General features: G+C 34.1%; 2 protein-coding genes across 2 annotated transcripts; both read left to right on the plus strand.

Moving 5' to 3' along the window:
* The first annotated feature begins 8,339 nt into the window (after nt 1-8,339).
* On the plus strand, nt 8,340-16,871 carry LOC136844842 (variable charge X-linked protein 3B-like). The gene is made up of 2 exons (XM_067114077.1): nt 8,340-8,379; nt 16,537-16,871. The coding sequence occupies exons 1-2, from the start codon at nt 8,340-8,342 to the stop codon at nt 16,869-16,871; spliced, it is 375 nt and encodes a 124-aa protein (XP_066970178.1).
* On the plus strand, nt 16,871-17,500 carry LOC136844843 (variable charge X-linked protein 3B-like). Its single transcript, XM_067114078.1, has one exon. The coding sequence runs from the start codon at nt 16,871-16,873 to the stop codon at nt 17,498-17,500; it is 630 nt and encodes a 209-aa protein (XP_066970179.1).
* Nucleotides 17,501-72,089: the final 54,589 nt, after the last annotated feature.

Here is a 72,089-nt window from a genome sequence, read left to right on the forward strand (position 1 = left end):
ATCCTAGTCACCTTTCCCAGCTGGTGCATTCATAACATCACTCCCGTGACTTTATTTTTGAAGGAGGTTTTTAGTCTTCCCCAAAGTTGTGCGACTGGCTCTTAATAGTAACAAATAAGCAAACTTTCACTAATATAACAACAATTATCTAATCTAGTTTTCTGTTGACTCAGATACATTCTAAAAAAGAACAAAGGCATCACTGATTCTTGGAAATTAAATTAAACAAAAGTTGGAAGTGAAAGAATCTTATCAATCGAATGATGGAACGAGTTAAGGAAAAATGATCAATTTCGTAAAATATGAAAAAAGAGAACATTTTCGGATCCCAAGTAAGTTAATTAAAACTTTTTCCACGAAAAAAAATACTTTAAAATGAGTTCATTTTCATTACTTCGAACATACTTAAAGTAAAACAAGTTGAATAAAGTCCTGGGGACAAAATATTTAAAGTAACTAAAATTTTTACTGATAAGAATGGAATATATATATATTTGACAAATATATATATATATATTAAATGTATATTATATACAAATATGAAATGAAAATGTGTAAATATTTATATTTATATGTATATGTATGTATATGTATATGTATATATATATATATATATATATATATATATATATATATATATATATATATATATATATATATATATAATATTTGTATTATATATATATATATATATATATATATATATATATATATATATATATATATATATATATATATATATATATATATATATATATATATATATACATATATACATATATACATATATAATATATATACATATATATATATATACATATATATATATACATATATATATATATATATATATATATATATACATATATATATACAAATAATTTATAAATACAACTTAACATCGAATTTTCTGTACCTTGGGATTAACTTACACACAAATGAAAATATAATTGGTAAGTGCTTCTGTCCCACACAGAATTCGAACTTGGTCCGTAAGTTTGGAAATAGTGATAAACGGTCTAACTGACCATTTGGCTAGATTTCACATTACTTAGGAATAAGCTAGCCACAAGGCTATATCATTAAGTAGCATCTGCCAAGATTCTGTACAGCCTCCTTTATTAAGATCACAGGCTGCTTTACTTGTATCAGATCTAGTCGATAGCTCATGTCTTGTGGTAGACATTACACCGGCAGTTTTTTGAAGTATCCAGAATGATTGGCGAAATTCCACCAAACAGTTTCTGCAGTAGGTTTACCACGAAGTCAGATTGTTACTGAGTTTTTCAACTACTTAAGATGAATAATGATCAATAAGCTGTCTACGGGATGCCCACTGAACTTTTTTTACATTTATGATTTGCAACAGTGTTCTCATAGTAAATGGTGTCCCTAATCTCTCAGTGCTCATGTTGCACTTCATTCCGGTGTTCATATACCTTCATTTCGTATTACAGGTTTATAATTTACTCAATCAGGAATATCATCATCAAGAATACACTATTCTAGTCTATAGTACTCTTTCCTCGGCCCTTTTCATAACTTTCATTGCTGTTCGAAAAGTAATCATAGAACATTAATGTTGTTACTAACCCGTGATAGACCTAAATGATATATCAAAAGGAGTCCAACCCATACGGTCAGACTCTATAATAAGGAAGCTAAATGAAATGGGATGGAGAATCTAGCAGTGCAAAACTGAGATGGCTCCTGAATAATCGTTTGTTCATACTCGAGTAGACTTTCTGACGCAAGAATGGTTGGTGATAATTCTCCATTTCCCAGCTATTTAGCAGAGAGGAAGCGAGAGCAAGAGAGAGACAGGTAAGGTTCATTGATATTTCTGACATTGGAAATACTGCAGGTATTCACATTTCATACTCCAGTTACTGGATAAATGGGCAATTAGTCTAGTAAATTGTATCTTTCTGTTTCGAAATATTCCCCCCTTTTTTTGAGAATTGCAAGTCGTTGCTAAATAAGAAACATATTAATAAGGATAACAGTAGCAACGTCACAGAACAAAAATGAATCTGAAAATAAAAAGAGTAAGAACCAGTAAGACTCGACACTGTAAAAATTTAGCCTCATGAAAGAGCACTCATGACGAGATCGCATTCAGCTTTGCCTGGAACTTCTCTGAGAATTCTTTCCGGGAAATAACATGGGCACACCAGCTCAGGAGTTTATTCTAAGAAAAACAGAATTATATAACTTTCTGATATAATCCATGTTTACAGCCTATCACTATTTTTCTATATATTTCCAATATTCTTATTGAATCTGTGATTTGCGTTTTCAAATTTACGTGGATTGAATACTTCTCCAGTTTGAATGATTGCATAAGAAAGTTTAACATTCTTGTGAACTACTTGACTTTCAAAAGGATATAAAAGTAGAAAAGTTAAATATATTTTATTTTATTTTTTATCTCTTTAATTTAGATGTAAATTTTTTTTTAGTATTAAGCTTCAACTAGGCATCACTGAATCAATTTGAAAATAAAACTATTTTTAAGCTAAGACAGTGCCTACCCTCAGTGAGTTGCTATATAGCTGTCTGCCCACTGTAATATTTAGACATAAGGTTTAAATCCTTTTCATTATCCTTTTAGAAACTCGTAAGTGTAGCCTGAATTGCATCTGAAGAGGCTCGTCTTATTGAGCAGCATAAACTGGAACTTCATAAAATAAAAGTTCTTCACGTTCCCTTTACATGGCTTTGGAATATAGTGGAAAAGAAAACATCTTTTTATTGGAAAAATCGCCAGTAAATATTTTGCGGTCTGGAAAAGCACCAGTGATGTTCTCAGAAATGTCGTCTTTCGGTAAAGATTTGCTATGTTTTTACGCAATATATCCTTTAGATAAGTGTTATTCTGATGAATGTTTTCTCGTATTAATTTTCATTCCGTTCTTTTGATCTACAACTACTGATTTCAGAAACTAAGCATTTAGTGGGCAGTTGACATCCTTCTTTCGCAATTCAAATAAAGTAATACTGAAATTTTATCCTTTGGCAAAGTATGAGACAATCTCCATTTATATCAGATAGCTACAAAGAAAAACTTTACGCTTTTATTTTAGTTTATTTCATGCACCACCTATGCACATGCCAAGGACATGGCATCAGTGATGCCGCCTCTCGAAAAATTTACTACGTAATTGGAAAATTAATACAAAGAGCAATTTTCTTATTTTAATGAAACCTTCATAAAATTATGAACTTTAAAAACTTTAATTAAAGAACAACTAAGAAATTTAATAAGATATAATAAAATGGTTTCATGTATTGCTGCTCAAATTAAAATCAATGCTGTTGTTGCTGCTGTCGAAGATGATCGCCTTAAATGGAGGTCAAAGCGATGGTCAAGCATCTCCAACTTCCAATTATCATTTTCAAGAACCCTAGATAAATATAAAATACCAAATATCAGTTACACTTCAAATGGTAATTTAAACTATCGAAATCACTAATAAATTATTTAAACACAGGAATGCCATTCAAATATATGTATTGTATCAATAATGGATTTCACTAACACTACCAAAATAATGATTACCTAAAGGCAATGGTCCACTTTAGTATTAAGTATATTACTTTATACAACAAGCCAAAATTACAGTAAGGCCGAACGAATAACCACCAAAGTAATAAAAACAACGAATGTAAATAAACGACTAATTAATATAAAAGTGGCAAAATGAGAAAATACCAAAATATGATACAACTTAAATTATCTAACCAGGACAAAGTAACTGCAGATAAATGAATCTCTTAACTAGGCTATGACTGGGAAATTATAATATGGCAATCCCATAAAAATTATAAATGATATAAATATTATCCAAGGGTATATTTATTTGTGGGGGCTAAAAAGCAAAGCAAGGGACTTGCATTATTAAATGAACTATGGATTATAAATCATAAAATTTAAATGACCTTTAAAAATGATGACGTACCTCACAACCCATACTGTCCGTGTTTGCTGTTTGTAAATGCAACAAATCACAATTGCTGTGCTGGCTCTGATGAAGGCTTCCAAGCAGAAGGTAACGTAAGATGCGGATCCATGGTACCGATCACTTATTTTTTCACCATGACGATAAAGAGGTAAGTAAATCCAATGTTGTCACTGGTGAAGATGGCTAAGAACTACATTCATTTTCATTAAAAGTCGTCCACTTCTCCTTTCTGTAAGAAATGTATAACGAGCAACAAATCTCTTCAACGACCCAAACCATCTTAATTTTTAACAGGTTATTAAGGAATTGTCATCATTTTATGTAAAAAAAAAAAATATTTAAATATTTAAAATGCAAGTTAAAAATAAAAACAATCATTTACAAACTTACCAAATTACCATATTATAAAAAAAATGAACAGAAAACAAAAAATAACTTAATGTTATTTTTAACACCGCCTGCAGTGTATTGCATCGTGCCATTCCCAGGAACTCATATTAGGCGCTCACAGAGACGAAGCTTTTTGTAAAGAAGGTTCGATCTCAGTCTACATCGTGTGGACGTCATTGACGTCTTCTGCAAATTATTCCACCCAAACTTTTTTTCATGTCCAAGGTGTGTTAGAAAGAGCATACAGCCTTATCTGATAGTTCTCGGATGCTTCTCTTCTCTACCCCGACGCATCCCAAGTAAAAATTCTTGCCTCTGGCCATGGATCCGCTGATTCTCTTCATAATATCAGAGTTTTTTTTTTTTTTTATTTCCATTCTAACTTTTACGAAGATTGTATGAAAATGCTTTTGCAAGAGGAAAGGCAACAACGACGGATGTTTTTTGCCATCTGCGTCAGTAGCGCGAACAAAGGATGGCATGAAACATGACCTCATGTCCAGTCGATATCACTTGCACATGAAACTGACCTGTTTGTAGACTTTGCTGAACCAAAAAGAATCTTTTTATATATGTGAACAATTTCTTTGTAATAAATCTTGTATTTAACTGGAAAGCATTTTTTTTACTAAAAATCCCGTAATCATGTTCGATATTCCTTGATTTTTTTTTTTGTAAGTTACTTGACTTTATCATTTGTTGCTATTATGCTTAGATTCATCAATAAGTCACACGTGACTTATCACATTCAATACTTACGTTACTTCTTTCTTCTCGTTTTCTGGTTAATGACGAATCAGTTATACCAGAATAACTAAGAATGGAGTCCCTTTTGATGATAAATACTCGGCAATAGTCTATATATTTGGAGAAACTGTTTTCGTATAAGAAATGTGGTATTTAACTGTTTATTAATCTTGTGCGTTATTCGCTTGAATGATTATGCTGTTGACAGTTTCAGCAAGTCTCTGAAAGGGGACCTGAACGTCAGCATTATGTTACCATCTACCGTCACTGGATTAGGCCTAGCTGCTAAGCAGAGGCTGTTGGTGCTGAAGAGTCCGCTCTACTCCCACCCAAGGGAAATAGATAATAGTTCTTGGCAATGTCACTTCTTTTTTTTATTACTTTGACAAAACCCAGGAAACTCTAGCCTCCGCGTACGACCTCTCAAAATAAAGGTTGTGGGAGGGTGGGTAGGTTTTCATTGTCTGTAGATCAGTCAGTGCTTTAAGTGTCATGAAATATAGTATTTGCTTTAGAATCACATTTGTTTATTTCTGCTCTTAATAGACATATCTTTATCGTTTACATTGTTTTGTTCCAAGTGGAGCTTTTCTGCACGTTAGTGTACTAACGTCAAACTTCATACTCTCACTATGAACCCCGACCAACAGAGAATCCAAAGTTCCTCAGATGACATTCATTACCTAGAGCGTTAGTGACATTATCGATGGTGACTGTATGACATCGGCCTCCAGTCGTTGTTTTGTTCAAAAAGGTTAAATGCTATGCAATGGTTTGTGTGGATGCACTTCACAGTTTGGTTCATTATTTCTCTTTCTATATGAAATTTTTGTCCTGCAACTTTCTTTAAGAATTCATTTTTTTACACAAGTTGTTAATTTAACCTTACTAACAGTTACCCTAACAAGTATGATAAAAGCTACTGAATGAAAGATCGAGTCTATAGCAAGCTGCATAATTTACGCATCGCTACATAAGTGTTTGTCCGTTGCCATGAAGCTGTCCTATTCTGTACTTCTACCAGCATCTATGTGTTTACTGCGTGGAGATGCTTTGATGTTTTAAAAAATCTCAAATGGATATTTCAGTAGGTTGTCAGTGCAAATTTACTCTTATGTAACCTCTTGTTCGCTCAAACTTTGCATTGCGTTTTACTTGGAATGTTCATTTTGTGTAGTTCATCGAGTTTTACTCTGTTTTCTACCAATATTATATGCAATTTATGGCTACAGTTTCATATCTAATATGGCTCTGAGTTAACAATTACTTTTTTTTTCATTTCTCCTCTGCATATTTTACCATATTCATTTATCTTTCTTCTTTTGCTTTTCTTTTCATAGTCTTTATTGATATCACATGATACTGAACTTCACAATGTCTCTGAGACAAGTTTTAATGCAAATTTATATGAGCAACTTTTCATACATTATCTCCAGATTGATTAATCAAAATCTGAATACTGAGGTTCTTAATAGAAACAGGTACGAAATACAACTATTAATAAAGAAGAATGTGAAAAAATTTAAATGAATAAGTTTAAGATCTTAAAATATAATAATGTGTACATTACCGAAATGTCATTTGCCTAATCTACTCCGACTCGTGCCTTGGGCTATTGCTTGCCTTTGAGGAGTCCAGACAATAATGGTTCTATTTCTGTTCTGTAAAACGTCGTCACAAAGGAATTGCAGGAGCACGACTGTCTTGAACAATACCCCGATCCGAAAGCCCAACTAGGCAAGATTAGGACTGAAGGAGGATCATGGGATGCTGCCTTTATGTCTCATGAGGATGAGTGGAAAAGTGGAGTTGTGGCTCAGAAGAGGGATTCTAAGAACGAAGATAATCACAATGGCGAAAGACGAGACCATTGAAATTACAAAATCTTTAACAGTGCAGAGTTGCCTTGAACGTGGACGACGTTTTCATGTTTTTTTTTTTTTTATTATTATTTTCATGTTTTTTACGGTTTTAAAAGAAGACATTTTTTCCATTTAACCTATGACTCCCTTCATGATCGAGTGAGGATTCTCTCGCTTGAAAAGTATTTGTATATTTGTCCTTGGAGATTCCTGTAAATCAGTGAAAGCAATGTGGCCATAAAATAAATATTCTTATAATGGTGTACTTATTTAAACCTTTCATAGAAAAAAGTAGCCTTTTTAGAGGCGATATTTAAGAGGCAGACGAGATGGAAACGTTGTAAATATCCTGAAAAGGAGATAAAGAAAACTGAGGAGTTGAAATAAATAATTTTTAGCCTTCAGCTCCACAGCAAATAGGTGTTAATCTCATTACTATCTGTACCTTCTCAGGTATGAAGGAAAAAACAATATTATTAAAATATGTTGTAAAATACATATTCTACACCAAATGTTATCTAGAACATGCGCATAGTTAGAACAATGTGACGTAGCAAAAGTAACACAAATATATTTTTGGTTTTCAAAAGTTGCTTTCAAAGGTATAAATAAATATTTTCGAAATTTTGACTTTAGATGAAAAACTAAACTTGATAACACTATTATATCAGAAATACCAGTGTCAAGACTAATAAAATACGAAGTAATTGACATGGAAGAATTTATGGAATTTTTTTCATAAAGCGATATTTTCGGGGAATGTTAATTAGCAAATAGTTTCAAGAAATGTATGATTAATGATATTTTTCTAGAATGGGAGAAAGTTCATGAATTTAATAAACCAAGCATTTCAAACCTAATAAAGTATTTTATGAGTCTGAAGCTTAGCATTCAATTTGCAAACTGAAGAGGCGATAACTGGCGAACTATGAGGAAAGTGTAGTCTGTAGGGAAAGACAATTAATGGCAGAATTACCATTTCCACAGACCGACTAATCATACTTTTCCTTATTTTCTACAGCCTTTAACAGCTTATCTCTTCAATGATGCGATATCATTTTGGGCTCATTACCACTTAATATCAGGAAACTAAATGAAGTGAAGATAAGATAGATTTCTCTAATAGATTTCATCGCATGAAGATTATGAACAAATGTATGTCATGTTACATTATTACTAAATCAAAGAATTTGTGAGTTTAGATCCCCTTCATTTTTTTATAGACTTTCTATGTAGTGTAAGTCTATGATCAGTACAAAAGAGCACTTTCTTATATTTGCACTGGGTTCTGACTTCAGAAATTGTTTCATAGTTGAACTAAATTGCTTCTTTGAAAATATTTTATCTTTGAGTATTTTCTTTTAGCAGTGTCATAATGGAGGAAGATAATGATCATTTAGGTCACAACAACTACAGTATGTAGAAGTCTGAAAACATAAGTTCATTTGTAGTGTTATTAATGCTTGTAACTTCTTGCTTTTCATGCCCAAAATAATAGTATCTGTCTCAATTATGCTCAGACAAATGTTAGTAAGGAAATTTGCTTTATTATAGAGGAAGATAAAAGAAAAAACGTCGTTTGTATACTTAGATATGTCCAACTAAAAATTGCAGAATAACAAAGAAATCAACGGAAGTATTAATCTTTTTTCCAGGTCTTTATTGTGTTCTTAATGACTCACTTTATGCTTTCTTTTTGCATCAAAAGCTTAATATTCCTTCTTGCAATATCACAGATCTTAGTAATCCTTTTTTGCGCTATGTTAATGCAGCCCAGTTCTGTGAACGCATTACTGGTAATGCAAACTAACACTTCTCCTACAACAATACTGAAGTGTTTATTCTAATGGTTGCCTCTTTTTTCATTTTTACATTACCCTTTTTGCTCAGTCTAAAATATTCCTATGGTATTTGAAATCCTTTTCTTTAAGTTATCCCTCCAGAAGACGGAAATAAGTATTAGGTCCAGCAACGTATGAAAGTTCTGTGCATCTGGGAAATACAAGAGTTCTTATGCAATGAATGTGAGATGTATGTATGATAAATCTTCATCGGGAATAAATAATATTACATTAGGTTATGTAAATTGGTAAAGCCAGTAGTTGAAATTCATTTCTTCCTCTCTAAATTCGATTTATTCTTCCCATGAATATTTTCCCGAAGTAAGCAGATATCTATATGGATTTTTTTTTTTTTTGTCCAACTAGCCTTAAAATCCTTTCAAGTACTATTCGTGCTACTCTTTTTAGAAAGAGTAAGCCTTTAGTTAGCAGATCTAGACCTACGTATTGAGAAGAAAAGTTAAACTTTTAATCCTTGATACCTTGTGATCCTTAAGGAAATGATGAGTGTTCCGTGCAGTAGCTATAGCAAAAAAATGTATTAATATAAAAAAAATGGAAATTGGAGATTTTTAACATATATCACAAGCAATAAGCAATGGGAAACTCTTCCCAACATTTACACTTGATTGGCGATAGATGAGTTGTGGCGATTGGTGAATGAAAACTACAATTAGAAAAGCTGAAAGCAAAGAGGAAGAGTCCAGATTCCACATAAAGGAAATCTTGTAATAGGAAAATTTAATAGACTTTACACCGTTTTACTTTCGTACAGAACGAAGATTGGTATGTCCCTTACTAAAGCGGCCAAAGGTAATACAATACATAAACCCTTTTCAAGCGGCCGAAGGTAATACATGAAATCCTTTTCCATTCCTACCCTTGACTGAAGGATGATTTAAGAATTAAGCGGCGATTCGCTATTCCTTGGGGCGTTTTTGGGACCAAACTTTTCCAACCGAAACATTTTCCCCAATATGAGAAAAAATTCCTCTACTATCACTCCTTCGTGCTGTCAGAAGAAAAAATTTTTCAAAGAAGTTTAAAGGTTCTCTGGTACAATGTTATATCTATCGTTGTGGCCTCAGTATCCTCAAAATCTGTTTTTTCACAACGTTTAAGCCATCGTTATAATGCAAAGGCTACTTCTGTATAAACAGATATATATATATATATATATATATATATATATATATATATATATATATATATATATATATATATATATATATATATATATATATATATATATATATATATATATATATATATATATATATATATATATATATATATATATATATATATATATATATATATATATATATATATGTATATATATATATATATATATATATATATATATATATATATATATATATATATATATATATATATATATATATATATATATATATATATATATATATATATATATATATATATACATATATTATATATAAAACAATCTAGTTAATGGAAATGATAATCCTGTTACTAGTCAAGTGAAAGTCTCTCAGAAGGAGTAAAGTAATAGTTCCCTTGAGAAAGACTTCATGTAGCCAAAATGCTCTTCTACTCCAAGCAAAAAGCTGAAGTACATTTCTAAATGACGTTAGTCTCTCTCTCTCTCTCTCTCTCTCTCTCTCTCTCTCTCTCTCTCTCTCTCTCTCTCTCTCTCTCTCTCTCTCAAGAAGTTAGTAAATCTACCGTGGTAAAATCTTACTGGCCTTCCTCACAAGTCGATGGACATTATACCAAAAGTGGTTTTTCTTACCTTAAAACAATCCATCAAATATGCACGGAAATATTATACAAGGAAGCTGGGAGAATCTCTCGTGAACATTGAAATTACTTAATAAAAGACATTTCTCAATCATGCTTGTGACACAGCACACCTGACTAACAACCAGGTACATGTTTATTCTCCGGTTCACAAGAGAACCCAAAAAATTATCGGAACCTACTTTAATGATTTTTCATGTCCTTGATTTAATCCAGGCCCTCTTACTGGTAAAGCAAATGTCCTAATCACCACAGAGAGAGATTCAAACACACACACACACACACACACACACACACACACACACACATATATATATATATATATATATATATATATATATATATATATATATATATATATATATATATATATATATATATATATATATATATATATATATATATATATATATATATATATATATATATATATGTGTATTATGGTATATTGGTCTGCACCTCAACTTTTCTTATATTTTGGTCAGCACCTCAACTTTTCTTATATTTTGGTCTGCACCTCAACTTTTCTTATATTTTGGTCTGCACCTCAACTTTTCTTATATTTTGGTCTGCACCTCAACTTTTCTTATATTTTGGTCTGCACCTCAACTTTTCTTATATTTTGGTCTGCACCTCAACTTTTCTTATATTTTGGTCTGCACCTCAACTTTCTTATATTTTGGTCTGCACCTCAACTTTTCTTATATTTTGGTCTGCACTCAATCAACTTTTCTTATATTTTAATCTGCACCTCAACTTTTCTTATATTTTGGTCTGCACCTCAACTTTTCTTATATTTTAGTCTGTCCTCAACTTATCTTATATTTTGGTGTGGACCTCAACTTTTCTTATACTTTGGTCTGCACCTCAACTTTTCTTATATTTTGGTCTACACCTCAAATTTACTTTACTCTTATTATTTTTTAGATTTTATTTTTTTTAGCTTACTTTGGTTGGTCATGTCATGTCTTTATAGTGATATTATAAATTTTTTTCTTTTAAATTTTGTTAAGTTATTTTGAAAATTTAGTCTTGATTATATATATATATATATATATATATATATATATATATATATATATATATATATATATATATATATATATATATATATATATATATATATATATATATATATATATATATGTGTGTGTGTGTGTGTGTGTGTGTGTTTGTGTGTGTATGTAACTGTACGTATGTATGTATGTTATTGGTCTGCACTTCAACTTTTCTTATATTTTGGTCAGCACCTCAACTTTTCTTATATTTTGGTCTGTACCTCATTTTCTTAGATTTTGGTCTGCACCTCAACTATTCTTATATTTTGGTCTGTACCTCTACTCTTCTTATATTTTTGGTCTGCACCTCAACTTTTCTTATTCTTATATTTTGGTCTGTACCTCAACTTATCTTATATTTTGGTGTGGACCTCAACTTTTCTTATATTTTGGTCTGCACCTCAACGTTCTTATATTTTTATTTTGGTTTTCTGTGCACCTCAACTTTTCTTATATTTTGGTCTGCACTCAACTTTTTTACTCTTATTATTTTTAGTTTTTTTTTTTAGCTTACTTTGGTAGGTCATGGCAGTGATATTAAAAAAATTTTCTTATATTTTGGTCTTGATTATATCAACATTTATTATATTTTGGTCTGCACCTGCAATTTTCAAAATAACAACAAAAATTAAAAAGATAAAAATTTATAATATTTTAACACCAACTACCAAAGTAAGCTAAAAAAAATAAATAAATAAATAACTAAAACATCTAAAAAATAATAAGAGTAAGGTAAAGTTATAAAAAATTATATTTTGGAAAAGTTGAGTACAAAGTATCAACCCAAATATAAGAAAAGTTGAGGTACTTATAAGAAAAGTTGAGGTGCAGACCAAATGTAAGAAAGTGTAGACTTATAAGAACACAGACCAAAATATAAGAAAAGTTGAGGTGCAGGCCAAAGTATAAAAAAGTGAGGTGCAGACCAAAGTATAAGAAAAGTTGAGGTATATAAAATATAAGAAAAGTTGAGATGCAGACCAAAATATAAGAAAAGTTGAGGTGCAGACCAAAATGTAAGAAAAGTTGAGGTGCAGACCAAATTATAAGAAAGTTCTTAAAATGTAAGAAAAGTTGAGGTTTTATAAGAAAAGTTGAGGTGCAGACCAAAATGTAAGAAAAGTTGAGGTGCAGACCAAAGTATAAGAAAAGTTGAAGTTCAGACCAAATTGTAAGAAAAACTTGAGGTGCAGACCAAAATTTGAGGTGTAGACCAAAAATATAAGAAAAGTTGAGGTGCAGACCAAAATGTAAGAAAAGTTGAGGTATAGACCAAAATATAAGAAAAGTTGAGGTGCAGACCAAAATGTAAGAAAGTTGAGGCATAGACAAAGTATAAGAAAAGTTGAGGTTCAGACCAAATTGTAAGAAAAGTGTAGGTGCAGACCAAAATGTAAGAAAAGTTGAGGTGTAGACCAAAGTATAAGAAAAGATGAGGTGCAGACCAAAATGTAAGAAAAGTTTAGGTATAGACCAAAATATAAGAAAAGTTGAGGTACAGACCAAAATATAAGAAAAGTTGAGGTGCAGACCAAAATGTAAGAAAAGTTGAGGTGTACACCAAATTATAAGAAAATTTGAGGTTCAGACCAAAGTATAAGAAAAGTTGAGGTGCAGACCAAAGTATAAGAAAAGCTGAGGTACAGACCAAAATATAAGAAAAGTTGAGGTACAGACCAAAATATAAGAAAAGTTGAGGTGCAGACCAAAGTATAAGAAAAGTTGAGGTGCAGACCAAAGTATAAGAAAAGTTGAGGTATAGACCAAAATATAAGAAAAGTTGAGGTACAGACCAAAATATAAGAAAAGTTGAGGTGCAGACCAAAATGTTAGAAAATTTGAGGTGCAGAACAAATTATAAGAAAAGTTGAAGTGCCGACCAAAATGTAAGAAAAGTTGAGGTACAGACCAAAATGTAAGAAATGTTGAGGTGTAGACCAAAATATAAGAAAAGTTGAGGTGCAGACCAAAATGTAAGAAAAGTTGAGGTGCAGACCAAAGTATAAGAAAAGTTGAGGTGCAGAAAAAAATGTAAGAAAAGTTGGGGTGCAGACCAAAGTAAAAGAAAATTTGAGGGGTAGACCAAAATATAAACAATCTATCACTTCTGCGATAATTCGCTGAGTGGATGTTGTCTGGGTGTTTAACGAGGGGGTCGTAGTTTTTACCAGGCTATACTCGTTAGTTCCCTTCTTGTTAGATGTAATATATGTACATATATATGTATGTATATATAGGATATATATATATATATATATATATATATATATATATATATATATATATATATATATATATATATATATATATATATATATATATATATATATATATATGTGTGTGTGTGTGTGTGTGTGTGTGTGTATGTATACATAATTATTTCATCTACGCAATAAGAAGGGGACTAAAAGAGAGTCCAACCTGATAAAAACTACGATCCCCTCGTTAAACACCCAGGCAACCTCCACTCAACGATTTATCGCAGAATTGATAGATTGTTTATATTTTGGTCAACCCCTCAACTTTTCTTATATTTTGGTCTCTACCTCAACTTTACCTTTCCCTTATTATTTTTTAGATGTTTTAGTTTTTTGTTAGCTCACTTTGGTAGTTTCATGTCCATGTCTTTCTAGTGATATTATAATTTTTTTCCTTGTGCATTTTTTAAAGTTATTTTGTAAATTGCAGTCTTGATAATGAAATATGACATTGCAAAACACCATCGGCAAGAAATGAACTGTCATTGGATATGTGTATGCCTTTTCCTGGTTCCTTGATATAATACAGTACACACACACACACACACACACACACACACATACACACACATATATATATATATATATATATATATATATATATATATATATATATATATATATATATATATATATATATATATATATATATATATATATATATATATACATATACAGATGGTACCATACTTGCAAACTTTCAAGTTCCAAACTTTCATAGATATGAACAAGTGTGATTATTGATTAAAAATGTGCTCACAGTACTCTGCTTGCCACCTGTAAGTTCAAATTTTTTATTGCGCGCCTCTGCTTAGTTGCAATATTTGCCACTACCCACACCATACAGCAACGTAGCTGATGCTACTGTGCCGTCCCAGACTCTCGAACCTATGCAAATGTTAAGACATCATCTGTTGTGCTCTGATTTATTTGTGTGATTTTATTGTGAAATATTAAGTCCATTATTTTCATATCGTGGCTAATGGCAAGCGTGAGGCAAGTGAAAACAGTGGCATTTAATAAAAAGCAGCAAGATATCTAAATGGAAACAAAAGTGGCAATTATAAAGAAATTTGGAAGTGGTGAAAAAATGTTAGAGGTAGCATGCCAGCATAATATGAATCTGTCAACTAATGGAACAACCTTTAAGAACAAAGAACAAATAATGGAACACATAAAAAGTGCTGTGCCAATGCAGTCAACAATTATAAGCAAGAGAAGGGGGACGACGGTAGAAGAAATGGAGAAACTTTTGGGTATCTAGATGGAACATCAGAGACAAAGGTCTGTACTGCTTAGGCTCATGCTGATTCAGGAAAAGACTAAAAGCCTTTTTGAGGACTTGAAGGCTAAGGCTGGCGAAAGCACGGCAGATAAAATATTTTGAGCGAGTCATGGATGGTTTCATCACTTCAAAAAACGTGCTAACTTACGTCACCTGTCTATTACTGGTGAGGCAGCGAGCCCGACAAAGCAGCCCGAGACACTCAAGGAAATAATTGCTAAGGAAGGTTCTACCCCTCAGTAAATTTTTAGTATGGATGAGTCAGGGCAGTTTTGGAGAAAAAAATACCAGATAAAACATACATCAGCCGTGAAGAAAAGATGATGCCAGGATATAAGGCAGCGAAGAATAGGCTCACTTTACTGCTGGGTGACAGCGTATCGAGAGACTTGAAACTAAAACCACTCTTAGTGTATCTTGCTGCAAATCCACGGGCACTCAAAAACATCACAAAAAAGCTCTTGACCCATAATCTGGGTGTCCAGTAGCAAACCCTGGGTGATTGTTGTTGTATTTGAAGAATGGTTTTTTCATCACTTTGCTCCTGAAATCAAGCTTTGCTGACGCGAGAATAGGATTCCTTTCAAGATTCTCTTAATTTTGGATAATGCCCCTGGACACTTAACGCACTTTGATGATTTCCATCTGGATGTGAAGATTGCTTATTTACTTCCTAACACAACTTCATTTATTCAGCCGATGCATCAAGGCGTAATAGCCTATTGCAAGAAATACTGCACTCGTCGCACATACAGGCAAGCATCGAATGAAGTAAATGACCCTGACCTTACGTGACTTTTGGAATGGTTACAACATGTATATATGGATCAAGAACATTGACGCTGCATGGCGTGAAGTAAATGACATCAACATGAATGAAGCATGGAAGGCTTTATGCTCACAGTTTGTCAACGATTTCAAAGGATTTAATCCGGAAGAAGAGGCAAAGGGAATCGTTAACAGTCTAGTTGACACAAGTTAAAAGCTACAGCTTGACTTAGGGGAGGAGGAATTTGAAGAGCTGTTTGATTCTCATTCAGAGGAGTTGGTGAATGAGGATTTAATGGAACTGGAAGAAATGCAAAGAACATAAGAACATGTAGAAGAACTTCTTTATTTAAAGAAGTTTGAAACGAAATTGATGGCCGAGGGGTTTTCGCTTATAGAAAAAGCTTTACATACTTTTGAGGATCAGGATCCAAATGTTGAGAGATTCTCAAAAGTAGCAACAACCATCAACGATGCTATGCATTGTTATCGTATCATATACGATGAAAAGAAAAGAAAAAAAAAAACAATGAAAACGTCATTAGACCAATTCTTCAAACCATTACCATTAAACCAGTGCCTTCAACCTCAAGAGCCTCCCCATCTCCTTTGACTGCTTCATCTCCAAATGAAGAAAAAAGTGATGCCGAAGAAATCCTTCATGAAGAAAGTGATGCCGATGAAACCCTTCATGAAGAAAGTGATGTCGAAGAAATCCTTCGCGAAGAAAGTGATGCCGAAGAAATTCTTCATGAAGAAAGTGATGCCGAAGAAATCCTTCATGAAGAAAGTGATGCCGAAGAAATCCTTCATGAAGAAAGTGATGCCGAAGAAATCCTTCACGAAGAAAGTGATGCCGAAGAAATCCTTCACGAAGAAAGTGATGCCGAAGAAATTTCACGAAGAAAGTGATGCCGAAGAAATCCTTCATGAAGAAAGTGATGCATGAAGAAATCCTTCACGAAGAAAGTGATGCCGAAGAAATCCTTCATGAAGAAAGTAATGCCGAAGAAATCCTTCACGAAGAAAGTGATGCCGAAGAAATTCTTCATGAAGAAAGTGATGCCGAAGAAATCCTTCATGAAGAAAGTGATGCCGAAGAAATCCTTCATGAAGAAAGTGATGCCGAAGAAATTCCTCATGAAGAAAGTGATGCCGAAGAAATCCTTCACGAAGAAAGTGATGCCGAAGAAATCCTTCACGAAGAAAGTGATGCCGAAGAAATCCTTCACGAAGAAAGTGATGCCGAAGAAATCCTTCATGAAGAAAGTGATGCCGAAGAAATCCTTCACGAAGAAAGTGATGCCGAAGAAATCCTTCATGAAGAAAGTAATGCCGAAGAAATCCTTCACGAAGAAAGTGATGCCGAAGAAATTCTTCATGAAGAAAGTGATGCCGAAGAAATCCTTCACGAAGAAAGTGATGCCGAAGAAATCCTTCACGAAGAAATTGATGCCGAAGAAATCCTTCACGAAGAAAGTGATGCCGAAGAAATCCTTCCCGAAGGCTACACTGACGTTGACGACCCGCCGCTCATGTAATTCTACACCTCCTGACTTTGTCTTGTCCATCACTTCAAGCCTATGATACCAGTTTCAAAGATAAGAAAAACAGCTTTACTTTACTGTATTATTACCACCATATATTTAAGTTTTATGTATCATTCGTATTATTAAAGTATTCTATAAGTTGTACTATTATCATCACAATTTATATAGGTTTATATATCATTCCTATCATTCTTATTTTTAATAAAAATACGCAGTACTGTACATATTGACTTTACGTATATCATATTGTACTTTATAAATTTTACCTAACTAGTATGTAAGTAGAGGAGCATACACAATTTATATATATATTTATATATATCATTATATATAATAAAATATATATATATATATATAAAATACATATATATATATATTTTTTACAGTGTATATATGTTGTATATATATATAAAATTATATATACAGTACTGTACATATTGATATTTACGTATATCATATTGTACTTATATAACAAATCAAGGTATGAATAGCCGTTCGGATATATATATATATAACTATATATGTATATATTATAGGATATATCATATATATATATATATGTATATATATATATATATATATATATATATATATTATATATATATATATATATATATATATATATATATATATATATATATATATATATATATATATATATATATATATATATATATATTAGTTATATATATATCAGTTAGCTTGTGAGTGATTGCAGCTACTCCTGATAGTGCTTCAGTAGGAAAAGTATTATACGCCGTATTCTAATAATAGTATCAGATAAAGAATAAATCTAATGATTCATACGAGTTCTAGCGCTCGATTGTCCAGAAGAGGATTTACAGTCAACCCAACTTAATCTTTCACGTAAACCTTAATATAGACGTTTGATGATGTCAGTGCGTTCTGTGTAATAAGCTGACAAGCTCTTCCTACGTTTCTATTTCAGGAGAATTTTTCTTATCTATAAGGGATTTGATAACTGGCAATCGCTGACTGGAGACTCTTGACAGAGGATATCATTCTCTTCTATTCCTTTTATCTTGATTTGAAGGTATTATTGCTTCCACAATTCAACCCCTATTTAGGCATTAACCAATTATTATGGTTGTTTGAAAGGAGAATCATCTGTTCAAAATAAACTTTTCCCCTCTTTGAAAAGAAATATATACATCAGAATAAAGAAGAGGCTGTCAGCACACTTCCATCTGCGTTATTATTTTGAGTTTGTTTTTTGATAAAGGGAATATTTCCTGATTTATTGAGCAAAGTAAATTGATTAACGTTTCTTCGCACTCCCTTTGTTTTTTCTTATAGGCTGTCGAAATCTTATCATTACTTTGTTTCATTCTAAGAAAGTTTTGATATCATCTTTATTCGAAGGACACCATTGAATGTGTATGTTTTAGTCACATTTATCGTACTCGACAAATATTTTTATTTCGTCATTGATTTCTTCATACAGAAAAATTAATAATCGTGTTTCTCACGATATGCTTCTTGGCTGTTAATGGGTCCGAAGCATATGCTTCCCATTCTTTTCTTTTTTCCTCCTTCCATACTGGAGATTGCACTGCTTTAAACTTTTGCTTTTGTCTTTTGCCCTTAATAACTCTTTATTTGCTTTAAATTTCTGTCATACCCTTAAATGAAACAGATGTATCTTTTCCGTGTGTATTCTCTTAATTTTGTATTCCCATTAAGATATCAGACATAAAATTTATCTGAATTTAGATGGAGCCTATATCTGGAAAAACTATTCATTAGAATGAAAAAATTTGGACTGCTAATCCGAGGACTGAAAATTAGTTATAATGTCGAATGATGAGTTTCTGTCTTTCGAGGGATATCAGAGATGTCTGTTTACAAAGATGCGTTAGGAATACAACGGTTGTATTTCCTGCAGATTTATATTTTCTACATTTCTAGAAAATCATCTTTCCTTTCTGATGCCTTTTGAAATAATAATCCACAAAACTTATTTATATTAACGTTCCTAAAACAGACTATTCAGGTGGACAAGCCATCTTCTTTCATTTTACCTCCCATGTGAATGAAGTGCATCTGAAGTGCTTTTGTATCAGAAGACGTTTCCTTTTGTTCAAGATTGTCTTTAAATTTTCTTGTAAAATTGTTTTATACCCCTCGAAGAAGAATGGGAGAACATTGACTTAGGTCAGTTTTACATTTTCTATTCATGTTTTTCTTTGTCTCCCTGACTCAGGCAACGAGGCTACGTAAGACACATATAAGAAGTATCTCACCTGTCAGTAAGTAAGAGTAGAACTGAATATTCTTTTGTTCCTTTACTCTACACCTTATTCGAGAGAAAAAAAATAACAGGATAATGGCTGCTGTCACATTCATTCTTTAATTGCTGTGTCGTAGATGAACCCCTTGGTAAATATGTCCACACATTAGGCAGCTTCATACGCATGCTCAGAAGGCTGACCAGTATTGCACTGACCCCATACACACGCGCGTTATTCAGTCGTTTCTGTTTGCACTAACTCTTGCTCTTGCCGGATATTATGTTCCCTCCTCTCCAATGCCTCTTCCACCCATGTACCCAACACCCAATTCCGGTCTCATAATACTTCGGAAGTATACACTCTTTACCAACCTGTCATCCCCAGTTCTTTCAAACTGACCATAACATTTCCAAATATTCTGCCTATCTTTACCCTTTCAGCAATACAAACCACAATTATCCCTTTTCCAACTTATCTTTACGTTCTCACCTCTTCAGTTCTCCTTGTAGAAATGGTTCATATCAATAGCTTCGACTTTTTCACTCCCCTCTGCCTCCGGCGTAGTGCCGTTCCCTGACAAAATCCGTTGCATGTATTTTGCCCTGAGTACTGCAATGTGTAGCTGGTCTTCAGTCGACCATAGTGAGTTACAACCACGGTAAAGGGTATGAGACTAACAACCTAAATCGTAATTACTGTCTGGGAACTACAAAGCTAACACCTTAGTCCAAGAAGATAAATAATAAATTTTGATATATACACTGACTGCAACTCGTGACGACATTTGGATTATTGCTTTTTCATAAGATTTTTATTCAGGTTTGGATTTATTTTCATGACAAAAGAATAAATAATTGGCATATTACGTCTTTGGTTTTCTCGTCTGCTTTGTATGCTGATGACCACCAAGGGATACCAGGTGAGGTCTGTATATAACCTTTCCTGCCATCTAGGTGAGTGAAGAGCAAAAATCACCGTTCACATAAAACGTAAAACAATCTCACACCAGCTTCCTAGACTTTACTAGATAAGGCTATGATCCCTCATTTATCATTTTTGATAAAACTGATTAACGTAGTTGTTAATATACTTAATACTGAACAGTTTCAATTGTGCTCTGCTCTTTCTTGGTCCTGAATCATTGCGTCCTTCAGCGGTTTTAGAAATTCATTCCAATCAAAAAAAAAAAAAAAAAAGTGAAGGCAATCCAGGCCAGACTTAGGGTTTCTGTAATGGGTCGAGTGAAGTGAATGGGAAATGAATATGTTTCCAGGCGTAAACGTGAAATCGAATTAACCTCTGGATATTGGCTGATTCACCAAGAGCTTTAGACTTTCCGGCCACTGGGCTGGTATAAGATGAAGAGGATATTTCACTTTCTCTCTACAGTTATGTAAAACAGCTGAGACTCGTTTAAGATGGGAGATAGGGGCCGGGAACGAGTAGGTTCTTAGCAGACGGGGGAGAGGGAGAGGGAGGAGGGTAGAGAGTGTTTGATAGTCACGATGATGATGCTAATTAACTGTCAACGTAGAATAGTAACGTTTTATGCAAAGTATGTGAAGGAAAATGGCGAGTCAGTGAAGTAGGTCGTTGTATGTTTATGAACTGACTTGGGAACAGAATTTTCATCTATCATTTACCAGTCGGAAGATCAAAGGACATTCAATTCCGTTACACGTTTGTTTTTCTTTGAAGATTTTTCTTTTAAAAATGCAGCTTTTTCTTCTAGAAAAAAACAAGGTTAGCAGTGGATGCTTATATTTAAGGTTGGGTTAATCTCAACATGAAAGTAGCAACAACAGTAATGGAATGAAAAAATCATTGTTGAAGCTCTAGTCTGCGCCGGAGAGTTCGGTGCTTTGTCCCAGAAAAAAATATAAATCTTTGTGGGAGGCTATTGATTTCTTTTATTGCACTGAAAAATAAAGCATTGCTTTCTGGTTATAATTAGTTTACTGATTTTTTTTTATCGCTAAAACAAATACAGTTTTCTGAAACATTTTTGCTCATTATCTCGACTTCATTGAATCAATCTAATTAAATTGTTTTGAATAAGAGTAATGCCCTTAACTCAATGCGGATCAAATGCAGTTCATATCCCTCCGTTTATGTATTCAGACTTTGACACGCGCTTTTTGTGTCTTATGCACTAAATTTCGTTCAACAAGCTGGTAAGAACTGCGTGACTTCCCTTTTTATAGGTGCCTGATTTTTATCACTTAGTATAAACAAAATTGAAAGGACTAGTTGTATTACAGTAAAAAAAAAAAAAAAGCCTCCTTTGTTACTCTGATGATTCGGTTGCATGGCTTTAAGACATTCATGAGAGAGAGAGATAGAGAGAGACTTAAAAGAAGGATCGTCGGCGAACAGGAGCCTTAGTGGAAACTTTAAACATACTTGTGTAAAGGCCGAGTCACCGAGATATTTTCCCATTTTAAACTCAAAGTGGCAAACCCAATCCCATCTCTGGTCTGGAGCTTTCATGCTAGCAAATGTTTTTCTCTGGGGTGTGACTTTTTTAGTTTTCTGTAAAAGAAAACAAATGGGATGGCTTTGTCTGTCCGCATTATTTCTGTCCGCCCTCAGATGTTAAAAACTACTGAAGCTAGAGGGCTACAAATTGGTAGGTTGATCATCCACCCTACAATCATCAAACATATAAAATTGCAGCCCTCTAGCCTCAGTAGTGTTTTTTTAATTTTATTTAAGATTAAAGTTAGCCAATGTCGTGAGTCTGGTACCGCTATAGGTGCCAAAACACACGCCACCACCTGGCCGCAAATTCCTGAGATGTATGCTAGTAATGCACCAGCCCTGTTTTTTTTTTGGGGGGGGGTGGGGGGTGTGGGGGCCATGCCCCTAGGTTAGGTTAGGCTAGGTTAGGTTAGGGGAGATTAAATAAGATATATAGGTGTAAGTTGGGTGTGGGAAATATAATGAGATTATTTTCAAGAAAATTCTATGGTTAGTTTTTAAGACATGGCGTCCCACTTTTTCTGGGTCCCGGTATTCGGTTACATTTCGGGAAAATGCCACCGGGACGTGGCTGAAAGATTCATGGGCCGGAGCTGAGAGTTTCTTACGGCATCATGCTCTGTACAGAAAACGCGACTGCGCCGAAGAAACTTCGGCTCATTTTTTACTTGTTTGATTTTGGAAACGATTTGAAGTTTGTTTAGAGTTTTAAACCTGTTTGGGAAAGGTTATTAAAAAAGAATGTTGTTTCCCTCATTCACACTATATTCAAGAAATCCGATGATGCTATCTCCAGCAGCTGGCAGGCTTCTTTTGGAAAAGAAAGAATAGTATCCCATGATATGATGTCTTCGGCAAAATTCTACATTTTTCACTTTACTGTAGGTGTCTGTGAAGTGATGTTTGTTGTTTGTCAGTTCAGCAAACGCTCTGATGTTCGTAAAATGGAGCCCAGACCTGCAATCAGATGGACGAAAGGCAATCGAAAAACGTTCAGAGTCGAAGAAACAAAAATTGGGAACATTTGTCCCGCGTTTCAAAAAAAAAAATAAATAAATAAAAAAAAATTGTCCATATTGGTGAAGTGGGAAAAATTATAGAAATTAAGGAAATTAATGGAGATAATCTAGGTAAGGACTGCTTTTTGCCCATATCAAATGAAGATAATATAGATATATCTTGAACACATACAAAGAAGTTTAGGATGTTAATAAAATCGGGCTTTCAGATCAAAAGCTGGACGACACCGCCAAACGCTGATGTAAGTTACCTGGAAAATTGCTAGAGAATGTTGCATTATGAAGAAGTTCATTATAACTTGATATGTAAGAAAGATTAAACAAAAACTAATTCTGCTTACAGTATTCAATAAGGAAGTAATTTTTCAGTAAAGGAAGATATAGACCATCAAAGGGAGAAGCTGGAATTGGCAACTGCCTCACCCACAGATCCTCCGAAGATTACTAACATAGTTAGGTACCTGAAAATGTAATTTCCAAAGTTCACCGCCATTAATGCTCGAATAATGTCATCAGATTCTTTTGTCGTGCAAGTTTTCGATGCATTATGTAAAGTTAAATAAGTCCAAGAAAGACTGAAAATCATAAATATATTTGTGTTGTAACCCGGCCGCTATAGGTATAACAATAGTAATTATGTTCTGGCTGCTTGTACATAGCATGATTGTTCTCACTAATATGTACAATCATGCTATCAATTGGGGAGGGGCAAAAAGGATTGTATACTCTAATAACACACTGGAAAGGAATATAATTGAATCTAGCTTTATAAAAGAAAGTTACAGCCATGATATGAATATCAGTCAAGGGATGTATAAACTTGATACTTTAATATCCAAAGAAATTTGTAAATGTTTAAATTTTAAGGTAGGGCGTAGAGATGTATAAAAATAAGATTATCATATTTGTAAACACAGTATGGGGCAGCAGTGCTTATGACTTTCCAAACTCCGCCTCCCTGACACCTGTCAGGTGTGGATCTGTTGTCGCCTATGGTCGGTATGTTTATCAATATTGTCCCCTGAGAGTATTTTGTGATTTTTAGCCAAATGAGTTTTGAAGGCCACTCCTACCTTAACACTAGCCTGTGGGTGGATATGTAGTATCTAACGGTTGTGTATGTTCGTCAGTACTGTTCCTGTAGTATACATATGTGTGACATCTAATACTCTGTATCAGTTCTTCGTCAATGGCTTGTAAATAAAGTCGAAACCGGTCAGGACCTACACTCCATCTCTTATTTTTCACCTGTGGTAATATATATATGAGATATATATATATATATATATATATATATATATATATATTATATATATATATATATATATATATATATATATATATATATATATATATATATATATATATATATATATATATATATATATTATATATATATATATATATATATATATATATATATATATATATATATGATATATATAATATATATATATATATATATATATATATATATATATATATATATATATATATATATATATATATATATATATATATGACAGCCAATTCATGATATGAGAAATCAGATGATGGATTTATTGGTTATTTTAGACTGGTGTATTACACCACATAGATAACCATAAACCTTAAGGAAGAAAGCAGTCTAAATATTTCTAATTCCCAAGAACTATTGTTATAGCATTGGAACTTATCAAATGCAAAGGTTGCACACTATCAGACCCTTTGCTATGGCATGAACAGCAAACTGATATTTCAGAGAATGAAAATGTTCTTGAGTTGCCAGTTAGCTTCAAGTTTTCATGCAAACTCCCGCCAGTGATAAAATTATCTCTACGAAAATTAGTCCCAATTTTGCGCTCACAGGTGCAACTGATGGCTATTCATTGTTGGAACTCATGTCTCAGGAGGTCTAATTTCTTTTCAAGATAACCAAAGGAAAAATGAGCCTCCGTTCAACTTTTGATTATAATATGTGCATGTTTGACCGCAGGCGGTGTTGATAAGATGGCCAGTTTTATTTCTTTCTCGTCATAGTTTTCCAGGCTCTTAGATACTGGTACGAGACTTACCTGGAGAACCTTTATTCTGTACCGTGATAGAAAAAGATTAAAAACAATCTTGATTATATTCCTGTTGCCGGGTGTTTTCATTGTGTGAATATAGCGTCTTTGTTCCCTTTTCCCTACTAAATTTTCTTTGCTCGTGTCCTAACAGCAACGAATATCAGAAAATATATTTTTCTACACTGAACCTTTGGGTGTAAGAACTTTTCTTGTCTTCAGTTCCGTTATAATTTTCCTCTTACTTATATTCTGAATGTTTATTAATAGATTTTTCGAGCATTCAAGTTCTGCACTTTTTTGGTGAAATTCTTTACGGGTTCTGAGTAACATACAGTTTTATGAGTGTGAAAGATAAGGAAAACAAGAGGATTTTTATCTGAATTTATGAGGACAAATACCTCGAGCAAGTAAAATATAAAATGTTTTGCATGATATGGCTAAGAGATTTTGCATAAACCAGGTTCAACAAAGCAACGCAGCATACATTTTATTGGACCATGTTTTTAACAACGGAAATGGTCATCTAATGATTTTTATATATTCTAAGTGATATAAAATATCTTCCCGAGTAAACTCAAATTCGTCAAATGTAGAAAGATAGTTGGTTGGTTCTTAACAAGAACCTCTTCTGAGAAGTCACCAATACTAACTATCAATGCAGACTGAGCTAATATTTCAGAATATGAAATCATAAAAGTAGAACTAAAATTCAACACAAAGGTTATCAAAATCGGTCGTGGAATATTTTCAGTTTGGCGCTTGTGACTTTCAAGTGACGAAATCATCACACGCATATTTGCTAATTAGCTTCCTCACCTCAATTGATGTAATTTATTTAGTCAATATAAATCTGAATTTAAGAGTTTTAGAAAATTAATATCTCGGTTTTGGAAATTTCTTGGGGATGGTCCAGAGAAATAAGGCCAGAAAGACTCGTCTCTGGTGTCCGAGGGAAACGCCAAACAAACCAATAGTACCTTTTCAAAATGACTGATAAAACTGTATTCATTAACTGATTTCAAAAATTATCATAAAAATATTTACGAACGTTTAGCTAGTAGTAAATCAATAAAAAAGTTAAATTAAATAGATATAATAAATATACATAATCAAACATATTACGGCAGCAAATACCATAAAGGGAAAATGAGTTACGGTCGAGACTGCAGGCGAAAATGTTCCATTAAATGTTAATTAAACAATGGTCAAGTTAAATTAATACTTACCGATTCATTAAACTTTTGTCAGCAGGCGATCACAAGATGCACAGTGACTCTGTTGACAGAAGAAGAAAATATGCAATAATCAAATAAATAGTTCTCAGCCTTTATATAGTACCTGAGCTTTATTTAAGTAATATTTGCGAATATAATTTATTATTTGTTCGTAATTATTTTACGAACTCTTTATATTTTATTTTATAAGCTCATCATAAAACGCTATAAACAATAAAAAACTTTATTGATGTAAATCATATATTTTCATACTTATAATTTGCACATACAAATTTACAAATCGATTAAAGATTTAAAAAGTTCTAGTGATACAAATCATTTACTGACACAGTTATAATGTGTACACACAGAAAATACTTTAGCTTCGAATGACAAACTTACAGTAGATAATGTGAACGGTGACACATCTGTAGGAGTTAAATCATAACTGGTCACTTCATGATCAATTTTAAAAATATGCGAGAAATTATATAAAAAACTTATATTCAAAAAAATTTTAAGATGGTAGCTGGTATTTTACAAATTAATATAAGAGTATCTCAAAAATAAATTTAAACCCAGATTTTTCTCTTCGGATGTTTAAATACAGCCAATTGAATATTTGGAAGTTGTTTAATGACATTTCTTCACAGATGTTTTGTCATGCTTGATGAAGTCTTAGTAGGCAGAATTAAATATAATAGTCCTTCTATGTACAAGGTGCTATGAAACCGCTCAGAAGTACCTTAGGAGAGTTGAAATTTCCGTGTGAATGCGTCAACGGGTAACTGCTAGGACTGTCATACGACTTCATTATATAAAACCCGAATTTCTTTGTCATAACGCACTTCTTTTCACGGTAGATGCTTAATGGTTGTCTGATACACCAAGCAGTTTGAAAGACTATGGAGATATCTTTGGATGGGGTAAAATCATATCCAAATTTAATGGACGTTTTTGGGTAATGACATTGTTCTCTTTCCTTCAAGCGCTTCCTTTACCTAACCCTCGAGGCTGAATAAAAGGATATTTTAGGATATAAAACTTAAACCTTTTCTAGAATTCTATTCTTATATCAAAGGCTCAAAAAATATTAACATTGCGAGTCCCTAATCCACGTATCAGTTGACCTGGTAAGTTCCTTTCAGATCTTGTAAGTTTGGGCTACCCCTTGATGAAAAAGTTTAGGCCAGACAACCTATTTTTGAATTCGTACTTGTCGGCCTCAAGAATATGGATGGTTTTTAGACTTTGGCTGACAAAGTTTTGTGGGTCAAGGGAAAGTTCATGAAAATCCGATATTCATTTAGTAGATGCGAAGAGCCAAAATACTGTGAACAATGTTCCAGTCAATGAATAATTTTTCACATGAAATAGTTACTAAACTGAGCACTAAACAAGATACTTAACTAGAATGGGAATAATGACAGTGTTTTTTTAGCGAGATAATACGCCAAGATTATTAGTGAAATGTCTTTGATACTGGAAATCACCTGAAAGAGAATTCTGCATAGAAGTGCAAAGAACTGACCGTTCTTGAAAGACTTATGCTCAGGAATTGGTCTGTCCAACATGAAATATAAAAATTTATAAACTCAAGTAGGAACTACTGGAAGATTAACAACGCATTTTTTTTTAATATTTGATATAATAATAAACACGTCATCGTACGGAACAAGACCATAAAAAAATAACTAAAAAATTAAAATATAATTTCAGATAATCTCCTCAGATATTACTGTATAAAACTGATAAAAAAATGGAGTTCCAAGTCCTTCGTATTTATTGTTCCATTCATTCCTTATTTCTGCTTCATTGGCAATGTATTTCGGGTTAACCAGAATTTCTGTGTAGTCATTGAGGTTCAAATGAGTTCATGATATATGCATCGTATTTTTACCATATGATACCAAGAAAAAATTAGAACCTTTATTAATTTAGCATTATTCACCAGAATTATTTCCATACATGATGTTTTAAAAGAGGACCACTCGAGTAAATCAAAGTTGATGAACTTTTTTGGTTCTGGTCTGGTAGATGAGTAACTTGTAAAACAGTAAGTCCCGCAACCTCACAGCGTATTTATAAAAAAAAGAAAAACATGTTTACAGCCGTATTATTATTCAAATTAATAAAATCGTCAGATTTTTTCCTTTCATTATGAAAAAAACAGATTCCTATATTTTGTGACATGAAATACCAAACTCAAAAAATGAAAATGTTGCACTCAATGCATTTAAATTCTACTGTAGATGTCTGTTCCACACTTTATTCACTAAGTGGTTTAAAATACCATAAAAATCGTTTGCATAGCTTTCCATCTTTTAATTTTTTTCCTACAATTCCATTCGGTAACGTTATGCAGAAGTACAGTTCATCTGACATTGAAGACCTGAGGAAAACAAACTGGCCGAGCAGCAGAATCCTTTAATGAGGCAACGGTATTGTATGGGAAATAGGCCATTAATGAGGAAATGGCAGTGAATGGGATATTACAGATAGCAGCGCAACATCGATATTCCTCTCAATGTGTATTCATTGCTGCATGATGAGGTTTATGCCCTCTTGCTTATGTAAGGAAGATGTAAGATACCGAACAAATTTACATCTTCCTTTCGCTGTTATGTAAAACACTCAACACTCAAGAGAGAGAGAGAGAGAGAGAGAGAGAGAGAGAGAGAGAGAGAGAGAGAGAGAGAGAGAGAGATTAAAAGGCTCTCTCGTTTTCAGTTTCATCAAAGCATGCATTTGGACGGAGTAATCACAAACATCCGCTCTGTCGCTCTCTCTCTCCTCAGCCCACCTGCAACCGGCCACACTCATCTGTCAACCAGGTAATAATTCACCGCTTAAATTAACACAGACAAATTGGATTTTGAAGGTTCGAGCCCATATCGTTCTTTCCTCTCCCGGTTAGGGATCGAACACTGGTCATTCAATTGAAAAATGAGAATGTTACCACTTGCAATACTTGCACTACGAGGCAGAGAATTTTTCGATTAAAGTTCATGTATCGGATGTTTGTTTTTTGCAACAACAAGAACATAAGCCAAAACAACAAAACAGAGTCGTTTTCAGTTTCATCAAAGCATGCATTTGGACGGAGTAATCACAAACATCCGCTCTGTCGCTCTCTCTCTCCTCAGCCCACCTGCAACCGGCCACACTCATCTGTCAACCAGGTAATAATTCACCGCTTAAATTAACACAGACAAATTGGATTTTGAAGGTTCGAGCCCATATCGTTCTTTCCTCTCCCGGTTAGGGGATCGAACACTGGTCATTCAATTGAAAAAAAGAATGTTACCACTTGCAATACTTGCACTAAGGCAGAGAATTTTTCGATTAAAGTTCATGTATCGGATGTTTGTTTTTTGCAACAACAAGAACATAAGCCAAAACAACAAAACAGAGTCTTAAATACCGAAGAAGTTCGGATCGCAGGTGATATGTAACTGAACCTAGTAGTGTTAGATGTCACTATTATGTGACCGGTAGGATAATGATGAGATTATGTCGCAATTATACAAGTTTTCCGTCCAGGGTTTCAACCTTTCATTCTATTTATTTATTTGGTAATTTTTGCTTGTACCTCATGAACAAAATTCTCAAAAGCCGTATGAGAGAGATAGAGAGAGGATAGAGAGAGATAGAGAGATAGAGAAATTTCTTATTCTGACCATACACGCTCATATTTCCAGTACGATGGTAAGCACAGTATGTAGGTCAGTGGTTCTCAACCTGTGGTCCGCAGAGGTAATCCAGGCGGGCCACGAACCTGAAGTCAACATTATATATATATATATATATATATATATATATATATATATATATATATATATATATATATATATATATATATATATATATATATATATATATATATATATATATATATATATGTGTGTGTGTGTGTGTGTGTGTGTGTGTGTGTGTATACATTAAAATATAATATATTAGTTTTATTTACTATTTTATGTATTTAACATTTGAGTTTGAAACTAACACCTCAGAGACTCTGACTATCACAGTATGGTAAGATCGGATATTTATATAAACACGTCCAGTACAGGGTCGAGCTTCGACAACTTCTCGCCGTACGTGCGGTTGGAACGTTTTGTATCTTCTGAGCAGACAATGGCATTCAGGGTAAGGCTGATTGGAGCAAGTCCGTACATAGTTAGTGCGTATGTGTTTGCTTGATTACTAAACTCTATATTCAGCTGCACCAACTTCATCAGTGACCAATTTATTGTGAATTTCAGATCGTATGATGGATAGGTGGTTAAAAACCGAAAGCACGTTAAAACGAGGTAATGATGACACAGAAGAGGAAAGTGCAACAGGCTCAAAAGAAAAAACACAGACTCATCAACCAAAGCGTAAAAACCGTAAATATCCTGAGGAATATATATCCTTTGGATTTATCAGTAGGGCCAGTGAAGGTGAACAGAAACCACAATGTGTTCCCTGTTATGAAATTTTGTCCAATGAAAGTATAAAACCAGTCAAACTTCGCCGACATTTTGAAACGAAGCATAAAGAATGTACCAACAAACCTATTGGACATTTCCAAAGAAGACGGCAAGAACTTCTTTCAAGACAAAATGTAATAGAAAAAATAGCAACTGGGTGTGAAAATAAGAACGCCGTGTCTGCTTCGTATGATGTGTCTTTGCTAATAGCAAAAAGTGGTAAACCACATACAATAGCAGAGAAAGTAATTTTACCTGGTGCCAAAGCAATTGCATCTAGAATGCATGGAGACAAAATATTAAAGAGTTTTGATCTCATTCCATTATCAAACTCCACGGTGAAGCGGCGAATAGAAGACAGTCTGAAAATGTGAAAAATTAGCTAGTGAAAAGAGTGATTAAAAGTCAGTATTATTCTTTGCAATTAGATGAAAGTACGGACATCTCTAACTGTGCTGATTTACTTGCATTCGTAAGGTATGAATTTGATGGTACAATTAGTGAAGATTTTCTCTTTTGCCAGTCATTGCCAACTCATACTACAGGTGAGAGTATTTTTAATTGTGTGAATGATTTCATAATTACCAATGAAACTGGATGGTGAAAGTGTGTGGGAGTCAGTACTGATGGGGCTCCAGCGATGTCGGGAAAGTACAAAGGACTCAAGGCAAAGATCCAAGCTATGATACCAAATGTCACATGGACTCATTGCTGCATACACAGAGAATCATTGGCAGCAAAAAAGATGCCAGAAAAATTGAAGACAACTCTTGATGAAGCAGTGAAAGTAGTTAACTTCATAAAAGCTCAACCCTTAAATTACCGTATTTTTGAGTTCTTTGTGATGAGATGGGCAGCGCCCACGAACAACTGCTCTTGCATTCTCAAGTGCGCCTGCTGTCTCGAGGTAAAGTACTCACCCGCATATTTGAGTTCCGCGATGAAATAAGACTATTTCCTCAGGATAAATCATTTCATGGGATAGAGTGGTTTGATGACTTTTCCTGGCTAGCTACTGTGGCATATATGTCGGATGTATTTACGTATTTGAATGACCTAAATTTGAGCCTTCAGGGGAAATCCGTAACTATTTTTAAAGTTGTAGATAAAGTGGAAGCCATGATCATGAAATTAAAATTGTGGTCTGAACGCCTGCAGAGTGGTGTTTGAATCCTTTCCAACACTTCGTGACTTTCTTGAAAATTCTAAGGATGATATCCCTGAAGAAATAAGAAGCCTTTTCATTCAGCATTTGCAAGGTTTAAAGACCAGTTTCAGGGATTATTTTCCTCCTCGTGATGCTAATAACAATTGGATTAGGGATCCATTTCATGTAGAAGTGAAAGGTATAAAAGAATTAACAGCAAGAGAAGAAAATAGTCTTGTTGAACTTTTATGTGCCACTTCCCTACGGTCAAGTTTCAGTCTTTATGACTTAGCAGACTTTTGGTTAAGTGTGAAAAATAAGTACCCAGAACTGGCTACTAAAGCCATTTCCAACTACATATTTATATGAGCAGGCCTTCTCTCAATTAGTGTATATAAAATTCAAATACAGAAATAGGCTAAATGTAGAACCTTATCTGCGCCTAAAGCTATCTGTCATTAAACCTGAAATCGAAAATTTGGTAGTAGCCAAGCAGCATCAGCCATCTCATTAAAGGGGTCAATGAGAAATAATTTATTTCCTGTTCTGTATATCTTTTATTTCCATTTATTGGTTTTCTTATTTTTCATATTTTTTCAGTTACATACATCTTTCTTTTGACAAATATAATAACACTGGTTCGTTTTTAGTTTAATAAAGTCATCATGCTAAGCTGACAGACCTTTCAATATCCTGGGGGGCCATGGGAAAACCCATATAGATAAAAGGGGTCCTCGTTAGTGAAAAGGTTGAGGACCACTGATGTAGGTGATGAATGGTAATCACTACTATATCAACAGCAAGAATGTATGACAAACCTACAGGTTCTAAGGCATAAAGGAATCAAAGACCCTTCATAAGTCGAAAGTTCAAAAAGTATGGGAAAAGTTATCAATATATTTACCAATGAAACGTCAGGAGTCAACTTTTTAGTGGTCTTTTCATCCTAAATAATAATAATAATAATAATAATAATAATAATAATAATAATAATAATAATAATAATAATAATAATAATAATAATAATAATAATACGCATTAATTCAAGTGATAATGTTTTATATGATAGGATATCACCCAAAAGCAACCAAAAGAAAAATTACCCCACCTCTCGACCTCCACCCTCTGTTGCCTCAGGGAAGATGAAAAAGTATTTTGTTATCATTTTCGTTTATGTCTTTTACCCAGACCTCAGCTATTGCAGGGCACCTGAGGAGTCGGTTCCGCCTCTGTTCTCAGTGGCTTCATTTTAGGACTGTGGGCTTCCATTTCATTCAGCTTTTCCTCTCTTTTCGAGGTCTTCCCCCAGCTATCTCCTTAATTAAACCACCAGAAAGCTTGAACATTTCCCTCAAATTTGATCCTCGGCAAAGGAAGCAGGTTTTTGGTTGCTACACACTTTCCTTTCGATTTATGCTTTCCTTGATTATGCTCTATTCATCTGTTACTCTTATTCTTCAATATCTGTTAATGTGTCAATTCCTGTATCTGTTGCGTAAAGTTTTATCGGCTAGGATCAGTGGTTACATTAGTGACCACCAATAAATACTGTGGGCCAAAGACAACAGTCGCCAGAGTATTTGGCGTGTGTTAATCAAATATTCTGCCAGCAAAGATTAAAAGATTTCATTTAAACGCCGTAGTTCCGAGGTAATTCTAGGTTTTGTCTTTGATGGAAACCATAAAATATGATGGTCAGCAAAGACTTATTTAGTATTAACTCTCACTCTTATTACGGTTAATGGACTTGGTAAACTTTGCAATTAACCTCAGTTACGCATTTTCTTGTACCTAATTCAAACATATAATGGGTAAAGATCACCTGGAAAGTGTAATAGTAACTTCCCAGTAATTATGATCAAACAATAAAAGCGTCTGATAATTCTAGTGATAAAATAATGTATTTAAGGAAGCTTACGATATACCACTTCTTTGTCAAACGGTATTTTTTTTTTTTATAAACAAGTTCCCTTCCTTAACGAGCGGAGTATACACTTTTTATGAACAAGTCCGGATAAAGGGTCGGCTAATGCTTGCAATCAGCAATATCGTTGGTTACAACAGAAGGGTAATGAGAGCTACTGTGAAAGCAAAAGAAAGATCAAGTAAAAAAAACGCAGAGGAAATTTAGCGAAAGTCCGAAAAAAATCAAGTCTTAATAAAAGTAAATTCTTTTATAGATGCATGGAAAAATAAAAAAGTGTAGAAGGTGGATGAAAAAGAAAGAGGCATTTTTTTTTTTTTTTAAAGAAGAGAGGAATTACAATTGTTCAGCATTGCCACATTTTAATCTTAGGCAGATTTTCCAAGGTTATGTTTATGAACGTAGCTATGTGAATTAGGGTCCGAAGAGACAAAACTTAAATGATGAAGTCCATTTGGTTGGAAATTCAGTTATTCTGGAAATACCACGTCTGGCATTCTAACTCAGAACGTTTTTATCTCTCTGCCTTGGGAAAGTGAAACAACTTCTTATGAAGTTGGAACGGAATTTTCTCCTAGAGGGTCGCTGCTGTGCGGAAACCATACTGAACCCGAAGAATGCCATATGGTCATTTCCAACTGCATTCGAATGATGTTTGATGGTGCTCGTCACTTTATACATCATAAATCTTTCCCGTTAGAATTTTCAAGGTTTGATTAATTAATTTAGCCTACGTTGGTGACAAGTATGATTAGTTCTTGCTTTCTCGGGTACATACTGATAAAATAGTAAAAAAAAACGCCAGATTTACCTGGAATATGATCCAGGAGGAAATAGTGCAAATGCTATAGTTACGAACAATGTTTTTTTGGGGTTGGGGGGGGGGGCATTGGCATAGTTACTGATTGACTGAACAATGAATTACACATGAAGAGCTGTAGTTGCAACACATATAGCTTAGAATTATAGCTACTTGCAGCAATTACGAAAATAAGCTTTGTTACAAGGAATAAAGACAACTTTTCCAAGCCCTGCTTACACTCGATCTTTCATCAGATTCTACTGCCCTGCTATACTTTTACATTGCAAAAATTATGAAAATTATAAAAATCCTCCAATCTAATGTTGGTGGGAAAGAACTTGGAGGACAGAAAAACCTGAAGTTCTATTTAGTTAAGACGATTCCGCTAATCCCATTTCCGGTTTATTCGGTTTTAATGGTTAAACTGCTTTTTTTTCACTAGCGGTTCTTTAATTTGTGCTCAAATAACATGGAAGTATTCGACTTTTCATTCTTGTCGGAATGAATTTCAAGATGAAAGTAATATTTTTTCTAGGTTACCTGTAGCATAAATAAAATGATTAACTATCGAGAACTTTCGCTGTGATTACCAAGAAAAAATAGACACAAGAAATGTCTTGAAAATTTTCACTTGAAAGCTTTTGGGTAATCTAGCAATAACTGAATAATGTTTCTTAAAGATATTCACAAATTTTCAGAAGATTTAATTGAAAAAAAAGGCACACACAAAGCTTTATTTGGGTTGTGTGTCTGTGAAGGAGAATGGTAACCCTTTCCTCAGTAACGGATAACATATTTGTACCAAGAAACGGAAGTTTATATTAAAATGAATTTGAAACGGAGTTTATTCTTTATATATTACAAGGAAACGGATATTTTAGAACGGAAACTGTTTACAATATACAGCAATGAAGCCCTTACAAAAGAAAATGCTATGTTAGTTGTATCAAGGATTATATATCAGTTAATCTAATGCCACGTACTTAAAGGAACTCTAATATTTCAGTATGTGTGGAAGCAATGTTAAGATTCATTGGTAAGAATACTAGCTCATAGTAAAAGAAAATAGATGCGATAACTAGAACTTAGGTGACAAGACACACAGATGGGAGGCATTTTTATCAAATGTCTATTTTTAAATTTAAAAAAATATGTTCTGCCTCTTAAGATACAAGAGTTAGCTGAGAAAAATTCCTGTGAGTAGAAAGGAACTGCACATGTTGCTTATAAATCAAAAGGTAACATTGAGAGCCAATGTTACGTGTTACCGAACAATGATCCATGCAACACAGTCTATAAGACTGGAGATACTTTGAAAGAATCTAAAAAGGGAAAGAGCTTTTAAAGTGTGGACAGCCTGGGCTGATTCTCGCAACTCACGAGATTAAAGATTGGTGAGTAATAGTGACATCAAATGAAATATAGTGAAAAGCTGAATGAACCTTGAACGAGTTACTCTATCTTTACTCTTTTCTTATTTCACTGCACTTGCAAGATTCTCTTTTTCATAGATATTATCTCCTCAGTCAGTCTTCAAATCAACCTTTTTATTTCCTCTTCAGTTTTCTTTCATTGCTCCCTTTTATCTCGAAGGGTTTATTCCAAGTTTTACCAGCAGTTTAAACAGTGTTTCTTTTTCTAGTGAAACTTGACCCACTTAAGGGGAAAAAAATGTTCCTTTTGTATGCCTCTCAGGTAAGACATTTTATCACTGAATGATTAGTCCTTCACAATAACGGCTTTCCCTTCATTACTTCTGAGCAAGCGTTGATTTGTATTCCTAGCCTTAGCTAACGCTCTGTTACATGGCTTCTTTCATATTGCCGCGGTTTTTTGCAACTAAACGTCCTTACAAAGTGGCACGTCTGGGGAAAATTAGTTAGAAAATAGAAAGAGCAAGGAAGACATTGTTTATCACTGATGAAAATAAACAACAACACTCTTAAAGAGGAAAATGTAAAGAACATGATAGGCATCATGACAAGCAGAAACAGAAATATCTCAACCATAGAATGAAAAATTTTTTTATCTGCCATTAATGTTAGAATTTACGAATTGTTAATCTAACTAAAAAGAAATTTTAGTTATTGTTTACTTATATTGGAAACCTGATATTCTGTTTACGATTCATTGTAAGAGACACTGATAATTATACTAACTTTTTAAAGCATTTACTGTAGGACAGAAAAAATCATACCACAGATATATGAAATGTAACTGACTTTCATTTCATAGAATAAACTATAACTGAAATTAATGCTGCCATATGAGAGACTTCTGAATATGTATCTGTGGCTCATAAAAATAAACAATAAATAAAGAGAAAAACTTGCATCTTCATTCAGTTCTTCATAGGCATGACGCTTTGTCAAGTCTGGTAACATTTGGAGTAAATCATTCTTCTTTCTTTTATTTTTCTTTTAGCGTGCTTTTTATTCCCATTTTTGTATGGGGTAATACGATGCCTATATTTGAAGGACTTTTTGATTTGGCTTTGGGGTGGACCTGTGGTCTCGATCGGCTGCCCTGCCTGACATCGCTATAGACCCCGGTATATATGTTTCATGTATCATACATATAGACCCAGCGCCCTTTCTCCCAGCAGCGATATTATTGCGCGGGTATGGCGAGAGTTCGAGACGTGAGATGTTTGTTATGTTTTTTAGAAGGTGTTGTAGTGGCTTTGTTTTGTGTGTGTATTTAGTCTGTAACATCCATTTGCTTTTAAGCAAACCTATCCGTTGATTACATATAAATCCCGGGATGTCTACACGGATAGCAAATGTCTGCCTCTCTGATCAGCCGGCTATATATATTGAACCCGCGCCACAGACCTCTATATAAGTCCGATATATGCTGCTGTAACCGACTGAGCCATCGAGGCTCTATTTGGATAAATCATTATCTTACAAATTCCTGGTCATTATTATAAATGATCTTATTCGAATGAGTTGGCATTTATTGTATAAATCTGATGGATTTTTAGGGTAATGACGGTTATTTCGTGGGAAGGCGGTCAGCAGCTTGAATCAATTAAAGTGGATAGGTTTAAAGGTTATTTCGAGACTCTATATGTATATATATATATATACTAGTATATATATATATATATATATATATATATATATATATATATATATATATATATATATATATACACATATATATATATATATATATATATATATATATATATATATATATATATATATATATATATATATATATATATATATATATATATATATATATATATATATATATATATATATATATATATATATATATATATATATATATATATATATATATATATATATATATATATATATATACACACACACACATATATATAATATATATATATATATATATATATATATATATATATATATATATACACACACATATATATAAATATATATATATATATATATATATATATATATATATATATATATATATATATATATATATATATATATATATATATATATATATATATATATATATATATATATATATATGCATACATACATACATACAGCATCTACGTGACCAAGGTTAGGCAAAGTTAATGTTTGTGGTCCTGTCCAATGAATTTGCAGTTAACATTGGGGCGTTTAAGAGAACAGAGTGGAGTAACGATAGAAACTTGATACACCTAGAATATGCAGATGAGGCTGTTTTAATCAGTCAGACATAGAAAATCTTACTCAAAAGAATACATCGTGTAACTAAAAAGACAGAACTTGAGATAATTCTAAGGCAAACAAAAGTAATGAGGACAGAGTATGAAGAAAGAGTTGGAATTAAGGAGTAGGATTTTGGTGAAAAAACTAAAAAAAGGCAAATCAAATAACTGGCAGGCTGAATAAGAATTTAAAATCGATTAGACTGAAGTGGCATAGAAATTAATGTTATACACTTGTCTGATAGGATCTGTGTTGCTATACATACATAAATTGGTATGACAACGAAACTGTATTTAAAAGCTTATGATAATTTGAGAATAAAGCTTAAAGAAGAATCTTAGTGGGCTAGATGGCAGGACAGAGTAAGAGATGGTACCATAAAAGAAATAATGGGATTTCCATATGTACTGTAGATTCGATAACAATGAGAGGGAGATAGGAATGGCTTGGACATGTCCATTGCACAACCCCTCGGAGAATAGCTCGTGAACTGTGATCTTGGCTCCTGTGGGCACCAGAGGAGTTGGAAGACCCAAACCTATTTGGATGAGAACTGTGAGAAGGGAGGCTGGAGATGAGTGGAGAGTTGTGGCAGATGAAGCAAAGGGAAGGCATGCCAGGAAAAATTGTAATGAAAGTAATAATCATATGGTATTTAGTATTTATTCATTTTAACTATGGTAATTGTAATGATAGACATGGAGGAGCAAGAGAGAACTTTGGGTTGTTGTTTTTAAGTATCAAGCTTACTAAGCGCAACTATGCACAATCTAAGCACAAGCTAGGGTGTTACGAGGTCATGATGCTTAACTGTTGTCAGTTTTCTGTATTATGGCATAACATTATGTTTCTTGTTCTGTTTCAAGTCAGAATTTCCAACTGATTATTTTTAAACACATATTTTTAAATAATTTTCATGTTTCAATTTGCAATTCACTTTCGAGAGTTAAAGTTAGTAAGTGAGTGTGTCTGTTATCATGCAAGTACAGGTGTGGCATTACTGCAGTTTTGAGGCATTCAAGCCCAGAACCTCAGCACGTTCAGACATTCTCCTTTTGTAAATAAACTCGAAAAAAAGATGTGTACATATTAAACCCCTTTCTCTTCTTAACAATGGTTTGTGATCCTTTATAGCTCACAACAGAACCTGTGTGCCAAGTTACGCAGAGTGCCACATATCCAGTTCCTCGGAACTCACCTGCACACACACATATTGTGCACAGTCTGCACCTGTGCTGCCCTGCACTGAGTACCAACCACTCCGCATATCCTTCCCTCAACTGGCACCATGAGTTACCACTGTGTCCATGAGTGCCCTCATTCATGCTCCGAAGGACTGCATCCATTTAATGTATCCTTTATCTGCCACACTCATCCACAGGGTGACCTTCACAAAGGCACACTCGCCCACAGTACCACTGTATCCCAGGGGCATCCCAACAACATGGGTCACTCATCCTAAGGGACGCTTCCATTGAGACTGACCTACCACAGGTGCTCTCTCATTTTAACTTAGACGTTTGGAGAAAGTTCCACTCATTGTAAGACATTAGAAACATGTCGGTGGATGGCTACAAAACCTTCTTGGCTATAGGAAAGGGTATGGCCTCAAAAGGAGACCAGCTGGCCACTTGGGTCCAAGAGCAGGTCACGGCTGCTAAACAGGAGAGGAAGGATAAGGAAGAGAAAGAAAGACAGAAGAGAGAAAAACAAAGGCAATATGAGCAACAGAAAGAGGAAAAACAACGACAGTATGACTTGGCTCTGAAGGAGAACAAGCTTGAGATTGAAAAAGCCATGCAAGATGGTGCCATGACACTGGCACGACACCATGCCAACAACCCTGTCATTACTTCAACCCACTCAAACATATCGAGCATAAATACGCTCGTACCTATGTGGATCGAAGAAGAGCCAGAAGCTTGGTTGGATAAGGTGAAGAACCTCTTCAGAAATTACAGCATCACTGTAATGGAAATGGTCCTGATCCTATCTAAACACATGTGCGGCAAGGGACGGGAAGCTTTCCATACTCTTGACAATGGTGCCAAGGGAAATATGGAGACGGTTTGCAGAGCTATGCTAAGGCCTACGAAATAATACATGAAAGGTGGAGGCACCAGTGGCGAACTCTCCCAGAAGAAATCAACCAAACTTGGTCTGACTGGGCTTAACACAAGTTGCGGGGCTTTCTGGCGTTAGTTAGACACCCTGGAATGCACTGACTTTGAGGACCTAGCAAACTGCATGTAACTAAAAGATTTCTTCCAGTACACCCCTGGCTCTCTGGCAGTGCATATTAATGACAAATAGCCCAAGTCATTAGCTGCCTGCTGTCGTATAGCTGGCACCTGGGAAACATACCATCCCTCGTCATGCATATCCAACAGGCACATAGTGCCTCCCGGTCATCCATCAGTGCCAGCCCGACCAAACAATGGACCCTCTTCCCAGCCTTCTGTGTGCACCCACTGCCGCAAGGTGGGTCACTTAGAATCCAAATATCGATTTAAAGAGGGAGCTGCAAAAAGCATCCCTCTCATCACTCCTCCAAGCCCTACAAGCAATTGATGCGCTCCCAAGAACCCTCTCCCTCTACCTCAAATCCAACCTCACAACCCAAAGAAACCACGACCATTAAGGACACAGAGAAGGGCCCTTGCAAAGACTGTGGAACCTCAGGCCATTGGTCCGAAGCATACCCGCTTGTCCTATGCATGGCAAGCCTAAGCATGTCCATGTCCTCACAAGGAAGTGGTATTACTCCCAGGTTGTTGCAGTGGTACCCCTCGACAGCTCCACCCCTCCCAAGGTACTGTCAAATATTGTTAGACACAGGGGCAGATTTTAGCTTGATCATCCCGACAGATTTTAGCTTGATCACCCTGGTACCGGTGCCTGCCAGAGCTGTCATCTAAGAAGACGAAAGGTGGACCATCAGTTGGGTGGTAGGGACTACCCTGGATATCCACACCTTCAGCTCCAGGTAACCACACCTAGGGGCACGAAAGACCATCGCTTGGGTACGGTGAGCTTAATCAAGCCAGGGTGCCACTTCTGGTTAGGCTCCTCTGAGGAGAGCCTCAGGGAGTGCCCTTGTGCTGTATGACAACTTTGGCCACTGAGGAGCTGAACCCAGGTGCTGTACCCCAAGAGGAGAAACCAGGGCCAAAGGACGCTGTGCTGGAAGATGTGCCCTGATAACAAGGAAACCCTACCAACTCAGAGGACCAAGAGGTCCCCCAAGGGGTGCCCACCTTCCTGGTCACCGTGGCCAATGCCAAGATCCCAGATCTGAAAAGGTCGTAGTTCATCGCTGCCCAGAGCGAGGATGAGGACCTCCAACCAATGAGGGAAGAAACCCTCACAAGCATAGATGATGTGATGGACCTCTCCAAAGAGGGTTCCCTACTAGATGAGGTCTTAAACCGGATCACCTGGGGACCCGAAGAGCCTGCCCACATCATACACCAGCTCTCGGTAATACTGCAAAAATTGTGGGACCAAGTCCTGCAACTGGTTCATGATGGATTTGATGGATTTAGGGGGTGCTTTGGTGTCTCCCAAACCATAAACATGCTAGAGGGGAAGTGCTTTTGGCCTTGGTAATGGAAGGCCGTCGAGGCATACATCGCCTCTTGCCCCTCCTGTCAGCTAGCAAGGAAGCCCAACAAGGTTCTCCTGAAGGCTCCCCTCCAAACAATCCCATGCATCGCTGTTCCCTTCCAGGACTTATTCATTAATTATTACACAGCAGAGGGATGCACCACTTCGAAGACCGAGAATGCCCACGTCCTCACAACCATTGATCAATTCACCCGACATCACGAGGCCATTCCAATGCAGAGCATCAGCTCTAAAGATGCCATCAAAGTCATACTCCATTTCTTCTGTCGCTTTGACTTTCCTGCAACCATCCAGAGTGACCAGGGGAGACACTTTATGTCAAAAAATTTTAGGGATAACATGGCTGGCCAGCCACGACATCACACACCATCCGGAAAGTCAGGGGATAATCAAGCATTTCCACTAGATGCTTGGCTCTGTACTTTCCAATCTGGAACAGGAGAATGGAGCCAGCTGGGAAGAAAACCTGCCATATGCCCCCTATGCCATTCGTCAGGCACCGTCCAAGACCCTAGGCTACAGCCCCTTCAAGCTGCTCTACATTCATTTCACACAGGGGCCTCTAGATATTTTCTGTGAGGCTTGGATGGATCCAGAGAAAGCTGCCTGGGTGGAAGAACTGCCAACCAACCAAAGGAAACTTATGGCAGCCTGGGCTGTGGCCCAAGCATCCAAAGAGGCCACCCAAGAAAGGGTCAAACTATGCCAGGACAAAGAAGCCAGGGCAAGGCAATTCGAAATTGGGGATCTACTCGCCCCCTCAAAACACAGTTCGGCAGACCACATAAAATCATGGGGAAGAAGGGGCAACTCAAGTACCTGGCGGACTGTGGGAAGAGAAGAGCAAATTGGCTCCACGTCAACCTTCTGAAACCCTACCGGGTGCAGGAAGCCCTAGAAAAGGCTCCTCCCTCTGCACAACCCTCAGGAGCCATGATAGGAACCCTAGGGAAGGTTCGACCTCCTGACTAGAATTCAGAAGTGCTAGATCAGATCTTGCAAATCACACCGGGACTAAAGGACACAAGATGGTGAGACATTCACAACCTCCTTCTGAACTATCCTCAAGTCATTCAAGACCATCTGGAGTGCATCTTGGTCACTGAGCACTCCATACAGGTGGAGGAGTCGACCTGTACCATCTCGCAGGGATACTACAAGGTCAACCCTTAGAGAGCAGAAAGAATAAAAGCACAGATCCAACTCCAACTAGAATTGGGCCTCGTAGAACAAAGCCTCAGCCCTTGGTCCTTCCAGGTAGTTTCAGTGCCAAAGGAAGGTGGCAGAGACCGTCTCTGCATGAACTTTCAAAAACTAAGTGAGGTTATGAAACTGGAGCTGTACCCGTTACCCAACATTGAGGTATGTCTAGACAGCCTAGGTCAGGCCCCTTTTTAAGAAAAATAGACTGAGAAAGGGATACTGGAGGTGTTGCTGTTGAAGGAATCCAGACCTTTAACTACCTTCACCAGTTCTTCCGGCCATTACCAGTGTCAGGAAATGCCATTCGGGCTAAAGAACACCCCGAGCTGTTTTCAAAGGCTCATGAGCACAGTCTTGCTGTAATACCCAACTGTGTGGTATTCCTGGACGACATAGTCATCTACGCATCTACCTGGGAGGAACATCTCCTTATTCTGGCAAGGGTACTGGAGGCACTCCAAGGGTCCAACCTGGTGGTCAACCTGAAAAAGTGACAATTCATTGTGGCAGAAGTCACATACTTAGGCCACATGGTGGGAGGAGGAAAATTGATGCCAGAGACTGCCAACATTCAGACCATCAGGGATATGCCCTATCCCTCAACCAAAAAAGGATGCACAGTTTCTTGGGAAAGGTGCAGTATTTCCGGAGGTTCATCCCGAACTTCTTGGAGGCAGCTGCTCCCATAACCAATTTGTTTAAAGGGAATCATTGGTTTTGATGCACCCCTGAGTGTAAAGTTAGTCCTGAGAACACCCAATTATGATCAGCCATTCAACCTGGCAGCTGATGCCGGTGACGTAGGTGTAGGGGCAATTATGTTGCAGGAGCGGGACCAGCTGTGGCACCCCATCGCCTACTATTCAAAGAAGCTGAACCTGTCACAAGGGAGGTTCAGCACCATAGAAAAGGAAGTTTTGGGATGGTCCTCACTATGTAACATTTTGAAACATACCATACTGATCACAAATATTCTTTGACAGTCCTGTCAGATCACAACCCATTAGCCTTCCTCACAAACTTCCAGAATTTGAACAAACGACTAATGCGGTGGTCCTTGGATCTCCAGTTCTATAGCTGGAAGATCATGGCACAGATAACAAAATCGCTGATGTGCTCTCTCAACATTAAGCCCATATACAGGAGATGTAAATAATCTTAGCAACCTATAAAATAAAACTATCCCATTTCTCATATGTACTAGAGCTACTAAGCTCACATGGCACTCATTACCCAGTGCCTTATTGTAACAAGAGTATCCCTGGCACCTTAACCAGAGAAGGTTGCCCAGTTTACCTTTTATTTTAGGTTGTATTATATTAAGTCCAGCATAATGAATTAGAACTGTTTTCTAGCCACAACAAGCTGACTGACATATCTTGGCCATCTTAGCATTCTTGTTGCATTTTACACTATGTTTGTTGCACTGGAATCTATCTTATTAATATGTCTCCTAGAGTAAATAATTTGTGTGTATTTTAAAATTGTTGCATGTATCTTGCTAATTCTCAATTGGAATGGTGCTTCCTTAGCCTAAATTCTATGTAATGTCAGTAGTTAGTTTGCAACATTGTCTCAAAATTTTTGCTAAGATCACATTAAGATTTTCTTCACAGACAGCACAATAAATAAATGCAGACCCCCTTAAGCTACTGTTAGGAACATTAGATTGAGTAAACTGGTAAATTAGCCTTAGATCATCTTGAATTACTCAAAGTTGCATAGCCCAGACCCTTAGAGGGGAATTGATTAACATAACCGATACCAGTAGCTCACTGGTAGAATGTCTGCTTAAAGGGGGAGCTTTTACAATTTTCCATGCCACTATCTCACTTATTTCCTTAATAATTTAGAAAATATTAGGAGTGAGTAGTGGGGAGAGGCAGGCCAACAGATCAGAGAGAGAGTTTAGGAGTGGCATGGACCTTAGTCGATGGTAGGGGCATTTATGCATTTCTAGGGAAGTCATGCCTGGGGATGAATGCTGTTTGTTCTCACTCATTCTCAGATTTAATTTGCCCTCTACTGTGATTTCAGTTACTGGTGAGAACCTTTCCTTAACCCACAGGTCATCGCCAGTGACATAGCCTGGAGTCAGGCCCCCAGCAAAATGCTGTGCCTTAGAAGGAGAGAGGAACACATGTGCAGCAGTCAGTCTGTTCTTTCCATGCAGCCAAGCTGCCCAAGTGCTAACTGAATCTCGGACTGACCTGACCCTCACTCACACTTGGAGGATCGTGACCTTTGAACCAGACGCCATCTTGAAGAGCTCAGATCTACTTCAACCAAGGATCTTGTATCAAGCATCACAAGGAAGCAAATCACTGTATGTCTCGAAGAGGGAATAGTTTTGCCAGTGTTCTTTATCTTTGACTCGATATATCTTTCTCACATTTCATAACTCAATTCAGTCCCTTTTTATCTTCAACTTCATAACCAGTGTAAATACCCGTGTGTGTATTTCCTTGAGATGGTGCATTGACTAACGTATTTCTTTTGCTAGCAGTGAGTAGAGTAATAAAAATCCCCCCAACTTGTGTGTTAATTCGTTCTAAGAGAGATCGTAATTTGTTAGGAGTTTCATCTGGAATTATTTCACTTCCCGGAGTGTTATCAGTGATGTTTCAGACCAAAATTCCTGTGCCTACAGTATATAAACTTCATTTTTATGTTTCTTTACTTTACACGAATAACGAAAAAATTTAAGTACATTTAGGCAGATTTTAAAGAAATACTTTTGCTGTCTCAATCGCAAATTCGTTTTGAGGAACCAAACAACAGCTGGACCACTTTTTAGATTCAATGACTGTTCCCAACCTTATGCATTCTTTGGTGGTTTATAAGTATACTAGCCGGAGATGTAATCTCGGGACTTACACCAGATCCACCAAAAAAATGCTGAAAGTTCGAATCAACTCTCATTGTGACGTTAGCCATAGAACAGGTTGTACTTTGAGTAAGAAGGAGTTTTCTAACATAAGAGACCATTCTAAACGAATATATCTTTTATTTCCTATGATGATTTTGAAATCTTAAAGCCTTTCTCGGTCACTTAGTTTTCTTACTTAGAGGCGTTAGGTTCTTTTTAACTTTTATGTTTCAGTTTTAATATCTATATTTTAACACTAATAATTTTTACTGAACCTTATGTATTGATTTTAATTGTTGTTACTTTTAGCCCTGATGATGAAGTCATGCTCTGAAATGTTGGCTGTAAAAAAAGTTGAAATATGCATCACCTCCTTTTCATCCTCCTGTTGTGCACACACACACACACACACACACTTTCACTAATATATATATTTACATATATATATAAACACACACACATATATATATATATATATATATATGTATATATATATATATATATATATATAATATATATATATATATATATATATATATATATATATATATATATATATATATATATATATATATATATATACACACACACACACACATATATATATATATATATATATATATATATATATATATATATATATATATATATATATATATATATATATATATATATATATATATATATATATATATATATATATATATATATATATATATACATATATATATATATATATATATATATATATATATATATATATATATATATATATATATATATATATATATATATATATATATATATATATATATATATATATATATATATATATATATATATAATCAATTGTTCAGATTTCGCATTTCTTAGAGGTTACTTTACAATAGCTTTGATTAAAATATATGATATATCGATGACTGGAAGGGCTTTCCATCGTTCTTTGTTATTATTATTATTATTAGTCAGAAGATGAACCCTATTCATTTGCAATAAGCCCAGGGTAGCCATTGACTTGAAATTCAAGCTTCCAAAGATTATGGTGCTCATTAGGAAGTTAGAGAAGGTAAGGGGAAATACCGAAAAAAAAGAGATCTCACTTATTAAAAAAAAAAATAAATTCATAAGTTAAGAAATTTATAAAATGTACTAAAATGCAAGGAGAATAGCATTAGGGTAGTAATGCATTACATTTTAGTTTGAACTTATGGTTCAAATTGCAAGAAATCCTCAGGGAGACTATTCTCCAATCCAATGGTGTGAGAAATAAATGACCTCTGGCACTGAGAAGTTCGACAGCGAGGCACAGTTACTGCATATTGGTGCTGCTGTTCAGCTAATCTGGTTGCTGTGGGCAGGAAAGGGGGGATCAGGGATTAATTGTGAACGTGAAAGATCTCTATTAAAATACAACTTATGAAAAAGTGACAAACAAGAAACCATCTGTTGATGGTTGAAGTCAAAACTGCTAATTTTAGGAAGCAGAAATCTACCACCACAAACCACTTTATCTGAAAGAGATGAATCTCTAGCAGAAGCAGACATGTAGACCGGGGAACAGTATTCAGTAAAGGAAGCACAATTGACCTAAAACAGGTTGCAATGATTTTAGCACTTTTATGAATATATGAGGCCTTAAGAACAATACCTAACTTTCGTGATGCATTTGCTGAAAATTTCATTAGATGTTTCTCAAAAGTAAGATGTGAGTCAAAAGTTACAAATAGAATAGTTGAAGCTTCAGACTCTTTCAGAAAAGTTCCATCCACCTGAATGGGAGGATGAGGTGGAAAATCTGTAAGAGATATGCTAATCAATATATTTCCGTTTTACTGGAGTTCAGCCTCTACATCGGTCACTGATCCGGTTGATGTCCTGACTGAGGCTGAGGGCAGCTTCATTTCTGATAAGAAGAGACTTTACTGCACCCACAAGTGTTGCATCACTGGCATACTACACAAGCATGTTCTCCAGGCCAACAACCATATCACTTGTATACACCAAAAATAATAGTAGACCAAGAACACTGCCCTGTGGAACCCCGCACATGATAGGTCTTGGTTCACTAAATACCCCATCAACAGTAACTTACTGCTGCCTACCTGTAAAGAAACCTTGAAGTAATCCTAAAACATGCCCACCCACTCCTGGATTCTGAAGTTTATAATTATAAATAAGTTCCTTATGATTTACTAAAACGAAAGCAGCAATAAAATGTATTTTAATCACTGCACTCAAACTCTTATCAAGGTTCTCTTGCAAATGGCATCTCAAGTCTACAAGAACATTTCAGGTACCAAACTGCTTTCTGTATGCATATTGGCTATCAGCTAACAATCCTTTAGATTCCACATACTTATATACTGGCTTGAAAAAAATTTTTTTAGCAACTTTGGAGAGAACATGGAGAAGAGAAATTAACCTGTAGTTACTGCAGTCTGCAGATATGCTACTCTTGCAGAACAGGCACTGTCATCCGCAAGGATACTAAGTCGACATAAAAATCTATAGAATCTACTAATCTTGGGAGACAACACACTAGAAACTTTTTTGAAAAACAGGGAAGAAACCACCAGAATCCTCTCCACCCCAGCTATCAAGATTACCTAGAATTTTCTTAACATTCTTAGATTGAAGGGCAAATTTTGCAAGAATAAGTTCAGGATGTCCTCAGCTGACTGCTTAGCTTTAAAAGCTCGGTGAAGCAGTTCAGTCTTTTCCCTAGGACCAGTAACCAATCTACCAACATCTGCTAATAGTAGTGGAATGGAAGGCGAGCTTATCCAAAAGATAGATGATGTCAATTTGGTCTAGCACAGATGAAGCTGAGTAATTCCTTCAAGTTTCCTCATCAAGCAATTATTGTAATTTCTCTCGACTGTATGGGACAACTCAACAAAAATAGTGTAATTTTCATTTCAACAATTTCATCTCCATGTGTTAAATTTGGTCTGTTTGTCGTGGTGAGTTCGTCTACATTTATCATCAAACCATGGCTGGTCATTCGTCCTGAATTTGATGACATTTGTAGGGACATACCCTATTAAAATAGCCATCAGAATTTCATTTAACTTTTTCTCGGGATCAGGATCTAATATAGCGTCTGAAATATTAAGTTCCTGACGAGCTTCAATAATGTAATCCCAATTGGCTCTAGATTTCAGCCATACAGTTTTTCCAATGGTGGCGTTAGTAATATACTTATTAGCAGATATGTCCATTTCAATGGTGCAATAATCAGAAGTTCTTATACATTCACAGACCTTGGACTTGACGATAGCTGGAACATCTGTGAATATGAGGTCTAATCTGTTACCAGAAATGTGCGTGAGTTCCACAATCAGCTGGACTAAATCGGAGGATACACAGAACTCAAGTGCAGACTGGCCATGTTGATCTGTGGAATTTAAATTTAACCACAAGCTGTGTTTTGCATTACAGTCTCCACAAATAATGAATGAAACTTTTGAATCCTAAAACTGAGTCATACTAATCCTTTCCAAGAGACAGTCATATATAGAATCGTCGATGTTTAGACTGCGGTAAATAGCAAATACATACATTTTGTAGAACGTACTGAAAATGTTAAAACAAAGAACTTCATGCCAGCTACACTCCAATTTTTCTGACGAACTTCGTCCGGATAGTGTATACAGCCAGCTTGGATGTTGCACAATAAATAAAATCTGAAAACCCCAGATAAAAATTCAACCTTTGGTCGTCCGGACATAGCGTAGTTGCATCAACAACTGTGGAAGTCAAGAAAATTTGACCTTAAGCCTCGAATATTTGGGTAAAGAACTTTGCAATTTTTTTTTTATTCTAATGAGTAACAATCCCAGAATTCAGCTCAATGTTTCCCGAAAGAATTAAAATTAACAACATAAAATCAGTAGCAGAACTAATAAATAGACTCATAACAGCAGCAACATTGTAAAAAACAAAAGAACAATACCATCAACAACAACAGTATTTACATTATTTACAAAAAGTCTGTTGAAAGTATATACAAACGTGATCACGTTACTGGAAAAAGTGCCAAAAGCAACTGGTCATCAAGGTGGGGCCAGCATACCTTGCAAGGCAAATTAGAAATCCGCCAGGTTTGCCGCAAAAACTGAGGGAGGGCAGGTAAAGATAAAGGCACTTTACTGATAATCCACCGAGAGATTTTTGCTTTTTTATCAGCCTGCCCTACGAATTTTTTGAAAAAAAAAAAAGGAAAGTGAACAAAAAAAGAGGATAAATGCCTGATTGTTCCCTCAGGCAAGGGAACTCAAACCCAAGACCATGGAAGGTCGTGCTTCAATGGCTATGGCACAGTCCAAGTTTGGAGAGCAAGGTTTGTATTCAGAGTAACAGTCTCTTAGAAAGGTTGCCTACCAAGGCTAAAGGGTCCCTTCTACCCGCTGGTTTTAGTTTGGAGTGTCCTCCTCCTTGAAGAGTTGCATGTCAAGGCTAAAGTGCCTTATCTATCCTAACTCGCGTAGGCCGGGATGTCACACCCTGAAGTGAATGTTGCTGAGAAAAGTCACATTAACCTTCTACCCTTTTTCCTCATGAGGTATTATGGGACGACGAGGTGACGCTATATATTAGTGCAAGAGAAATATATAGCAAAGTATTTGCAAAAATACTGTTTTCAGTACTTTTACAAATCAGAGCAAAGCAGATCATTCGTATTTTCTTATTGATTCCTTTTCTATTAATCACTGCTTATTAATAGAATTGTTAACATCTAGTCGCTTCATAATGGAAACTCTAGTTCACCTACTAAGAATTATTAGCTATACTAGTTTGCATGCCTCAGTGAACTGAACAATAGAGGGTTTTTAATCCTGACTTTTATCCTCGCATTATTGATTGCTGTTTATATTACTTTATTCTTTTCTAAAAAAAAAAAAAAAGGCTCTCCTCTTGATTATGCAAATGAAATTTTTCCGGCTGGATGATATGCTTAACTAGAGGTGTGTTAGGAAGTGTTCTGTATGATTAACTTGCCAGAAAAATAAACAAATTATATGTTGATTTCAATGAAGCATTTATGTGCAGTGTGCTGTTAATAAACTGATTCATTTATATTAAACGATATACTGAAGTGTAAAGTATATTTGTTCGTAATTAGAATGTTTGAGAATTAATTTGAATTAAAGCCTTTGTACATCCAACACGAGATAATACAATTTTGTTCAATTTCCTGACAATGCCAATATTGTTAATGAATTGTTTGGCCTTTATATGAACAAAGGAATTTTTGCAAATCACCGTGTGAGTGTTAGCATCTAAATTAAATTTGACTTTCTGGTTTGTATTACTTTGTTTTCAGACGATCTTTATTAACGGTTTCAAGGAGATGAAATTGCTTTGTTATCATACAGTTACTTTAATCATCATCCAGTTGTATACAATATCATTGTAAAACTAACTGGCGTCGATGGAAATTGAGTGAGTTTCTAAGGAATTCAAGCTATGAATACTCTTAAGTTATTCACTGCCAGATGACACTTCAAAGTCTAACTATGTCAAAAGCTCGAGTGAAAACAGTTTTCACAGCAAAGTTCGTGGAACAGTCAGAGTAGCTGGCATCAGCTCTTGGCACAGTGCAGTTTCTCCTGCAAGACTGAACAATTCTATCGCCATAAATAAAAAATAAAGTCTTGTCAAGAAAGTAACTCAATAATGCCTTTAATTTTCAGTTCAGAATTTGATTCTTATGGAACAAGTTTGCAGTGCTGAGAGAGTATAGTAGTAATAAGTAGACATTGCTGTAGGGAAATGGAAAACGTTTCCGAAGTTACTTTGAATGGACTCATAAAAACAAAGATGAAAAATTATAACCTCTGATAATAATGTATAAAATAAGAACATCAAGAACGAATACTCTGCTTCACTTATGGTAAAAAAAAAAACATTGATTAGTTTCTTCAATATCAATCGAAGTTGGTCATATAATGTCATATCAAACCTTGAACTGAATTAATTGTAATTGATTGCAGGATGAGGTACTGTTCCAGGTACAACATGGGAATCTTCCACAGTATTCATCTTAAACAATGAACGACATATCCCAGTCGTTAATAGTTAGGAGGAGCCAGGCTTTTAAATTGAGGCTACTGATGACTAGGGAAATGAAGAGTTCAACTTCTAGTAATTTTAGTTGAAGATTTATTGGTTATTCTTATTCATCTCTGATTATGTAAAGCTGACAAAATTTTAGCGTCTTCAGGCCAAATCATCTGAAGTCTGACGTTGTCTTTCTTCTACTAGGATTCATCCTATTTGTAAAATAAAGAGCTCGAAGTTTCAGGACATGTTGAGTCAAGACAGCAATTCCGGGAAACAGTTAAAATTCTTCTTTCTGGAGGATAATTGCCATGAGAGGAAGAGAAAATCAACAAGACAGACATCTTATAAAGGGAAACAATAGTTCTAGTCCATTGCAAGACCCCTGGGGAGAGGTACGTCAGTTACGTAGCTATAAAACATTAATTACTAACGGAGAGACATATGAAGGGTTTATCTTATTAATATATGCAATTTTTAAGTTTGGTAACAGTAAGACTCATGGGCATGACTCAGAAACTAGAAATGTATTGGGCAACATGACAAAAAAAAAAAAAAAAAAAAAAAAAAAAAAAAAAATATATATATATATATATATATATATATATATATATATATATATATATATATATATATATATATATATATATATATATATATATATATATATATTCTTTCAACTGCCCATGAAAATTAGTATTCATGACAGCGATGTGTTTTCTTGTAGACCGAGAAAATATTTTTCCCTTCCTCTTGGTGGTGGCTGTAATATTGATGCTATGTAGCTTCAGTTCAAGAGTTTCTGATTCCTATTATGTGCAATAAATTTCTTTCAAGTAATCTCGCAACAAGGTCTAGTTATTTTCAAGAATTACTCACGGCTCTCCACAGACATTCATTCTTCATGAAATTTATGCTCTTGTCCAGCGAGATTTGCCAAAAAATAAACGAAGAATGCTTCAACAGCTCCTGCTGTTTCCACTCCCTAAATATTTTATCGTTCTCTTCCATAGACACTGGAACCTATTATTCTGGTCCCATTTTATTTTCCATCCCACGCTTAGCGCTTTTCCGTGTACCTGTTGAGCCTTAAAAGAAAAACGTTTTACCCAGTCTTATTTTCGACATCGATTTTGTGTTATTGGTATATATATGTCTTTTCTTTTTTAATGACTTGTATATTTAGGTGATCATCAGGGTTAAATTCCATTTTGTTTGAAAGCCTTCGGCTTCTTCATTTGTCGGAGTCGTCAGGAACTGATTTCAGCAAGCCAGTTTCCAAATATCTTACTTATTTGGCCCACTACAATTTATCCGAAGGCAATGCTAATGGATTTTAGCCTCACACTCAGTTGGCCTTGAGTGGTAATTTATTTGGCTTGAAAGAAATGTGCCGCCGAGAACGTATTCTCAGTAACAATAAAAATTATATTCTCAGTAGCAATAAAAATTATATATATATATATATATATATATATATATATATATATATATATATATATATATATATATATATATATATATATATATATATATATATATATATATGTGTGTGTGTGTGTGTGTGTGTGTGTGTGTGTGTGTGTGTGTGTGTGTGTATGTGTGTGTGTGCGTGTGTGTACAGTGTTTATATTATAACTACAGATGAAAAAAAGGTATGTTATGTGACGGAAATGGAAAAGATTTTGTTGAAAAGTAAATGAAACAGTTAAAAAACGTTGTATTGGATTTACTCTCTCTCTCTCTCTCTCTCTCTCTCTCTCTCTCTCTCTCTCTCTCTCTCTCTCTCTCTCTCTTTCTTTTAGATATTTGTAACCATATTTCTTGTTTCCCCCATTTTAATCCTGATCAGGTGAACTGAGTATTTGTTAAGTTTCGATAATATTCCAGACTTTTTATTGATGCACTTGGTCACTTCTTATGGCTACATTGTAAACTATCTCAGGTACCCTTACTGAAAATACAGGACTAGACTTAGTAATGGTTCTCCTCTTGCACCTCTTTTCCTGACGTTACTCTAGTATTTCCTCAATTACTTGTCCAGTTGTATTCTATTTCATTTACTTTATTCGAATCATTTTTGTTGCAGCTATTATTCCAAATTTTAAAAAATTCTTGCGCTATTACGTATGTTAAATCTTTATGGTCGTAATTAAGCGTCCCCTTACTACGAACTTATCAGTATTATTATTGTAGAATTTGGCCACTTAATATGTGAATTTTTCTCTGACTACATTTTTAACATTCAAAATCTTCACAGATGCAACACAAAATAAATATTATTCATGCTCTGCAAGAAGGAACAAAACGTTAGTGAATTATTTCCTGGGATATAACTATATTTGTTCTGCTATGTAGCCTTTGTACGTGAAATGACTCACAGAACACCTGAAGCATAGAAGAATCGTAAAGTATTCCAACGTTTGAGAGGAAAAGAAAGGAAAAGCTGATATATAACGATGGTTCTCATATAAAAGTAGGAAAGTAAAAGTATCTGGCAATTGAGCAACCAATAGTGACAGAGTCGACCATATCTTGAAGACATCAAATCAAGCCGAATCTTCAGAAAAGTCAAGGGAAATTCTTTCGGTTTTGCCTTTTATGAGTAAGTCAATCGTAAGGCTTTAGTCTGTCCGTCTTCCTTCACGTATTCACAGAAAATATCCTTTAATGGTAACCATTTACAAAGAGAGGAAGACAGTGAAGATCGTATGGAAAAAATTTTAAAATCGCACTCAATCCTTAAGAGAATAGATGTCAAAATAATTTTCATTAAATATGGTCTTCGTGTTTCCTATGGCTGTCTTAAATAAAGCGTTCATTATCCATCAAGTTGAAGAATACATTACTTAATTATTAAATCACATTGACCAACGAGGTACAGCTTCTCTAAGAGCTGATAGTGTATCCAAAATAAACCTGGATTCACCTTAGGTTACCTCCTCCAAATTTAAAATTCTCCTCGAAGTTAACAAATAGGATTACTTGTAATCCATGCTTTAGGAGAACAGTCTTGAAAGAGTTGTTTGTCGCTTTTGAAAAGTTTTCACCGTTAGATCAGCTATATGTAATTGAAAGTCGGTGCCATAAGCTCTAACAGGATTTAAGATTTTAGTACTTACCATATATCCTAAAGTTTAGGGCGAAGATGCTTTGCACAAGAATTACTCACTTTTTTTTTCTTGCTCATCTGACATATTTTTTCCATGCGACTTATTTCGAATTTTGATTAGGACTGGTTCCAAAACCTTCGTCACTCTTAGCGAAGACAAATTCCCAAGAATGTCAAAAATCAACAGAAATGAATGTTCATGCTGGATTCTCGATTAAGGATGAAGAACCTGTCTTAGATCTTCAGTCGATTGAAAAAATGTACTTGTCCAGCTTATAGTCCACGTTAAATGAAATTGGAATAGAATAAGATATTATGCTATCTCTAGTCCAACTAACAAACACTCATGTTAAGGTCTACATTAACCCACGTATTTTTTTTTTTTTTAATTCTCTTAATGACTTCAGCTGCGATAACAGGCGATTATTGAAATGCATATTTTGTGCAAATCTCCATGGTCTACAAGGATTTCTTGATTAGTGATGACTGTCTTTTGAACACTGTATTGTATGGGATCTATTATTGACTAAAAATTTCGCTCGTTTGTGAGAATGACGTAAGAATTCCTCTTATCGCTAAAAATTACTTTTCAGATCAATATTAGCTACATTTCCATCCATGGAATCTTTGCTCTTAAAAATCCCTCAAAAAGAAACTCGTCACTTTCTTAGTCATAAAACAAAATTCTGGCAAAGCACTGGCATTATAAGTGTTCTCACTCCTTTTTAATAATAATTTTCGCCATGGAGTAGACCACTCACCTGCATGAAATCTGCCTTTTCTCTTTACATTCATGCGACAACAGGGGCAGCATCCAATCATTGTCTCCTTTCCTTATCTGGTTCTATTATGAGAAACTTCGTTGTTATAGTTCTCACGTGTGGATATCACACAGATATCCTGATCGGATTACTCGTTCATAACGAAGGAATTCTGAACGGAAATAAACCCATTAGGTATGTATGTACGTATGTATGTATGTAATGCTGGGATACACGTCGATTCGCGCGTTTATATAATGTGTAAACAAATGCTTAAAATGGAAATGTAAGCAGTTGATTTCCCGCTATTGTTTTAGATACAAAACTGACATATCCATGTCAATGTATGGAATGCAATTACTTTATAAATAATAGGGAACATATTTCTACAAACTGTGTTGTAGATGTAAAGCATAGAAATTCAGAGATTCAAGTCATTTATACCCAATACCAAGAGCTTTATAAAGCATTAGTTTTAAATATGTTTTCTCTCATAAAGCATCCTACATTCAATAAAAAAACAGACAATAACGAACACTGTTATATGATTCAAAGCTCCTATAATTTATCACGTGCTCATTATTGGAGGAAGATTCTTCACATTATTCAGCCACAAATATACTTTTTCGTCATTCAAAAACTATGGTAATGAATGAAATTGCGTCCAGTGAAATGTAATCCTAGAAGAATGATTCCTAAACTTGTTCCTCTGTGACAATATTTAGTTGTTTGTGTTTTTTCATAACATAAAGACATTACCATTCTGTTCTAAAAAAAAAAAAAAAAAAAAAACTGAAGTCGTAGCTTACTACCTTGTCTTATCCTTTGAGAGAATGACAGTATGCTCGTTTGTTATGAGCTCGGAAGGGAGAGGGGCCACTGAAGAATACATTCATTCTGTGGCATTAATAATTATCCTATTTATATCTGAAAGTAACTACCATGTTGGTGTTATTACTGCGTCATACATTACTGATTTTATCAATAATTTTCATATAACAACAGCTTCTAGTAGCTTTGCTGTAGCCAAACATTAAATTTTCAAGAATTATGGCCAATTATATCCATTGCAAATGGTTATACTGAGTATTGGTTATGCCTGCTCACTTGCAAAAACCAACTTTGTATCATTGCACAATTTCCCAAGGGAAACACAAGAAGAATGTAACATACATCAGGCCTCAAAAAACTCTGAAATGTTTTTTAACTTGATTTGCATGCGATTAGGATAACAGAGATCAGAAGGGCTTAGAAAACACTTACATTTATTGTAAGTTTACTTTTTATCACAATTGCTTTGAGAATTGTACCCTATAGAGTGCTTTAATTCCTAAATGAGAGAGAATGATATTGAAACAATGGAGATTTGGTACTCAGGAATTTGTTGAGGATTTTCGTATCATTACACATCCGAAGGCAATAAACACTCCCTTTATTTAAAATAAAATTATAGCAGATAGTTCCAAAAAATTTAAACAAAGGAAATTTACCGTTGGCTTTCATCCCCTCCCCTCTCTCAAATGAAAGAGGGGAGTGAATGTTCTCTAACGACAAAGGAAAGTCTCGAGTATTTCACATTTTTTTTATCTATCTTTTATTATTCACTTTTTACGTTTAGTACAAAGAAAAATATTTTAGGAGGCACAAAGTAAAACGTAAGCCAAACAATTCAGGAACATGTAAGATGCGACCAAATATTTTTGCATAATTTCCTTTGTATCCATTTACTTATATATATATATATATATATATATATATATATATATATATATATATATATATATATATATATATATATATATATATATATATTAATATGCATAATTATATATTTTATTATAGATATATACATAAAGTAACCTAAATATTATACAGAAATAAAAAATCATTTCTTTTCAAATAAAAAATGTACACTTAATATACTCGTTCATGAATTTATAATTCTTACATTTTTTTTTTTATATAACAGTGAAAACTCACCCAAACTTTAAACAAACGAGGCAAGAAACGTAGTAAATTTTTTTTTTTTTACTTGACATTAATTTCCTCTTAAATGATGGGAAAGATACACTTTCAGTTAAGTAGAAAAGTTATTACAGATATCTTCCAGGTCGTTGCTTTACCACCTAGGTAGGGATTATGTAACTGGAATGATAGCAGTGTTATTTAAACTGGAAGCTTTTTACATTTACAAATACTTGTGTTTCTTCAAACGATGACGTACCCTATCAGAAGCATTTAAACATTAAGTTGGGATGGTGCGGTAATGCGATGAATTGTTCTTCACGTTTTGGGGTTTGATTCCTGAGAGCAGTTCACCAAGTGCGCCCAGTTCGCGGTGAACAGGTACTGGGTCAAAGCTGGGTGTCAAGGTCTGGGAAAAAGGAGCTTGCCACTACACCACAATCGAACCCTAACCTAGCCTGTAAGTCTCTTTACAAGACATTCTATGATACGGGACTGTTTTCACTTTCTGAATATCTTTATAGAGCATGGAACAGTCACTTCAAGATTTCACAGGGAATTAAATTCTTAAAAATGGCCAGCAAAATATGTAGTCGCTAACTCTCTTATCTGTCAATGTTGTTTGGGTTCCTGAGTTTATCATTAATCTCACCCTTAATTTATCCTTTTCTTTTTACAGTCTGTTTATATGACCCTTGTTACCTAATAAAACATTCATATCCTTTTAGATATTCGCCATTAGGTAAACAATTTTAATGGTATGATAGATAGAAGGAAAGGAGAACGTACTTAAAGGCGAAATTAGAATGAAAACCCTCGGTTAATTTTTTTACATCATCACATAAGAACAAATAACCCTTTTTTTATTAATCTGTAAAGTAATAAAATCTTGAGTTATCAAAAGTATATGCACACTGACATTATATTTTCTCTTCATATTTAAGCAGTCATTCTTACTTTATCCAGTATTCTTAACAGAAGTTTATTCTTTGGAAATTTTAATGTATTATTTTGTGACTAAAAACTATAATAGATGTAATTTCAAACTGCCAGAATTACGGCTACAATTTCGGTAATCCTGTCTTCTTAACATTTATTTTTGTGAAATACTTTTTCTATTTAATATCATTTACTTTAATCGAATGTCAATTGACTACCAAGAAATAGCTATACGTAGTATCCACCAATAGTCTTTAAATGTGGCTTCGTTCCTTTATTATTTGTTTTTTGTAAAGAATCTTAGGAGTTTCTTTTCTCAATACAATAAATATCATTTATTATATCCTTCTTGACTGACCGTTTCTATAGTGTGAACAATGCATACTGCGTTTCTATTTCTTCTAGACTATGTAACTGACTTCGAATTAGAAGAAAATTTTTGATACTCTTTTTACCTAATTTTCAAAGCCATGAATAAAGAACGTTATTTGGATATAACTGTTCTGGCTTTGGTAATCACCATTGGTTTTTAGTTTAGTCAGGGAAATCTTGGCTTTTGGTTAGAAAAAATAAATGTTTTGAGTTTTGTCGAAATATTTGTGAAAACTTCGTCTCTTTATGTAAGTTTATTTACTTGCAGTAACTGGTAAAGGAACAATATCCATACAAAAAGCGTAATAATACGCTAATAAATCCCGCGCTGTTATATTCTGCCACTGATGGTCAAATCAATGAAAAGAGACGTCTATGAATTCATGTGTAACAAAATTATATTCGGATTTCAACTACAAGAAGTTTCGGCAATCTATTGCAATTGTCTCTCGTAAAAAAATTATAAACACTTTAAGCAAAAAACTTTCAGAGTAAAATCTGTTTAGCGTCTGCCTACAGGACAGAATTCCACAGCCTCTAATAGCCAAAGTTCAACCCGTAGTTCTTAATTCTCAAAAGTTCTCAGACATCTACACGATGAACCATTGAATCCTTTTCCTCATTACATGTCACGCACCTTCTAACCATAACCTGTACAGTTTCTCTGAAAATTTGATTTTCTAGATATTTTCCTTTTTTTTTTCATCACATTACTGTCCTCATAGTCTGGATTTTCTGTGTTCGTGCATTTCCGTTAGAGTTTATGGATGTCTTTACAGTGATAATTTTCACAGTGATTTCCTTATTAATCACAGCCACTCTCCCTCCAAATTACAGTTTAGTAACCTTTTATTTACAAGTTTCGTTCACCTAAGCTTTCTGTTAAATTATATTACTTTAAAAAAGTGTTTGCGTATCCTTACCTTTTAAAAGTTAGATATTGTTTTATATAATTATCTTTTTATTAATTTTCATCATAATACTATAGTTCATTATCCTTTGTTTTTGCCCTGTTCCATTTGACAGTGAATTAGGGAATTTACAATAACCAGGTTTTCATATTCTAATTACCTCCTTCAGGAGGTCATACTTCGGGTTTGGTTTAAACATTTTCCTCTTATTTTATTGTTAGCAGGATTACGTGATATTGACCAACGTTGGCCTTCGTGACAGGTAACAAAAGATTAGATCTGGGCGAGACAGGAACGTCAGAGTTGCGAGAAGGAACCATTTTAGGGTGTGTTACCCAGCTTTGGTGGAGGTTTGTGGTCTCCAAACGTTCTGGGTAACTGACGACCATAATTTTGCACGTATGGAAGTCTCTCTCTCTCTCTCTCTCTCTCTCTCTCTCTCTCTCTCTCTCTCTCTGTCTCTTTGATTTTAATAAATCTTATTAAGAAAATATTAAGTCGTTATTGCATATTCATATATATATATATATATATATAATATATATATATATATATATATATATATATATATATATATATATATATATATATATATATATATATATATATATATATATATATATATATATATATATATATATATATATATATATATATATATATATATATATATATATATATATATATATATATATATATATATATATATATATATATATATATATATATATATATATATATATATATATATATATATATAATATATATATACATATATATACATATATATATACATATATATATATATATATATATATATATATATATATATATATATATATATATATATATATATATATATATATATATATATATATATATATATATATATATATATATATATATATATATATATATATATATATATATATATATATATATATATATATATATATATATATATATATATATATATATATATATATATATATATATAATATATATATATATATATATATATATATATATATATATATATATATATATATATATATATATATATATATATATATATATATATATATATATATATATATATATATATATATATATATATATATATATATATATATATATATATAATCAGAAAGCTACAAACGTCTCATAATATCCAATTCGCTCTACTCGGAAATAATATATTTTCATATATGTTACCGAAGGGGAATTTTTAGTTGATAAAGTCACCGTCCCGTGAGGTCGAACCAGCGACGGACGAGGACTCAGGCCGAATGGGTTAGTACGTCCCTGTAGTCCTGAGTCCTCGTCCGTCGCTCTGACCTCACGGGACGGTGGGCTTATTATCAACTAAAAATTCCCCTTCGGTAACATATATGAAAATATTATTTCCGAGGTAGAGCGAATTGATATTAAAGGACGTCTGTAGCTTTCTGATTGTATATGAATCACGGTGATGTGATAAATAGTCATATATATATATATATATATATATATATATATATATATATATATATATATATATATATATATATATATATATATATATATATATATATATATATCAACAAGAAAAGTAGTTGTCCTTAGATTTTGTAAATTCAGAGGTCATTTGACATAAAATGAAACCTTTTCTAGCTAAGACCAAAAGAACACAAGAAAAAGAAGATGAATATAAAAGAGTGGAAGAGAAAAATGTTTCTTGACTTCTTCTGGTAATAAAAAGCTGGGAAAGCTCAAACTAAGGTTTGTTGTGATAGCCGGAAGTGGTTCAACTTTTACCAAAATGAGTTAGTGCTTAACCAGTTCTTAAATCGATGACTGGTTGCCATAGTTTTTTGGGGGGTGACCGAGGAAGAGGGACTTAAATGCTGTTAATGAGACGCCTTCTCATCTCATAATTACTCTTTGCGGACCTGAGAAAATGAACGAATATTATGCGGATCTTCACTCCAATAATAAACACGAGGATGCGAGGCAGTTTTGAATCAGTGATATGCATGTAGATTAGTACGGTGAAAATAATCCTGAATAGGAACGGGGCACCTTAATGGACGTCCCAATTTAAGTTGCAATCGTGAAGTATACGATTCACACCGGAATTAGAAAATAGCAGGATTGCTTTTCAGTGTGTCCAACTTTTAAATGATTTCCTTTCTGGTTTATAGCGAGGCCGATATGCTTATGAAAATATTGGTGCTCACGGAAAGTAACATTCTGATAAAGGTAACATCGTTCCGATAGTGATTATTCCATTTTTGACAAATTTCTTTTTATATGTAATCTTTCTATGGTTTGTGAGTGCGAGTCAATTTAAGGAAGTAATTTGCAAAATGATTTCAGAAGTACACCCCTTTGTTGCTTCAACTTAGACATGTCATTTTTCCATTTAAAAACTCTACTGTTATAATTATTTTCTCTCTGGTTCTTGTTACTTACATACACACACATAATGGTTTTATTTGAGTTATGAAACTTTGAATCAAAGGAATGATCTTAACTAGATATTCTGAGTGATAGCCCTACACGAAAAATTAAGCAAAAAAAAAAAAAAGAAAAAGAAAAAGTAAATAAATAAATAAATAAATAAATAAATAAATAAATAAATAAATCTCCTAATGGAACAAGTAACAAAAAGGAAACTGTCCTTGCTCTCGGGGGAGGATATTTTTGTTTTTCCTTTGATAAAGAGGAATTTTATGAAAAAGCAAACCACAGTAAAAATAAATTAGTGAGAAATTCAATAACACTTCTTGAGTCTGAATAAAATAGCAACACATTTTCAATCCTCTATCTACTAAAAAAGAGTTACGAATCGTAAAGAAAAGAATCACCCAAATTTATTCACCAAATTACAAATTCATGTTATGTTATTTAGGCTCACGAGTCTTTATATTATGTCTTTACTTACACATTTAGCAACTCCATCAACATAATGCATTTACTCTGTCTGACGTACATTAATTATGCAGAAGAAACAATTTCGCTTGTTATCGTTAGGCGCAGAAATGCCTCTCTCATTTCTGGCCGTGCAGAATAATATTGTTTTTAACTTTATCCTTCACAAACCACCTAAACCCACACTGTAACAATTATAATTGTCTTTAAATAAGATATATTTTTACAGACATTGTTGATGAAATTTCTCCTCTCTCATACTTTCTGCTCCATCTTTGTTTTATTATAAGTAAATTACGATCTTTTTCGAAATGTGGTGAGGTGCTCCTCAGGGATCCAAATATTGTGATGCATATTCATAACGGACTGGAAATTGTATTTTTTTTTTCCCAAAAAGAATGATAACGATTTAGTTTTTGTGAAACTTCGAGCCGTAATATTGCTTATCTAAGACAGAGAATTGCATTTTTTCAGTTGACTATCTTGTTAGGTATCCTTGTAAGTAAATGAAGACAGAGGATTGAGGGAGTTTGTAATAACTTTTAAATGAAAATTAATCAAGAAATAAATTCGCTGACAGATGAATTAGTTGCTGGGCCTAAAAATATGATAATGATTTGTAGAGAAAATGGGAAATGTTATCATTGGTAAGGGCACACACGTGAACGTGGTTATTTTTGTATTGTTAGACTGAGAATGGTAGTTAATTATGGAGCCTGAAGACAGGCCTCTAAGTGTTTGGAAAAGTAATGGAATATTTAAACTTACTGAACATTTGACATGCTTTCTAAGGATAAAAAGAAAGTAGAACATGATTCCCTATACGCGTTCGAGAGAGAATCTCTTGGATGACCTCACTTCGATACTCTACGGACGGTAGTGGGTCATAATGTCGACAGACTAAATGTCGGAGGACTAAATGTCGACGGGCATAATGTCGACACTGTTTAAATATCAGTGGACTAAATGTCGATAGGCAAAATTTCGACTGTCGTTCCTTTTACATATCAGTGGACCAAGTACCTTAAGCTGCAAAGAAAAGCAAAAGGGGAATAAAACTTTACAAAAATAGTGAAGTGTAATGTAAATATTTATTTAGAGCAACATAATAAGAATTCTAAAAATTATTTTTAAAAATTCCAAAACTGGAATAAATATACAATGTTATAAAACTTTACAAAAATAGTGAAGTGTAATATGAATATTTATTTAATAAGGCAACATGATAAAAATTCTGAAAATTATTGAAAGATCCAATACTGAAGTAATCATACAACGCTATAAACTGCGTGCTATTGCGCGCAGAAATTCCAGTACATTTTCATTGTCACAGCCTTCAACAATGCTTTTCAACCTGACGTTTACTTCAATATATTTCTTGTTCTTTCTCCCAACATGCTTTCTTTGGAACCCTTGTTCTAATATCATCTCTGTACTTGCTTTTTCTGAACGGAGTTTTCGAAGAAGTTTTTCCTCTGTTGGGTGGATAATCATTATCCTCTACTTGAAAGCATTATTCCAACCCTCAAGCATGTTGTATGCTCTTGGTAAACCATTTATTGTTATCTCATAACATGACCATAAGTTAACTTCAAACTTCAAAATTTCCACGTCTCGTTGTAACTATTAAATTTGCGTTACTAGTCACAGAATGACGTGCTCTTTTTACAGTACGCTCAAGCGTTTCCTTTTTTGTCAAATCTCCAGATATTTCCAAAGGAATATTTTCCTTGTATTTGTTTTACTGTTGAGGAAGTAATTTCTTCCGTTTTCTAGAATTTTCTTTCAACTCTTCTTTGACCCTGAGCACTTCTTTTCACATTAAATCTGGAGGATGGCAGTGTTCTCGAGTTAGAGATGATATTACTTCACCAATGCTAATTAGCTTTCCACAGCACAGTCCCCGTTTTTCACATCTCCTACTTAGTAGGCTTTTTCTTCTTTTTCTCTATCAACAACGTAGGTGTAGCCTCTCTTGTTGGTTTTGATTAATTCCATTTCTATGTAAGCCCTTTCCGAAAATAAAATTAATACCGAAATCTGACATCTAAGAAAGAAAAGGATGAAATAAGCTTTAAACGTAATTCTTGAAATAAATAAAAGTAACAAATTGTTTGGGCCGTTAACTGGGCAATTTAAATGAAGACAGACTTGTAGTCATTTAAACTTTCTAAGGGTCCTTTCCTAAGAATTTCATTCGAATGATTTTATATTCGTATAGCTTATTATGAAAAGTAGCAAATTGTGCAACATTTACAGCAAATATTTATATAAATAAAATTTTAATTTCTTTGCAGCTTAAGGCATTTAGTCCAATAATTTGTAAAAAGTAACGACCGTCGACATTTTGACTATCGACATTTAGTCCATTAATATTAAACAGTGTCGACATTATGACTGTCGTCAGTTTGGTTGTCGATATTTAGTCTGTCGACATTTTGTCTGTCAACATTTTCTGCTTATCCTACCGAAAACGCCGTCGAGGGCCTCCCTGTTTGATGATAAACGTTTTGAGGGATAGACACCCACTTCACTGAATAGATCAACAGAAGCTATATATACTAGATATAAGGGAATGCGCCCATTCATCCTTCCCCATCCAGTGCGAGAATCGAACACTGGCCGTCCGTGTCAAAGATTGACGAAACGGCAACGCTTCTATTAAAGTATTCGGCAATCAACGCTCACGTAAAAAGCTCACTGGCAGTTATGGCAAATAGCCGGTACGAGAAAATAAATCAAATTGCCTTTTGCTCATCTACTTCTAATTAACGAAGAACAGTTTTTGAGTCATCGAGTAACAAAAAAAAAAAATGCAAATCAAGCACGAGCAATTGTTGAGGGGAAAATAATATTTCCGAAATGATAATTAACAAATTGAAAGGAAGCAAGAATGGGATGGCAGAGGAAGGGGGAAAGAAAAGCAGAATTGAGATAACAGTGTAACATATCAAAAAGAAGAAGAAGAAGCAGAAGAAGAAGAAGAAGAAGAAGAAGAAGAAGAGAGAGAGAGAGAGAGAGAGAGAGTAAAGTTACTTTAATTTAGGTAAATGTTATTCGAGGATATACTGACTTTCGATGTTGATACATTCCTTATTTTCAATATATATTCTCGAGACGAACATCACTTTGTCGAAGAAAATATTTCAGCGGCGAGCCGAGGGGAAATCCTTTGATAATACACATCGGATTGCCACATATCACTCAAATATTAAGCTTCCCTGCGGGAGCAAAACTTACCCAAGATTAACCGAAGATCAGACAGGAGTTTGCTGAGAGATGACAAAGGAGGAATTTTTTTCATTTGTATTCTTCATTATTACTCATTGCTCAAGGTTAGGTTATGAAATATAAATTAAATCATTACGGTTACAGCCACTACGCTAAATGGAAATATTTTCTCAGTATTCTGAAGTGCTCTTATTAGAGAACTTTTCAAGTAAAATTATCTTCAAATAAACCAATTTCAATATGTATTGCAGCCTTGTCAGTTATGAGAACAATAACCTACAGTGTGAATATATTGAAAAAAATAAACTAAGTGCCCTTACTTGAAACCGTATAAATGAGCAATATAATGTTCAACTTTTACCTAATTCAAGAAAATATCACTGTTGGTTTAACAATGATAAACCATTGTCAAGTATCTACTGAAGCGAATACGAGTTTAGCGCCAAACGCTTTCTCGTTTTACCCTTTGTTTGCTACTTGGTCTTGTAATTTCTTTTTCAATAAATTATATAGTCATTATCTTTATAATGCATTTATGCTGCCTGAATGTGGCCACTAATTCCCAGAGGTGATTACTAATCTGCGTGATATTAATCTTATCAAACAGCTGTCCCCGGATTGTTCGAATGGATTTCAATTTACATACAACTTTTAAACGCAAGTCAGATCAGTCTTTTGTCTTACCAAACAATGAAAAAAATTTTCCAAAGGCGTGTAAAGTGCGCATTACCTAAATATGAGTGAGTCACTTCTGGTTATCATATCTCGCGTGTGACGTTTCAATAATAGTCCTTCTTGAACATTAAGGTTATATTACTTTTTTTTTTTTTTTTTTTGGCTTGAAAAGACAGCTGACTGTAATTTACGTGGTCTTTGTGTTCCTCGGCCCACAATTCCAAACTTTACATCAACTGTTAGTATCAATAACGTCATATAAATGTCTAAAATGAGCTTTATATGAGTAAGTTTCTGGCGAGTAATCTATAGCGGACTCGCTTGAAATTCGCCCAACTTCAATATTATGCTTCACGAAACATACAGACAATGATATTTACATCTTAAATGCCACATAAAATTTGTGATTAAAGCTGCATTTACATAAAACTTTAATGATTTTCTTTTTAACCAAATAAAACCATTTTGCATTATGTGTGTATGTAGATATGTACGGTATGTATGTGATGCTTCCATTGCACTACCTAAAGCCCTTTTGTATCCTTCTACTGCCATGCTTTCTTTGTTTCCATTATTACTGCCATGCTATCTTTATGTTTCCATTATTACTGCCATGCTCTCTTTATGTTTCCCTTATTTTATGATTCATGAAATCATCCTCTGAGAAGCAGTGTACCGCATGCTTCGGAGCTAAGTCTGTTTAACGCCTTCGTACCCTCCGCCCTTTCCCTTTTTTTTTTTTTTTTTTTTTTTGTTTAGGCCTGGCTTCATAATACATTGGGTTGCACTCATATGACCTCTGCATAAATGTAAAGTAGTATCTAGAATTTTAAGAGAATCTATTAAATTAAGGGGTTTTAATATCGGAATTTTAAGTATTGGATGCTTTTAAGATTTTCACTCTATGGGAACTTTCTTAATAAGATGTGCGAACATTGTTCATGACGATTTTTTTGTATACGAAGCTACTGGTATTCTCTAATGAGGTTCTTGTGCTAATAAAGGGACTTTCCAGAATATTCGGAAAATACAGACATCTTTGTTTTCCCTGTTTAATTCAAGAGTGACAACCGATTTTCAGATTCCTTACAATTCTGTGCATAATTTTTATCATCCAAAGAGGAAAGTCATATTTAAAAGATAGCGAAACTATTAAGGCCATAGAAATTAAATAAGCATAAGTACGCCGAGGAAATTATAAAATTAAAAAATTTACTTAAAGGACAAGACTTCAGCGAAAAATAATTGTTAAAAGTATTAAGGCAAAAATATCATGGTCGAAAATATAATTTGGCTTGAACGAATGTGTCTGGACAGACTTCCATGTGCATGATTCGAAGTTACCGGGGGATATATGAGAAAAATTAAGACGATGATTTTGGAATGATATAAAATTATAATTTATGTAAGAAAATGGAAGTCTCAGGGAATCAGTATGTTTTATTTACGACAGTTTTCTGGTGTGCATGATGTAGTTAAAGGGACTAATTCATCATTAGAGTTAAGCATGCAAACTACACTAATAGTTGGCCTGGAGTGTTCCGAAGGGATCATCCAATTTCAACAAGTCTTAGTGATTTACTCAGCGGAGAAATTATGTAGCCAGTTCCAACGTAACATCAAATTAATATTTTATCGACATAATGTATAAGATGCATGGCTTTGAGATTGATGAACTTTTAATCAAACAGAATTCATGTTTCACTGACGCTAACCATTATGGTCGTATTTGATTCAAATAGCTAGTGGCGAGAGATAACAATTACCCAGATTACTTTGCTCCATGCCCCTACATATTTTGATGCATGCATATTGTTCAAATGAATGAGAACTCAAAATTAAGATATTCTAATTATCAGCTTCCATGTTACAGAAAAACTTATCGGATGCTCCATGCCAACTAAGTTAAGAAAGTCTGGTGATGGAAATATTAAACGGATCAACAGAATTGATGTGTTCAAGAACACTAAAAAAACTCATAATATAATCTTCAGTGCTATCAAGTATTTCTGAGATGGAAAATGAACTGTATTTATTTTTAAATAAGGAAAACAGCTGGAAGATAGAACGATTTTCCCGATCGTATAAGTAAAAGACAAAAGTGTATTTCTCTTACAGACTCATTGCCAACATATTTTCTCTTCTTCCTTACTCTTTTTCTGAGCACGTATATCTCGACCAACCTCTGTCCGAGAGGTGAAATTTTGACTTTCAATAAACATGCGCTCAACTTTTACTGTTGACCTAGAATCTCTGACCACACACACACCCCCATAGATTGGGTCATGCTGGTTATGTTATTCATTAAGTAAACCTGGATCAAACAAAGGTGATCAAATCGAAGGCAAGACAGAAAGGCTTCAACATGGCGCTCTATTCCTTTTGAGGAATGACTCCGTCCAACAATGAGCGTAACCTGTTTCATTTAATTATTAGGTTCATTATGCACAAAAGTATTATTTGATGAACTAGCTATTTTCCCAATTGTACCACTCCATTTTTAAAGGGGAAGAGACTGATCACCAACACTGACCTGGAATGAATAAGCTGATTGTATATTTATAAAAGTACAACACTTAATATATTCTCCTTTTGGTAAACAATGATAATTTTGCAAAATAAAACATTTTCAGAAACTATTAAACACATGAATACATAGAAATATATATAAATTAACTAATTAGTAATTAAGTTAGTGATTTGTCTTTAAGGTCATTCTTGAATATTTTACTAGTACAGGGTCCAAAAATATATGCCTGGGCTAAGGTTGAAATTGCAGCCGGAATAAGCTGTATAATTGCAGATTCTAAAAGATTTTGTGAAGAGAAATCTTTTGTTCTGGCAATCACTGAACTGTCAGTCCAGTTGATCCTGTGAGAGTTTTCACTTAAATAAATGAATATTGCATTGGGTGTTTGCCCAGTTTTGACAGAATACCTATGCTGCTTCATTCTCACTTCTAAATCTTTACTAGATTGACCTATATAAAAAGAAGAGCAGTCCAAGCACGGAATTTTTATATATTATGTTGTCGCTTTCCTTAGGGCCATTTTTAATTAACATTCCTTTTAGTTTGTTATTATAGGAAAAACCAGGTTGACATTAAAAGATTTTAACAATGATTTTATGGTTTCAAAACCTCTAAAATAAGGAAGGCTAAGAATATTCTTAGGGTTTTTTCTCCATATTACTTACACTATAAACTTTTTGTGCAATTTACTGTAGCATATATCTAGTACATGTGAAGGGGTAACATAAGCCTGTCCCTATTTTTTTTATGTATTTGATTTCTTGATCCAAATACTGGGGACTGGTAATGCACAATGATCGTAAAAAATAGAAGAAAATGGATATTTTGATATTAAGGTGGTGACCTCCATAGAAATGGACATACTTGTTGCTGGTTGGTTTCTATACATACTGAATTTGCATTGAAATGGTTCTCTGTGTACTAAAACATCTAAGAGAGCGAGGCAATTGTCTTTTTCTAATTGCGTCTGTGTGTGGTTTGTTTGTATATGCGTATAAATACACGTCTACGTTTGCTGAGTATGGAAATACAGTGTTTCTCCCACACACACACACACAGAGAGAGAGAGAGAGAGAGAGAGAGAGAGAGAGAGAGAGAGAGAGAAACTTTAAGAGCTTTAGAGAGATCCTATGTTGTCTATTCCCTGATATTTTTAAAGAGCAAGAAAATCCAAGAAGAAAAATACTGTTCTGCCATCCGCTCTGGCCTAATTTAAAAATCGGAATTTTTACATATTTTCAACATACTCAGACATGTAGATAAAAATTAGTTTGTTATTACGATTATCTCTCTCTCTGCTCTTTCTCTCTCTCTCTCTCTCTCTCTCTGACCAGCTCTCTCTCTTACAAACAAAATCATAAAAACCCTCAGCATTATGTTAAGTGTAAGATGAGAGTCATGGTGGGTATGTCAATTAAAATAATATAAAGAATCAAAAATATTATACTGTATAGTGACACGCAGTCGATGGAAATAAATTACAGTATTCTTTTTCCATAACGATTCACTAGATTACGAATCTACTGTGTCTTTGCTCATGACTTTGTTATATCAGTACAAAATGATTAAGCGAATTCGTAAGAAAATTTATAAATTCTAATAACACATTTTTATATCAGCATATATAGAAAATTATGAATTTTTTTATCAGCTGGTTGCATTTATATATTTGATTGTTCTAGAATTCCTGACAACTCATTTCCCCAGGGGAGTATACTGCTATAAGCAGAGCAAAAATATGCAAATTGAATGACCACAAGAAAGCCAAGCTTTAATCAAGGTAATGAGGAAAAATAAATTAACTCTAATAGTGTTTATTTAGTTTATGAAAGGAAACAGAAATGTGATATTGCAGAGTGGATAAGCATCATTGACTACCTTCTTAGTTGAGGAAAATAAAGATTCATAATGAATGAAATAAACAGCAAAAGACTATAGAACTGAGAAGGAATTGTACAATATTTTCTGTTGTTAAGACTTGTATCGCAATTGTTTTATTTTTTTTAATCCTTTTTTTAAAGGAAAGTATAAAAATGAATGCTGTTGGCTCGCTTCAAATCGTCTTTTGTCTTAGTTTTTTCAGTTGCATTGCAGAACCAAGTGCTATATTGTACAATTTGAAACTGACGCTGTAATCATTTTCCTAGACAGGAAACTAACTCTACACAGAAAGATAAAATAGTAATGTATGTTAACCAAACCCCTGTCGTTTTAAATGCTACACATTATTATTATTATTATTATTATTATTATTATTATTATTATTATTATTATTATTATTATATACTTTAACGAGGTCACTGATTCTCAATTTGTTAATGAGAGAAGAAAGCTGGGACAAGTTGGAGTTAG

Source organism: Macrobrachium rosenbergii, chromosome 13 (genome assembly GCF_040412425.1).
Source record: "Macrobrachium rosenbergii isolate ZJJX-2024 chromosome 13, ASM4041242v1, whole genome shotgun sequence".
NCBI classification, from domain to species: domain Eukaryota; kingdom Metazoa; phylum Arthropoda; class Malacostraca; order Decapoda; family Palaemonidae; genus Macrobrachium; species Macrobrachium rosenbergii.

Excerpts from the sequence above, each read along its gene's own strand:
- LOC136844842 (XM_067114077.1), top strand. The coding sequence starts at position 8,340 with ATGGAGGAAGATAATGATCATTTAGGTCACAACAACTACA. Across the intron at positions 8,380-16,536 it reads TTTAGGTCACAACAACTACA|TGCCTTCAACCTCAAGAGCC; the intron begins GTATGTAGAAGT and ends CCATTAAACCAG.
- LOC136844843 (XM_067114078.1), top strand. The coding sequence starts at position 16,871 with ATGCCGAAGAAATCCTTCATGAAGAAAGTGATGCATGAAGAAATCCTT.